The following is a 72089-nucleotide window of genomic DNA, read 5'->3' as shown; positions in this document are numbered from 1 at the left end:
AAAAAAGGGCCATGTATTTAAAATGATAAATTGCTTAAGGTATAAAAGAGACAGACCAGGGGGAGGGGGTAGGACATGGAGGAGGCTAACAATGGTACCAACTTGACTGTCTTCACTGAGTACAAAACTAATTAATAAAAAAAGAGAAAAAAGGAAACTATTAAAAAGTAGATATTTTCTGTTTGCTCTTCTTAGAATTTTAAATAATAACTTTTAAACATATAGTGAGAAATGAAGTAATTGCAATAGCAAAATAAAGAGAGAGAGAGACGAACCTTTAACAGGAGAGCATATTTTGTGTCTAGTCTGGGAGACACTGTACTGGAGATAATTAAGGAAAAATAACTATAACTATATTAAAGGTTTGTGAGAGTTTCACACAATATCTGACCTGACATTACACAAGAGATTTCAATAAAGATTTGAGTTGTTTAAATTGGTTTTGATTGATGGATAATATTTTTCTTCTAAGGTAACAATGAGCAAGAACTGGTATATGCAGAGTAATAGTGTTTTGTGAGGGAAGGGCCATGTTAACATTGGATTTGGCCATTTCAAAGAGATTAGCAGCCAAATGACTTGGTAAATTTCTCTCAGCCCATGTGCCTGGAACAATTCTCTCTTTACATCTCATGCTAGAAGTTCTGACTGTAAGAACACAGATCCATCTAGCATTTTTCCACAATGTATACAGGAGGGTAATTAATCCGCCTAAAGACACAAGTGTCAAGTATACTCCTGGTCAATTTCAGATTTAATGGGTACCTTGTGTCTGTGCCATCTCTCTGCCTCTGTAATCTTCCAGCCTAAATGTATTTGCTAAAAATATCTAGACTCAAATTAACTATGTTCTCAATAAAAATTAATATAAATTTTTACATGATTTCTCTGAGATACATACAGAGTAAAAGTATATTTTATAGTTGCCAAGAAATTGCTGTGAGAATATTACAGCTGGGTTCAAATCCTAATTCTAACACTTTATATCCTCAATTGCAAGATTGTTTTTATGCGTATGTGTGCATAATGTAGTGTGCCTGTGTGTGCATATGTCGTATTTGCATATATGTGCTCATGACATACACTGTGTACTCTCCTGCAGAAGGGTACACTTACCTATGTTGCCAAATTGGAACACTGGTCCCCTCCATGACTCTTCTGACCACTCTTACTTGTGTCACTGATCCTGGAGCTTGTCATTTTGTTTTGCAAGAGTCTCAACAATTCTCCTGTCTCCACTCCTCCAAAGGACTGGGGTTATAAATGTGCATGTTCACGCCCAAATGTTCATGTGGGTTCTGGAGATGGAAGCAGTCTCTCGGACCTCCTTAGGCCCTCATGTTAGCACTGGAAATGTTCCTAACTGCTAAGCCATTTCTCCAGGCCCAACTGAAAGATTTTCAGCAAGTTTCTTATTTACCTCAAAATTCAATTCTTAGAATGTAAAGCATGAATTTCTGGGATGAAAAATGAATTGATTTTGGTGAAGTCCTCCACACACAGAGCATATATACACACTCACACATACACACAAGTCACACAAACACACACATGTTTGGAAATGCATGCATAAACAAAAATGCAGAAGGTGCAATAATAGTAACTTCTCACTGGCAGAAACTGGTGTTTAAAATGTGGTCACTTTCAGAAGGACATTCATTACCCACAAATAATTGTGAAACACAACTTATTTCTTTTCTATTATGTGAAAAATGTCTTTAAAACACCCAGTTTTTGGTCAGAATTAAAAGGTCAAAATTAGTAGATGATGAGTCTTCAACATTGTTCCTTGCCCCACTTCCACATAACATTTATTGATCTATGCTCATGTGTGGACAGATACCTACTATTAGTGAGTCCTAATGAAAATAATTTACTTCACTTTCTGTGTATATCTCAGATTCTACACACATTCTGACTCTATCAGTCCTGGAAAGACAAATTTGAACAAATTTACCAGTTAGATGTTCACTCTACAGCTAAGGAGTACTCACTTCTCACTGAGAGCATTAACCATTATTTCATTCATTTTATTTAGAAATGAAAAGTAACAGCTGAGTGGCAGTGTACAACCTATAGATTTTCCACTCCTCGCACAAGTAACAGAGGGGTGCTCATTATGAGATTTGGCATCATGCATGTAGTGCCTGCAACTAACAGCACGTGAAAATGGGGCCCGTTGCTTCTCTTGACACGGCCAACTCATGTGCTCGGTTTAGTTGGAACAGTTATTTATTTGGCATGATTGAGGCAGCAGGTAAGGCATTTGACTTTTATGGTGATCTGTAAGTACTAAATTTCCACCTGGGTAATTCTAGAAGTAACTAAAGAGTCACCAACCCCAATAGTTGATCATATGAATTTCTTTTGTCAAGTTATAGAAGAAGCAAAACTTCTTTGCATTGGATGTGCTGCTCCTGGCAATACAGATGATCCTCAACTTACAAATGTTTTGGCATAACCATTGTTCAACTTTATAATGTTATGAAAGCATATGTATTCATGAGCCACCATATTACAAATTCTGAATAGTGTTATTTTCTGGGGTACCAGTAGGCAGTACAATACTCTGGTGTTTATGGACAGTAGCAGTGAGCCACAGCTGGCTGTTCAGTCATGAAGAGAAACAATGAATACAACCATGCCCTGTGTTGCTAAGCTACAGTAGGTGGCAGGTTCAATGCATTTACAACTTGATATTTTTAATTTAAAATAGATCTATTGGGACATAATTCAGTATAAACTCAGGATTGTCTGTATGGGAAAATATTTCTCACAGCTTAGGAGATGACTCAGTAGTTAAAGACACTTATAAAGGCTGCTGGCCCAGGTTCAACTCCCCAGCACCCATGTAAAGCCAAATATAAAGTGCTACATGCACCTAAGATCCTAAAACAATGGGAGTCCAAGCCAGAAGAATGAGAAGCTCAGAGTACAACTAATATGATATTCATTTATAGCTTAGAAGCTCATTTGTAGCAATAAGAAACCCTGCCTCAAAAAAAAAAAAAAAACAGTGAATTTAAGACACCTTAAATTATCCACTGCCCTCCACATATGTGCACAAACACACACACAAATAAGCAAATAATTTGTTTAATTTCTCACAGTATCTGAAACTCCAGGTCCTTTTGGCAAAACTAACCTGAATTCTAAGATATGACAATCTCAACTGAGTAACAACTGCCCACATCAAGCACAGCTTAATCCTCTCAGAGCTTTTCCTCACTTCCCCACCAGGTTCTGCTGTCATGTGAGCTTGTGACGACTCTAACAAAACAGCATGGCGGGTCCATGAGCCAAGCAACAGTAGGTCCCTAACAGAACTCTCCTTTAATACGAGGCACATCTGTCTTGGTGTGCTACTTATTATTTTTGTATCTCTCACAGCAGTGTCTTTCACAGAATAGGTGTCATGCATTTTAGTGAATAAATGAATAATTTATTTTGAAGAAAACTCATATTCAGCTAAAACTTCTCATTTTCAAATACAATCTTCTAATAAAACGTGAGGTCACATTAGTTTGGGGGCAATTATAAACATTTAGCCATTCCCTGCTCCCCTCTTCTTACACCTTAATCCCTGGGAATCCCCTTTTATAGTCCATAACACACTAAGCACACCCTTCAAGTATCAAAATTTGATGGTAATTATGCAGTGTGAGCAGATCTCTGCAGCCTGGTGTAGGGCTGATGGCAACAGCCCGGTAATGAGCCTGCTCCCAGAATCTACAGTGTCTTCAGCCATCAGAGCATCAGCCTCAGCTGCTTCAGCAGTCAAGACAGACCCGAAACCTGATGTGAAGACCACTGTAGCCATCATACACTAGCCTATGCTCAGATGCCAGGTGAATATGTGACACAACACAGTCACAGAAAATGCCTGCAGGGAAGCAGCTAGAGGAAAACAAGAGATGGAGATTAATATAAACTCAAGTCAACTACACGTAGCTGAAAATTTCTATCCCAACTGGAACTTTTAAAGAAAGCCCCTTAGGGTTTCCATTTGAGCAGACTGATGAACACCATGTCAACAGAATTTATGAAAAAAATTGCCTCTGTGGAGCTAAGCTGGGTTGTCTGAGGCTGGCTTGTTGCTACCTATAAACTCCTGGATTCATACAGTTAGTTTTGACATTGACCCTATGTTTTCTCAAACAGAAGGCATAGAAGGATTTCTACTCATTAGCATGACAAGGTATATATCTGTCCCATCTCTGTCACCTTCCTCTGTCATTGGATCCGCACATTGAGTAGAATCATACAGATAAAGGGATTTAAATGCAGTGATTTAGGCAAGGAAGAAGCTTCAAAGAGATATGATCTAAGTTGGTTTCTCTTATCTAAATAAAATTAACATTCATGATTGTAGCTGCTGCCTTCTCATTGCTAGGATAAACTCCTGACCAGAAGCAGCTTATGAAAGGGAAGGATCACATCTAGTTACAGTTTCCAGGGAAAGCTTCAACACGGCAGGGGAAGCATGGCAAGAACAGGCAGGTGAGCATCACATCTCCTAATTGGCAGGCAGGAGTGAGCGCATGAGCTGGCTTGCACTGGCAAATGGGTTAGATTAAAATATCCAAAGATGCAATCCCTGTAACATTCTTCCTCCAACAAGGCTCCATCTCCCAAAAGCTCTGCCCACTAGGGATTAAGTATGAGGCTTGATGGTAAACACAGGATAGGTGAACTAAAATACAGATAAAAACCCCCTTTTCTTTAGGGTATTGCATACATACATCAAATTCCTCAGCCATTAGGAGACACCCCACATAAAAAGATAATGCTTGCACTTGAGCAATTAAGAATTTTGTCAGTAACTTGGAACATACTTGATTGAAATGCAAGTAGCATTTTCAGGGCAACACAGCGCAAGTGATGAAAGGTGGACAGGCATGCTTATTTTATTTTTAAGTACTACAATGTGTTTTCTTATTCAAAAGTAGAAAATTAATACTTGATTACTGTCCTCTGTGAAAGGCAGGTATACATGTAGGAACTCATTTACAAGTGTTCAAACTTCCAGAGGCTAGGTATTCCTGCTTCTAAAGAAGAAAGAAACGAAGTACATGGAAGGAATCATTTTGTCAAGGATAATGGCAGCAGGATTCCAAACCCTGGTCTAATTCAATTCCATAGCTATGTTTCAGCTCAAAGGGATGTTTTGGTTTGTTTGTTTTGTTTTTGTTTGTTTGAGTTTTTTGTTTTTGTTTTTGTTTTTTGTTTTCACTCTAGCCAAGGCTGACCTGGAATTCACTACGTAGTCTTAGGGTAGCCTTGAACTCATGACAATCTTCCTACCTCTGCCTCCTGAGTGCTAGGATTCAAGGTGTGTGCCACTACACTTGACTTCAAAGTGTTTTTTGTTTGTTCGTTTTGTTTTCACTTTGAATGCACTGACTGCATGTCTCAAAGGCAGAGATGAGAAGCTGTCCTTTCAGAGTAGAACACCTGTTAGAATGGCCAACTTGTCTCAGTTCAACCAGAATCATCCCTAGTTTTGACACCATTTGACAAAGTCTGGGAAATCACTCAGTCCTGGCTTACAAAAAGGAAAGTTTAATGTCTGAGACAAGCCCTCAGGTGCAGACAAACTGCGGCAGTCTCTCGTGTGTAGTTTCCTCTGATATTATGGCTTATTATGGGCAGAGTCAATCCTAACATATGCCTCTTGAGCTTCATTCCTCCTGCAACCACCATAGTCCCATAGGATCTTCTAGGGCCCAGCTGAAGCACAGAGCCACCGACAGTCCTTAGAACACAATAGAAACTCATTAAATGTTTGCTCACTTGAGCCCTTGTGTGTCTAGCCTCCCTCTCCTGGTCCATATGGTTTACATGCCACGGATGCTCATCAAGGCTTAATGAACCAAACAGAGTAGATGAAAGAAGTCCACAATAACCAGCAAGTGTGACGTTTGTGACCTTTCAAAGTCAAGGAAGACTCAAAGGGAGAGGGACAGTTCATCTCTGTCTTACTGATGGAGGGACCAGGGGATGATGGCACTTTATGAACAGCTGGTCTCTTCTAGAAGGACAAAGGCAGTACTATTTCTCAGCAGCAGTTTCTTCAAATCACTGCTCATCTGTCACCGCCACTTAGCCCACAAAGGACCAAGGGCCAGAGAGGTTTCCTGCTATATTTTGGTTGCCTAATATCCACCAAAGGTCCATGTGGTAAAGGCCTGGTCCCCAGATAAGTGCTATCGGGAGGTAGTGAAGTCTGTACATGTTAAGGCCTTGTGTGTGTGTGTGTGTGTGTGTGTGTGTGTAGGGGGTCCTTCAGGTCATTGAGAGTCTGCCCTTGAAGGGGATAGTGGAACCCCAGGTCATTCCTCTTTTACTTTCTGGCCGTGAGATGAGGGCTTTGCTTTGTTTGCTGCATCCACTAAGATGTGCTACCTCGCTACAGTACTAAAAGCAACAGGTCCCACCTACCATGGACTTTGAACTGCTAAAACTATGAACCAAAGCAAACCTCTTTTTTTATTTATAAGTTGGGTTTTCTTGATATTTATTATAGCAACTCACATATGACTATTACAGTTCCCAGTAACTCTAGTAGACAGCATTTAGTGTGCCTTGGGCAATAAGCTCATAATTTTGAGTATATTATCATGGCCAATCCTTATAACAATATGAGGCATTTACTATTATTATTCTCATTGTGTGGATAAATTAAACCTTTTAAAGGTCAAGAAAATGAATTCAGTGCACAAGCTTATGGGCACAGTGGCATGGTATATCCCACTTATATGACTGATGAACATACCCTTGCCTAATAAGATGGTACCTTGCTGATTTCCAGTGTCTTTGGTGACTTGATGATAACTTTAATTGCTATTTTCTGATCATTGAGAGACATAAGCATATCTGTATAATTCAGGGTAGCTTCAGTTTGCCTGCTCTTTCATTAGATCATGGGGATTTGTGCTTGGGGCTTATAAATCTGAACCTCTGCCAAACTCTGTAAGCAGTTTTCCTATAACTGCATCTGCAAGCACTCTCAACTTAAAAGTGCTTCCCTTGAAAGGCCAAAAATATACCCTTCTGAAAAGAAATCCCATACAACATCTTTGTCAAATGTTCTCTCTTTCCTGCCCTCAGACTCTTTTTCCTTTCCTTTGTGTAAATTTCGTGTTCTGGCACAGATGTACCTAAAGAAGGAATTCAACTAAAATGTAAATGTAGATAACACTATACTTATTGCATGCAATATTCTGAAATACTTACAATTACACAAAATTTATTGGAATAAGCCACAATATTCAGGGAAATACTTGTTTTGGAACCTCAACGTTAGCCTTGGAAATACTTAGAATCAAAGAAGGTTATCACTAGAGATCACTTTATGCTAGTTTGGTGTGTTTCTAATTTGATCTGCAGAGTTTTAGGGGCCTATCCAGGGAGCAATCAGTCAACAAGGCACAATTCACCAAAGATCAGAATCAAGTAATAGCTCCAACCCTAGCCATCTTCAATGAATATAGGGGCAAAATGGCAGGCATTATGAGCTGGCCCACAGAGCACCCAGCCCTACTCCTTTCTAGCTGGATTTATGTTTTGCTCAGGGCCTACATGTAGTCAACCCTCACAAGGAAAAGTGAGCTACATGAAACAGCTGCCACAGGCTAAGGGCTGCAACCTCTCAGCAAGGACAATGGAAGCATCTGTTAGGAAAGGTGCACAGGGTTTCTGACCAGACCATAGTGCAATAGGCACTTAAATGATGGACAAGAGTAACAGCATTGCATATGCGATAACAGGTGTTTTCTCTGACTGTTTGGTTTCTGACTGGGTCGTATCTACCCTGAATTTTGCTTTGATATCTTTTCTTTATTTTTTAAATTTTTTGGTTTATTTTTATTTATTTATTTGAGAGTAACAGACAGAGAAAGAGGCAGAGAGAGAGAGAGAGAGAGAGAATGGGCACGCCAGGGCCTCCAGCTATTGCCAACGAACTCCAGAAGTGTGCGCCCCCTTGTGTATCTGGCTAACGTGGGTCCTGGGGAATTGAGCCTCAAACCGGGGTCCTTAGGCTTCACAGGCAAGCGCTTATCCTCTAAGCCATCTCTCCAGCCCATGCTTTGATATCTTGATAGGGTGTTTCCTTATGATTTAATTCAACCAGAGAGTTCTAGGGATAAGAAAGTGTGAATAGTACAGATTATTTAAGTTGCCTCACATTGCACATCAAGAACTTGAGGGTCAGAAAAGTGAAGGTATCAGTAATCAAGCTGCATCTAGAGTCCAGTTCTTGTTACAGACCAAACATGTGACCCTTTAGGAAGCTGCCAACACAAAGCAAATCCCATGTAACACCCCAGTCATTAAGAGTCCACAAGGGAGCTGGATGAAAGTTCAGTCAGTAAAGGAACTGATAACATGAGTTCAGGGCTCCAGCACCTATATAACTGTGCAGTGAGTATAGAGACCTGCATGTAATACCAGAATTTTGGAAGAGGAAACAAGAAGAACTCTAGGGTTTATTGGCTAGTTAGCCTAGCTGAATCAACAAACTCTGGGTTCAAGTGAGAGATCTTGCCTCAATAAATGAGGTGGAGAATGATGCAGGAAGGTACCCAACGTCAACCTCTGGCTTCCACATGTACACACACATGTGCACACACAAAAAAAACTATGTGAGCTATTCTGATAAAATATAAGCACTATTCTTCAAATTCCTTTCATAAAGTATGTGGGTATCTGAAAACAGAACATGGCTTGTCTGTTTTGGTTTTTCAATTCTTAGGTAATTTTCCCAACAGATGTAGTATCTGTGTCAAAATAGCCAGAATGGCTCAGGATTTTCACACTCCAGTATTACAACATAGAGAGCATCAGAGGTTACAAATCAGCATGCCTGAGAGCATGAGCTTTGGCAGGTATCAGACTGGAGATCTAAGTCAAGTTATCTTAACTGAAAAACGAGTGATAATAATCTCATGGAATTGTTAGAATTTCATAGAATTTTTGTAAAAATTATACCATGTTTAGCATATAGTGCATGCATGTATAAGTGCTAGCTGTTATTATCAAAATGAAGCTTTATCTGTGCTGAGAAAATCATGTTCTGCTCTTCAACTTCATATTCCATTCAGACTTTGGGGGAAGCTGTCCGAGGGCATATAGAGGCTCTTCCATGGTTCCATTGTTATGTTTTCTGCCTGGAAACTCAAGTGAAAATAAGCTGGTGCTGTTTTCCTGAGCACTCTCCATTAGCCATCACCCATAACCTGCAGCCTGCTGGAATCAGTGTAGGAAGCCCAACACTGAAAAAACTTGAAAAGTTTCATCACATTATGAAAAATTTTCTACACTTTACATGGCTCATTTTCTAGGTGATCCTATGCCCTGTCAAGTTAACTGCCAATATAAACCATCACATAATACTTGAGATAATAAACTAATAAAAATAAAAGGAGGTGGGCGTGGTGGCACCAGCCTTTAATCCCAGCACTTGGGAGGCAGAAATAAGAGGACCATCATGAATTCAAGGTCACCTGAGACTCAAAAAACAAAATAATAATGGCAATGATAATGAATAAAAGGATAATTTTGGAACACAATTCTGCAAAGTTTAGTCTATGAACAGGCTCTGTTGCTTTGGGCCTATAGCAAGGTAACACATCACAGTGGGGACATGTGGCAGAATAAAGCTGCTAACCTCATGGCTAAGACATGAAAGAGCAAAAAAGGAAGAGTTGGATCCCACTACCTCCTTCAAAGACATGCCCTCAATGACCAAACAGCTCTCACTAGGCTTCACCTCTTAAGCGTTCTACCACATTCCAGCAGCTGGAGATTGAGCCTTTAACACATGGGCCATTAGAGGACATTTAAGATCTAAATTGTAACAGAAGCATATTCCCATAGTTATTTCTGAATAACATATAAATCTGTTTGTAGATTCAGAACCATATGAGTAACATAAGTATATGAATTAGGAATAATGTAATGTCATGATACCTATTACCTATAGTGACTGAAACCATCACTAAGTTAGTTATCCCAGCACTCAGGTGGCAGAGATAGGAGGATTGCTGAGAGTTCAAGGCCACCCGAGACTAATAGTGATTTCCAGATCAGGCTGGGTTACAGCAAGGCCCTAACTTGAAAAACAAAAAAAAACAAACAAAACAAAACAAAAAGTTCTACTTACCCAAAGGCATTGATTTCAAGTAACTATTTGTTTGTTGTTTATTTATGTGTGTGTTATAAATACCCATGCAGAGCCCATGTGCTCCCCTGCAGTGTGACACAACTCACTCGCAGAGGGATAGGTTCATATGTAGTGGTCAGAGTAGAACATTGAGTGTCCCACTTGATTGCTTTCTGGCCCATTCTTATTTGACCCAGAGTTTTGTAATGATCCTAGAACTTGCTGTATTGGTGTGTTTTCTTTCTTTTCTGTTCTTTCTTTTCTTTTGTTTTCACCAGCTCTGATGATTCTTGGATCTTTACACCCTGTTGGAACTAGGGCTACAGATACTCATGGCCATACCCAACTATTTCATATGGTCTTCGGGGATCAAACCCTACTGTTGTCTCAGGCCTCCTTAGGCCCTCATGCTTGCATAGGGAATGCTTTTAACCACCAAGCCATCTTTCCAAACCAACCTTCAGGAGTTTTTAATATGCACGCCAACAACCCCAATGAGGATGAAAAGTAGTACTTTAACAAAGCTTGAAAACATGGGAACAGTGAAACATACACTTACCATACAATATAGTCATTTCATGCTTCGAGATTTACCAAGGAAAAATGAAAACATTAATGCAAAGACACTCAGACATTTGAAGCACTATGTGTAACCAGCAGAAATGGTAAACAATAAAGAGGCCATAAGAGAGAAAAATGTAAACCTACTATGGTACCTATAATCTGATGCAGTTCTACTCATCAATAAGTATAAACTATCAATGCAACAGTATGGATGAATCTCAGAACAATTATTAGGCTGTGAAAAGATAACCTAGAAAATGCAAAGTGAGCCTGAGAGTGAGCAGCAAGCAGGAGGTAGCTGGGAAAATGGATTGTAAGTAACAAGGCACAAAGAAGCATTGTAATATGTTGGACATCTGTTACCTTTATTGTGATGATGGTTGTGAGCATATACAGGGGCCAGAAGTACACACTTCACTCTGTGTAATTTGTTCTGTGGCATTATATCCAATTTCTTGGGGTCCTGTAGAAAGTACCACAAACTGAATAGCTTAAACTACAGAAGTTTGTTTGGTCACTGTCCTAGAAGTTAGAAGTCTAAGATGGAGGTGTCAGCCAGCTTGGTTACTTCTCTGCCGCAGAGGAAGAATCTGCCCATGCCTCCATCCAAGTTCCTGGTCATCTGCGAGCTTTGCTGCTCCTTGGCTTGTAGAAGCATGATCCTGACTCAGCCTTCCTCTTCCCAAGACAGCCCCTAGTGCATGTACCTGGGTTCAGTTTTCCCTTTTTAAAGAACATTAGTCATACTGGGTCAGAATCCCACCCTAACCCCAGGTGCTAAGTGTAGATATATACATACATACATATGTAGGCTAATATATTCACAGTGACCTTGTTTCTAAATTACATTCTAAGGTCCAGATGGTTAGGAAAGCAACAAGGGATTTGTAAGGATATAATAATGGCTCACAACAGCATGTGTTACTGAATAAAACTATTTAGACCCTAAACCTGAAAACTGTTAATTAGTTATACTCAGTTCAATCTTCAATTTTATGTCTCTGTAATGTACATTTCCCTTAAAATGAAGCTACCATTTGGAATATGGATACAGTATGGATGTCAAATCCCTCTCTCAATGTTCAAACTACTAAGTTCTCTAATGCTTTTTCTCTATTACTTTTAACTCATAAATTTTCTTTCTTAAAATGAAGTTAGTGGGCTGGAGAGATGGCTTAGCAGTTAAGAACTTGCCTGTGAAGTCTAAGGACCCCAGTTCGAGGCTCGATTCTCCAGGACCCACGTTAGCCAGATGCACAAGGGGGCACATGCATCTGGAGTTTGTTTGCAGTGGCTGGAAGCCCTGGCACGCCCATTCTCTCTCTCTCTGTTTCTGTATCTGCCTCTTTCTCTCTCTGTCACTCTCAAATAAATAAAAATGAACAAAAAAAATTTAAAAAAAATGAATTTAGTTTACTATGATCAAACACCCTGAATGCTCTTTTGTCTGATCTTAGATTTTGGATAGGACAATGTGTTTAGACCCCAAGTGCTTTTACAGGGCATTAAGACATTGTTTACACATTAAAATCATTCTTAGTATTTCTGTCTCTTTCTCAAATATATATGATATATATTTATACATACACACATAAATACATACACACACACACACACATATATATATAATTACATCTAATGTCTTATGTAGTATTGCTCTCTCATTATCAAATATATATGAAGTATATTTATACACAAATATATAATTATATATACTACATATGATATATATATATCATATGTGGTACTATTTGGTACTCACATCATTACAGATACAAACACTATATGTCATTTATGGCATTCAGTGGTAAGATCACTTACATAATTCAGAATATGGTATACTAACTTTTCAGATTATTATAAGAGTTAGAATAAATAAAAATTTCTTTTTATATACACATCAGTCTCATTGATAGGTCATATGACAATCCTATTTTTAGACATTTTAGGAAAATTCCTATTGATTTCCATAATGGCCATACAAATTTATTTTCCCACCATGAATATGCAAGGGTTCTCTTTTCCCCACATCCTTATTTGTTTAGTCCTTCTAATAATGGCCATCTTAGCATGTATGAGCTGATATCTCATTATGGTTTTAACTGCCTTTCTCTGATAGTGATTATGAGCAATTTTCTCATATCATATTTCTATGTCTTTTATTAAAATATGTGTTCAGTTCCTTCAGTCATTTTTAATCAAGTTTTTTCTTACTATTAAATCTGAGCTCCTTATAGATTTTAGACATTATTCCCTTACTATCTATATTGTATGTGCCAGACATAAATTCCCTCCCATCTGTAGGTTTTCTATTCCCTTGGTTGTTTCCAGATCCTTGTAATTCAATGTAGTCCCATTTGCCTGGTTTTGTTGCCTGTTCTCATGAAATCATTGTTAGCAAATTAGCTGACTCTTAAGAACGTATGCATAAATACCTGGACGATTTGAGGACATTGGTTACAGTTAAACTAGCATATAAAAACGAACTATAGTCTTTAAGTCAGGAGACCTAGATTTCATGCCTAACTCTGCTATTAACCAGCAGCGACAGTTTGAATAAAGGCCAAGCCCAGTCAACTTTTTGCAGCTGTTGTGATCACAGGAGTGTTAGCCTTCTTGAGACTTCAGTTTTCTCATCAGTAAAAACAAAGAGTTGAGGCCAATCATAGCTTAGGTTCTTTTTTAGCTCTAAAACCTTTGGCACTTGCTGAGTTGAATGGCATTGACTTGCTTCTGAAAACTGTTTTACCCATATGCTCATTTGCAGCCTTTTTCTCCAAACTCATAAAACTCAAACACTAAGTCTCTTTTCCAACAGATAGCTTGTAGGAAAATGAAGAGGTTTGGGCTAAGGTTCAGTCATGACTTGAATTCAGGGGAGTATGGATTTCAACAGATAATCAGTCTGGCAGGTGAGTACTTAGTTATCTATTAAAATGAAATGTGGGAAGTATTTTACTGCCAAGATACTGTTCACATGCTCCTAGGTGAAAAGCACGAGAGAGTTCTCTATTATAAGAAGAAAATGAAGCCTAAACAAAATGAGGACAAACTTGGGAGGTGGAGGTACTAGTGAAAAAATGTAGAGGATATTCTGTGAGCTTCAGTGTTTCTGTAAAATGTGTGCAACCAGTTTGTTCTATCTGCCAACCTTTCTTTTACAGCCTCATAGATCCTTAGGACTAAAAGTAACTGTGAGTATTAAGTTTATGATAATAGAAAGACTGAATTCCAGCAGAGTCATCTCTAAGCACTTTCTTATGAGCAGCCATTGAGAACTTACTTAAAGTTTTATATTTGCTGAAAAAAAAAGGGTGTGATTGATAGAACAAAGGGTATAAACTGGTGTCAGTACCAGCTGCCCAGTCCCATTCTCCCTCTTTGAAGTCTCTTAGAATAGTGGGAAGAGAGTGTGTGGATGATAATCAGGTTAACCATATACCAAGACCAGTTTTAAGAACTGATAGTTGAAAAGCACTGTCCCATGAGTTGTTCTATGCCTTGCCATTTATATGGAAAAGAGACTGGGCATTTGCTATATTGACATACTTTTATATGCTGTATAATATTGACCTAGTCATTTTCTCTCTCCCATCTTACTATACTTCTTATAGGGACTAAATAATAATAATAATAGTAATAGTTTGAGAGATGGCAATATTTATAATACATGTTACTATACCTAATAGATTGCTATATATGTTGTACAATTGTTTACTCTGTTGTCTGGGCACACACCTAGAAAACATCCCATGGCCTTCCTTGTTATGAAGTGTAGCTATGTAGCTGAGTTCTGGCAAAGGGAATGCAGAGGGTTGTGCACTGAGTCATGTCTTAGTTCAGACCATAAAATGTTCTCATGTTTTTCCTTTATTCTTTTCCCTTCCTCTGTTTGAAGGGACAGGAGTTTGCATGGAGAGAACTAAAAGATGGAAGTTATTTGTGCTTTGAAATGATCATGTGGAGAGCATCTACCCAGTAGCACAGTTATGTAAGTGTGAAACAAACTTCCACTGAGGGTTTGGGTTTATTTGTTTCAGCAGTTAATATTTAGTGAATACTTGCTGTATGATAGACTCATGCATGCCTCTTTAGTCCTCACAAAGCCTGTGATACAGAATGCTTGAGTAACATGTTTACTTCACATAGTTAATTGGCCCTATATTATTTTTATTTATTTCAGAAAGAAAGAGAGGCAGCTGGGGTGGGGGGTCATCGACTGGGCATTCCATGGCCTCCAGCCACTGAAAACTCCAGACACATGCACCGTCCTGTGCATCTGGCTTATGTGGGTAATGGGGAGTTGAACCTGAGTCTTTTGGCATTGCAAGCAAGTGCCTTAAAAGCTAAGCTATCTCTCCAACCCTGGATTTATCTCTTAATCATGACAGCACACTACCTTTCTCAATAAGAAATGTTTTGGGGCTGGAGAGACATCTCAGTGGTTAAAGATGCTTGTTTGCAAGGCCTGATAGCCTGATGGAATTACCCAGTAACCATATAAAGCCAGATGCACAAAGTAGCACATGTATCTAAAGTTCATTTGCAGTAGCAGGAGACCCTGGCGCAGCCATCATTCATTCACATGTCTCCTTCCATCCCTCTGTCTATCAAATAAATATTGTTTTAAAAACATATGTTTACATATATATATATATATATATGTATATATATATATATATATATTTCTTACACAAAGTTATTTCTTAGTTTGTTAAATATTATTATACAGAATAAAGAGAAGCCAGAATAAAGAGTAAATAGATGATAACAAAGTGTTTTGATTCTAAAGTTCCCTTAAGTAAAATCTGTAATACAAATGCAAAAGAGCAACATTTTTTTCTTAAGGTAAATAGTGTAAAGGTTAAAGATACTAAAATACATAGACTTTCTAATGATATGAATAAAATTCTCATGATATAATATTATCTGATTACATAAAGGCATCTACTTATTATTTAATGCAAATCATGCATTCACAAAAGATTTTGGGGTACAAATTACATGCTGGCTTCAGGACTAGTGTGACAGAAGAAAGCTAACAAAGAAACCAGGCCCAAATGTTACTCTGAACCACTGTTTCTCTTGTACAAACCTTTACCAGGGAGAGAGCAAGACCCTGAGTCTCCTCCCTATGTATGCAGCTGCACCCTGCTTGTATGTTATCTGGTTAGTGCAGCCATAGGTACAAACACTCTTGAACAGACAGCTTTCTGTTCTACAATTGTACTGTTTGTGCCCCAAAATCATGTAACCTTAGAAATTTGTAATCCACCAATAGTGCAAAGAATTCAAGATGCTGTCAGATTGCCTGCTATGCTGTCTATAAAACTTAGAGCCATCAGAGCTCAGTACTCAGGCTTTTGAAGTTATTCCTTTGAGCCCATGTCAACATGAATAAACTTTCTGATTCTGTACTCCATCTCTGGTGCCATCTCTGTGTGACTCAGTTTTCCAAAACACTAGGAGTTAACCATATGGTCTCTCCTCCAGAGGATATGGCTTGGCTCTTCAGTGTAGACATTCTCAAGAGACTGGCAGAATTCCTTTCTAAGGGATGAGTTGCTCTCTCTACACAATGAAGAAGTTATATCATTCCTAAGATCTCTACAGAAATTTAAGTTCTGCAACTAGAAACAGGATCCTTTGTTCAGCCAGGAATAAGACATTCGCTGGTATACCTGCAAGGTTGCAATCAACTAAATTTGTAATACCTCATAACCCTATTAATGTTAGTTTCGTTTAGAGTGCTTAGCCATCTTTACTTACCCAAGACTGAGGGGTTTCCTGAAGAGTAGGACTGTTAGGATTAGTAGCTAACATCCCAGGGAAGCTAAGAATGCTGGTCGCCTTCCTTCGCTTTCCAATTATTAGAATTAAATGCTATCCTAATACTAATTTTAATTATAGACACCAAGATTCCTGCCTTTTGTATATTATAATGACTTTATATGCAGTAGAAAACTGGCAGAACAGGAATTAGGTACATAGTAAAAATTCACTCAGTTGTCAAGAGTTTTTCAAGAAACAGCACTTTGAGCATGCAAGCTAACCATGATCACAACAGTTGCATAATTACAAGTTTTACACTCATCAACCTCTAGAGACTTGGTCTTAAAACAATGTATTCGTTCAGAGATTAGAAGGAACACTGACTACCAGCACTCTATTAATATTTCAATTAGAGATACACATTTTAAGACATACAATTATGGTTTGAATAGCAGATTAAAATTTTGTTCTTAAAATACAGTGTTCCTTTAAAGATGATTGAAATCTGATCACCCTGTGAAGTTTCACCTGCATATTTCTTCTCATATATGACATAAAGCAGCATAATTAAGCTAATGCCAATTATAGTGTTACTTCAAACCTAAGCAAAAGGACCTCAAGAGGACTGCAGGGGAATCCAGAGGGGTTTACTGTCTCAACAAAGCCAACTCCAGGGGCAAGAACAAGCCCTGACATCAGCAGGCAGAGCCGGCTCTTCTGGGAGTACTCATGCTCTTCATTCCAAGTCCAGTCCTCTGCAAAGACGCCAGGGTTTTTGGGATGCCCCAAAGAAATGAATGCCACTATAAAGACCTTTTGGTCCAGTTAATATATTCAGGCTTCCAGGATGGATAGATCCACTAGGAATAACTTAAACAGATTTGGGGATTTAAAATGAGAAACAAGAAAATGTTATTTAGTTATGGTGTCTCATTTAATGCTTGGACTTTGCTCATCCTAGTGAGCACAAGGCTTGTGAGGGGAAGTTCACAGAATATTCCTGAAGCTCCTTTGCAAAGTTACAAAATGATAGCTCATAAAATTTCAACCAGTTAACCATTTAGACAATCCATCAAATCTCTAATAACAGGGCCAAATTCCAGACTCTTGTCATCACCACCACTGGGCTTACATTTGTCCTCCACTGTCCCTTAGCCATTTCTCCCAAAACACTACAGTGACCATCCTCCTGCCCAGTCCCTCCATCCCCCATCACACACACACCCCTTCATGATGCTCCTGTCTGAGTCAGAGGTAGAAACGAGCAGAACTTTTTTTTTTTTCTCACTCTTGCTTTGGGGAAGAGAGAAATTAGCTTAAATAAAAGATTTTAAAAAATTAACTGAACATTGGGGAAAAAGTCCACTTCTTTTACTTATCTGCTAGTGTCCTTAAGATTTCCTGTCCCAAGAGTTAGTTATAAAATCATCATCCCACCTGTCTGACCTGATGTCTTGCTTTAGCCTTCAAAACCTGGATGATAATGCTTACTTTGCCTAGCATTGGCCCAAGTGTTTCATTTGCATCTTCCCACTTAACCAGCACAGTCCTTTGGGACAGGCATTGTTACTCATCCCACTTTAGAGCCAAAGAAACTAAGGTCTGAGGAAGTGAAGTAACTTTCCAATAGGGACACACATCCTAAATTGCAGAGCTGGGACTTAAAACAGTGTTGGCCTGGTGTCAGAGCTCCTAACTTGGTTCCTGACTCATACCAACCTCAAGTCTCTTCCAAAACCTAGAAGCCATTAAAGCACCTTGCCTCTTAGGAGTAGCACCTCAATTTCATGCATTGCTTCAGCTGTCCTCACCAAGATCCACCTCTAAAACTACCCCACAGGTTACAGCACCATTTCAATCTCACTCCCAGGAAAACAGGCAAGGGAATAGGGAAAACAAAGATTTTGTGCGTGGTCTTGAATGAAGAGATTTGAGTTCTCTGTTTCCACGAGTGGGCTTCCTTTCAAACTATGCTACATCAGTTGTGGTGGTTTGATTGTAAAATGTCCCCCACAGATTCCTGTGTTTGCCTACTTAATCCCCGGTTGGTGTCACTGTTGGTTGTGGAATCTTTAGGAGGTACAGCCTTGGTGGATAAAGTGTGTCACTGGAGGCTGAGCTTATCATAACATGCAGAGAGCAGCCCTCACTTGTTATTGCACTCTCTCCCTCTGTCTCTCTTTCCCTCTCTCCATCACTTCTTTTCCCTCCTTCTCTCCTTCCTGATGATGTGAAGATGTGACCCAGCTTTCTGTTCCTTCCATGCTTTCCCTGCCTTGATGGACTGTCCCTGGAAATGGTAAGCTGAAAAGGTATACCTTTCTGTCCCTTAAACTGATTCTGATATTTTGCCCCAGAAATGAGAAAATAACTTACAAATCAGTATACATGAAAAATGAAGAGAAAAAAAAATGGGTTATGAACCAGGTGGAGTTCTAGACTCAACTTACTTTGAAAATTGTTGTCTTTTAGACAATCCCAGTGGGACTTTTCAAAATTTAAATTTTTAAATTTTTATTTATGACAGAGAGAATGAGAAAGAGATAATGTGCAAAAGACTCTATCCACTGTACATCCAGACACATGCATCACCATGTGCGTCTGATTATGTGGGTACTGGGTAATCCAACTTGAGTCTTTAGGTTTTGCAGGCAAGCACCGTGACAGCTAAGCCAACTGTCCAGCCCAATTTAATTATATTTGTATACTGTGTACTTTTTACTTATAGTGTAACTTGAATCCTAATGTTTTTGTTGCTGCTGTTGTTGCTGTTTCTTTGTTTTTTCCCCAGAGCCTTCTAAGGTACTCTGTGACCTCCTGGTGTGTCCAAGACGGCATGAAGTAGATGGACACATGTGGTCAAGCATTTGTCAGGCCACTATGAAAGAAACGAAACGAAGAAATGCTACTGAGATCAAGAACATAAGGTTTTTGTTTTTTACTCTTCCCTAGCTCTAAAGAATTCAAAAGTAGAGTCTGTCATAATGCATCCTTCCTAATTCGCCAGAAGTTCTAAGCTTGGATATCCAGAGGAAATACAGCTCAGCTCTCTTGCTCAAAGCTGTTTCATGTTGACGGGCTGAAGACGCGCTGGCTTATAGCTGATCCCTGTCTTGTGCCTTGCTTTGGGCTGCTGCTTTGAACTTGAAACTTGGGTTGATGTCCAGATTCCAAAGATCCCTTTCCAACCCTTCCTCCCACTTTTGCTTAAATACCCTCCAGCTGAAAACACTATTTCAATCTTATATGCCAATACGACTTTCACACCTAAAGAAATGTAAAGCAGAGATTTTCGAAGTTTCGGAAACCCTTTCAGCAGAATGCATCCTTGAATCGGAAGTGGCTTTGCCATTCGGTAACAGACACTTCCCACGGCGAGGGTGTGTCCCAGTTCCACGGCCCCGGTGTACACCCACGCGGCTGCGTGCACGCACCCCAAGGAGTCACTATCTTCAGACGAAGGGTCAGACCTCGTCTCAAACTCGCCTTTTTCTCTCGGATTGAATTTGGTGTCGTTCTAGGCGCCTGGTCTACCTTGCTCAGAAATGCAGCCCAGTCGTGCCTTACTGGCCTTCGGGGGCTTTGGTGGTAGTGGTTGTGGAGGGGGGGGTTGCTTTTCGGTGAGAAACGGCTGTGTGTCTAGCCTCCAGAACCCATCCTCAGGCCACCTTCCCCAGACAAAAAGCGGCGGCCCTCTGCTCCCGGCAGCAGCGGCCAGTGCGGCCACCCGAGGCCCGCGGCGCAGCGCCTTTGTTGGGCGGGCTACAGATGGTGCCCAGCGCTGGGCCGGGCCGGGCGGGCGTGGGGGGCGGGGGCCGGGCGGGGGAGGCCGCGAAGGGGGTCGAGCTGGAGGGGAGGAGACGGCGGAGCGGCCAATCGGCGCGCAGCCCATCAGCTGACCGCCTTTGCTTACACCAGGTGCACGCCGGCTGCGGGGAGCACAAAGCGGGGCGCACCGAGGGCGCCGGCAGCGAGCGGCAGAGCCAGGCGCGCCCGGGGCTGCAGCGGCCGCCGGGCCGGGAGAGGGGCGGGCGGCGGCATCCGTGCGGTCGGCATCCCTAGGCGCCTGGGGCGACTTCCTGGGGACCTGACCGCTCGCTGCCCCGCCCTCTGCACCCCACTTCTCCTACCCTGTTTGACTCTACCCCGAACCCCACGAGCCGGATTGAGACCCGCTCCGTGCAGCAGCCGTCGCCGCCTCTCCTCCGGTCTTGGTGCTCTGCCTGGTGTCCCCCAAGGAGCCAGTGCGCGCTGCGGGCTGGGAGGGAGGCGCCGCTTCGCCGGTCTCCGAGCTGCCGCCGCCGCCGCCGCTGCTGCGGGTGCCGGGTCCGTGCGCACCCCAACACCCCCGCCAGCCCGGCCTTGGGGTAAGTGCTCTGGCCAAGTGGACTGCAGAGGGAGGTGTGGAAGGCAGCGAGGGGGAAGTCGAGGCAAACTTAGCGGCGTGGCGGGTCCCGGAATGTCTCGAGGACCACTGGACCAGGTCGGGAGCCCCAGGGAGGTGAGGGGGTACGGCTCCTGGAGCTAGGGAAAATGCCCAAATCGGTATATGAGAATCTAGTTATCCTAAAATAAAATAGAGTGTGGGAGGGGGGAAAGGGGCATAACTGGGAAGAAAGGCCAGGCCGAAATAAAGCAAAAGGCATTGACTGGAGCCAATCCCAGTGCATTTTCGGGACTGACCTGGGGGAGGGTGGGGTGGGGTTGCGGGGGGAAGGAGGAGCGCTGGGACTGGGTGTGAACTAGGGACCGCAGTTGGGGCCGGAGTAGAACGTGGGGAGGGATCCCAGGGAGTTGAAAATGGTGTCATGAGAAGAGAAATGAAGGTGGCCGGCTGTGGAGAGAGGACCGAGGAAAGAGGTCTTGGCAGTGGCCTTGTCGGTAAGGGGAAGGGGCAAGGGCCATTAGTCACAGCGTTGAGAAGTCAGAGCCGGGGTGGAAAAATCTACTCAGCGACTCGGTGGTGTAAGTGGGTTAAAAAAAAAGTGACTTGAACGTTTTGAGCTCAGAAGAGGTAACCCCCTAAGGAGACGTGCCAAGGATGCGGAAATCTCGGGGAAGCCTTAGTTTCTTCCTGGCACAGAGCTGGCGCGGAGTTCCCGGCTCGGGCGGCGGGGGTACGAGCACGGAAAGTTGTTCGCGAGCTGCCTTTGTGCTGCGGGAGAGGGGCGCGGGCTGCCACGGAACCTGCGGAGGAAGTCCCGGGCTGGCGGACAGTCTGTCTGTCTGTGCCTGTCGTCTGTCTGGGTTGACTAGGAAAGTCAAGCTACTGAGGGTCGCACAGCGCCCAGGGTTCACTGAAAAGTTGGTCCCAGGATCCTCGCGGGGACCGCCGGCGTGGAGACGCACATTGGAAGATTCCGAGGTGATCCTTGCTCCCGGAGAGGGGGCCTGCCTGTGGTATTCACCCCCAAAGCCACGAGCTGCTCAGGCAGGATGTGGATGGTGTTGAGCGTTTGAACAACACAAATCCAAAGTGTAGACTTCTAAATCACAAATTCTGCCATTAGCATTTTCATTCCGAGACCCATAATAAATGAAAGTGGAACGTTTCCGCTGTCCCTTCGGCTTTTTCATGTGGGATTTTCTGAGACTGTATATATGTGTGTGTGTGTGTGTGTGTGTGTGTGTGTGTGTGTGCGCTTTGATTTAAAACAACCACACTAGGACAGTCATTAATGATACTTGCTTGGATCATTGCTTCTTTCATCATTTTTTTTTTTTCTTAGCGCTAGAACTAGAGGAATGGAAAGTTAGGAAGATTTATACTTTGATCTATGTAAGGAGTAAAAGTGGTGTTACTGGCTGCAGGGCCATGTGTGTCTTGAAGTCTCTTATTTACATGCAAATGTAAGCAGATCCTGGCAGATGTCTGGCCTCATCCATTCGCATGAAGGAATTTGAAAAGACAAGGAGTCTTCAGTCAACAATAGACCTTAAGAAAATTGCATAATGGCGCAGTGTGAGTTTTTCTGTTTGAGCATTCCATGGCTTGCTGACACCTTTATGCAAGAGCCAAAGTCTCAGAGTAGTATTGTATTGATGGCTCTCAAAGTCCACTTGCTCTTTACCTGGCCCCTAACATTCAACCTAGATGTTCTGAAAAGTTAGAAGTCTTTCAGAGACGCCGACTGCAATTTGAATCCACTTCTGGCTTGAAGTAATTTCTTCATTGACTCGTCAACTTTTGGAGTTTCTTTTATTTCTTTGAATAATTGTACCTCTTGCCCACACTTACTCCCTATCCTTAGGGATAAGAAATGCAGGTCATGTTGTCACTGTCCAACCTGAAACTCTCCCTAGAATGTTCACCATCCAGTCAAAATCATTGGAGATTTAAAGACACCAAATTTGAGAACTGCAGGTGCTGAAAGCACCCAGAGCCTAGAGGGGAAGTGCATTAGGGAGGTCCAGGTACACCACAATGAACAGGGCAGTCAATTTGCTGAACCCCCAGCGCAAGGACCTTTCTGCCTTCTCTAATGTGAGCTGGTCAATCACACTGCACTGTTCACCTCCTGGCATTGTATGACCACTGAACAAAAGCCAGGCAGCATGGGCCACACTCGAGGCCTGTGATTATACCTTCTGAGCAAGTAGCCTCTTGTGTCAATCCCAAATACTGCTGAGAAAAAGGACCTATTCACTGGACAGGTTTTGCCCATGTATTCTACATATTCTACTGAAAAAGAGACATTAAAACACAACGGAAAGACGATATTGTTTTGGAGGGCTCAGTGTTTGGGAATGGGTGGACAACAGATGTTAGTCTGCTGTTTTCCATGTTTCGTGTTTCTTGAAGTTATTATTTTGCTGGTTCAGTGCCTTTCACACATAGCACAATATATTTAAAGGAATGAAGGGGGAAACAAAATCCACATTCAGTAAGAAAATGTTATAGTCGAGTGTGTGTTTTCTTAGTGCTCCTAGAAGTCAGAACATAACAAATCATTGCAATAAACTCTTATATGATTCAAGCCTTATGGAGGTGAGGAACCACTTAAAAAATACAGATGACATTTCTACACTAAGACTGTATAGCAATTGTTGTTAAATTGTTACCTAGGTGGTTTTGAAGTAAACTTAAAATGCCAAAGCATGTGAAGCTAGCTGCTTTTCTTCCATCTTGATATCTCTGTTCTACAAGGAAAAATCAGGAACTCATTCTTTGCTAAATAAAAGTAGTAAGATGATTAACTATTAGAAAAAAAAAATCCCTGTCAAATAAGAGAATCTCAAGCCACATCCAACTGCAGATCTAAAAAATAATTACAGGTAGCTCTTGTCAGAGTCTGAAATTCTGAAATAAATATATATGGCAAGCAAGTGAAAACTTGACCACTGATCTCTCTTTAGTTAGACTCTGGTATCACTGAACAGTTATAACCATTGGGAAATATTCTAGAGGAGCAATACTCAGGGGAATGTGGCAGGGATTAAAATATCTACTGCTACAGTTCTGTTACTCCCTAAGTCAACTGACTATAAGTAAGTATAAATAATCTAAATTTTAAGATGTTAGGTTGCTTTAAATAGTCTGTAATTCATAAAGATATATAACTGGTGGAATATTAATGGTATTTTACTAGACTCTATAATGCTTCTTTAAAATTTATTTTTAAAAAAATTATTCTCTGATTCATTTGAACAGTAATATAAGGCTGCTTAAATACTGTGTTTAATCTTTAAAAATTGTTATGCTGAATGAACATCTATTTTAATCTTTAAAAATTGTTATGCTGGATAAACATCTATTTTGGTTTAAGCCAATGTGAAGATAAAGCAAATTCCATTTTAGGATCATATTTTGGTTTCTGAGAACAATGGAAGTATCTTTAACTCATGAATAGAGCTTTGATTAATATTTTATTCAGAATGAAATTATAATTATATAGATGAAATCAGAAAAACATATTTTGTTGCTTTGGCTCAAAGAACAGAATAAAGATAAAAGTTAAATTCACTTTGTAAAATGAAATGTTTTAGTGGCTATGAGAACTATTTATTTTATCTTAAATGAAGTTTGCTTTTAAATTTTCTTATTTTGTCATAACACAATTCACCTGATTCTGGATATATTGCCATATAAAGTCGCTATGTCTCGAACAATAGATACATTACAAATCTCCTATTGACCTTGCATTATTTTACCAGTTACTTGCTTGATAACCAGTTATAGTTAAGTGATCTAAGATCACTTTCTTAACCTGCCAACTTTGAGATTCCTCAGTTGTAGTATGTCACAATGGTTCAGTAGGGCTGGAAGAACCAACTATCATAATCAGGTTGCTAAAGAGAATATAGATGTTTTGCCTCCCATTTTACAAGGCTATAAACATTTAACTTGCACTAAAAAGTTGGTCTTGAGTTGCAGAGAAAACAGGCTTAGGCTTGCAATGCATGCCAAAGGTCCTGTCCACCCTGACTTCAAAGGACCCACTGAAGATACTGATGCATTAGTTTAAGACATTTAGTTTTGAAAGCTTTGTAGTAAAACCTGCTTTTACAGTGGCTTATTGCCTTCCATTTACACTCTTTATAGCTCAGAGTTATTTGCAATGTTATTTGAAAGCTCTGATTACTATAAATGAGTTGTAATTTTCTGACCCAGGCTGTCTGAGCTCACATCTATTATACCTCAGACAGACATGGACTCCACAGCTGTCTCCTCATTTGTGTATGAAACAGACACACTGGTGGCATTTTTTGGTTACCATAGTTACAATAACAATGTACATATGACATGACATTTTTCTATGGGAAAGGTTTCTGTGGCATATACTTTGTAGACCTGGGAATAAAGTACAATTTAAAGTTTGGGGAATACATAAATTAGTCCACTATGGTTCTTTAGAGCCACCTTTTCAATCATGGGAGCACAGCGGTCCCACAGCCTTGTCTAGTACAATCAGGGGCAGAGTGGCATTTCGAACAATGCTGAACCTCTGCAAGAAAATGTCCGCTAAGTATTCATTTCAAAATATTTGCTCTCCCTATTTATGATTACCCTTTATGAGATTGTATATTAGCATAGTCATTTTCAGTTCATGAAGGGAAACCTGTTAGTTCCTATTTTAGTATCTATGTCTGTATGACCTAGGGGACAAAAAGATTTTTTAAAAATTCAATTGGCACTATTAAATAGCAAGTACAATATGAGAATCTTCATTTAGGGAAAGTAAAAAAAGCTTTACAAAGAAAGAAAGGTGCCTTAATTGGTTTCATGCCTATAATGTTCCTCTCTAAGGAAAAAAAAATAATATTAGCATGGCCATAAAGAGTATCATTAACCTGCATTGTTATTTTTCAATAGTGATACATCTTCATTTGCATCCAAAATGATCAGTGTAATCATGTATGGTAGAGAGTCAGAAAGGCTCTCACTCAGTTCCTAGCTATAGCAGATTCCTCAGTATGTGACCTTCTGGATGGGCAACCTTCCTGATGCCTCACATCCCATCCACAAAACCTGGTCGATGTTTCGAGTATTGCCCATTGCAAAGAATTTGACTTCTTCCCCCAGTGCTATGATGATATAGAGAGTTTAATGTCTGGGGAATGACCTTCATCTTTTCTGCAAGGTTATTTTTCTTGACCTTAATCCTACAGCTAACTTTTTTTCACTTTTTAACCCCCCCCCCCCATAGGGACAGTTCCCTACTATTTCATCTATGCCCATTTAGGGGAAAAAGTTGGACCCAGGAAACAAGAAGGTAGTTATGAGCCTGGAACATTTATTCACCTAGTAAACACTGAACACAGCTGCATGCCAGGCATTACAGGAGGAAAGCCCTACACATCAGAGGAGTTAGCTTGCTTTTCCCTGCAGTTTATACACTGAATCTATTATGTGGCCATCAGTCTGTGCATTCTTCTATAAATATTTATTGAGTGCCCAGAATGGAAATAGGGCTCAGCACAGAAGACTTCAACAAGGGGCAGTCACCCTAAACACAGGATATTTCAAGACACTGTTTTTATGTTCATGTCCATTTTTAAGAGAATCAGAAGTAAGGAAGGTGCTACCAGTATCCAGTGGGTAAAAACCTGTAGTGATAAGTAAGTATGCTAAAATTCTTAGCACCTTCTCCCTCAACAAAGAAGTATTCTATCCCCATGCCACTAGTGTAGAAGAGAGCTCTATTTTCACAGATATTGCCTCTTCCTGCAATGAGCATAAATTTAGTTGGGGTTATGGAAAGGACTGGGACAGGCAGAGTGAAGTGCCCTACAGTGAAAAAAGTATGACCACACAGTTATAGTAGAAGGAACTCACTTTGTGGCCATCAGTTAAGGCTTTTAAAAATACACTAGTTAGAGCTGGAGATATGGCTTAGCAGCTAAGGTGTTTGCCTGCAAAGCCAAAGGGCCTCAGTTTGATTCCCCAGGACACATGTAAGCCAGATGCTCAAGGAGGCACATGCGTATGGAGTATGGAGTTTGTTTGCAGTGGCTGGAGGGCCTGACATGCCCATTCTCTCTCTCTCTCTCTCTCTCTCTCTCTCTCTCTCTCTCTGTGTGTGTGTGTGTGTGTGTGTGTGTGTGTGTGTCTGTGTGTACCTCTTTCCCTCTTTCCCTCTCTCACTCTCTCAAATAAATAAATAAATAAATAAAATTTTAAAAATAACTAGTGAACTACTTAATACAAAGGCTAAGATACTAATGGCAACACAAGTATTCAGAAGATGTGGCTGAGTTTACAAAGAAAGCTAATAATGCCTCATGTCTTAGAACTTTAAGCCTTGCAGAATCATTAAATATATGTCATTTGACCTGCATCCATCCCAAAATACCCAGTATCATTATTATTTCTTATTTTTCTCAATAATCAAGGGACCAGAGCCTTGGAAGCATTTCTTGCAATCGTGGACAAGTCACTTAATGTGTCTATGGATTTTCTGTAAAAGAAGAGGGGCTGCACAATTTGGATTTGTGTAAGGTCACACAGCTATGACAGACTGGAACTGGAATATGACCTCAGGCCCTTTGCTTCTTAAACACCCACTGCCCCTTCCACTGGGAACATAGCTGCCTCCTGGACTGTGGAGTCAGAATAGGTAACAAAAAGACAGTGACTCAGCATGAAGTAGTTCTCGGTTACCACAGGAAGCACCTAGGATGCACCTGTTCAGAAGGACGATTTATGGAAATTTAACCTGGGTGTCCCACTACCTAAGGACCAGTCAGAAACCCTCTTAATGTCTTCAGTTGACCACAGCAGTATAAAAGTTGTTTGTGACTAGCAGGAAAGTTTGTAAGAGAGTGATAGAAGGTTAGGCAATGATATACCTGGAATATATATATGCTTAGAAAAGATGCAATAATACCACAGTTTCAGTTTGTGATTTTTGCTTTATTTCTTTGGCAGGGTATTACAGCTATTTTTTTTAAACCGGAAATTGATGATCCCAAGTGTGTGCACACGTGCACATACAGCCCACACACTGGGAGACATAGTTCACCTTGAGACATTTATGCTTGCATATTTTTTAATAAGACTTGCACATCAAAGTAATGTTTGGAGAGAGCTTTCTCTCAAGGTCTTAAAGATATGTTGGCCTTTCACATGTCTGGGACATTGTGATGTTTCCTTGAGAGAAGGCAGAGAAGCTGTATGAACACTCATTCAGCTGTGTTCATTTTCTGTAAGAGTCACATATGGCTTTAGCTACATTTTGCGAGTTTCCAAGGCTCCAGTGGAATCTCCAGGAAGGCAGAGGAGTTATGGAATCTGCATACTCATTAGTTCATCCAACCATCACAGGACCACAGAGTACAATGGAATAGTAATTACTGGCTTTCTGTGGCTTGTTATTGCTGCTGATTAGGGTTCTGAGCCATGAGGATGACATGTAAGGCTTAATCCCCTAAAGGGCCAGTTAGCTTTGCTTTGCTCTGTGGGGACACAGGCAACCTCCTCTTGCACTGAAAAACTCATTTCTGTCCCATGTGGCCAAGTGAAACTTGAAAGACATCTGAAGGGAAAACAAAGTTTATATGCATCTTCACCATATTGTCTCATGGATTCTTTTCCTTGCCATGCATGAAGGACCATGTGTCAGACAAAACTCGCATGAAGAAGCTTCCAAATAGCTTTATTGTTCTTAGCAGTGGAGTGAGAGATTTGGTCTATGCAAATGATACTCTTAGTCAATGGGAGGAAAATATTACACAGGGCTCCTAAATTATATCTCCAGAGCCCATCATTTTTTCCTAACATAGAGCAATTGGGGAACAATATGAACTCTAGCATTAATTCTCAGCCTTTCTAGTGTGCTCAGAATGATCATAAACACTTTATATGCATTAACTCATTTAGTCATTTTAAAAACTATCATATAGCTTCCCACTTCAGAAAACTAGGGCTGAAAGCAGAAAAATAACTTGTCTAAAGTCAAACAATTAGTGTATGTATGCTTAATAAAGCTGGCATGAAAAGCTGCTTATGAGAGGAAAGTTGTTTATTGTGGTTTACAGCATAGAGTAGAAGCTCCATGTTGGCAGGGCAAAGGATGGCATGAGCAGAGGCCTGGAATCACCTCTGCCACAGTGGGTAGAAGAATGCAGCATGAGAGTGAGCTAAACACTGGCAAGGGGAAACTGGATATAACAGCCATAAGCCTGCCCCCAACAACACATTTCCTCCACCAAAAGGCTCCAATTCCCACCGTCTGTGGACCTAGCATTCAGAACACATAAGCTTATGGGGACAATTGATTCAAACCACCACGTTTGCTGAAAGAGTAAATGAACTGATTAATTTATATACTTTTGTTTTAGAGGACAGTTCTTTATTCAAGTGTTCAGTTTATAGCAATTCTTTTTTAGCCAGGGCATTTTAGCAATTGCCTTGAGACTTATGAATGATACCTAAAGAACTAAAAAGAGGCAGGCTAGGGATGTGAACCTGGGTAGGTCCCACTGTAAATTGCATTGTGGAGTACTTGGCTACCTCTCTTGATTGGCTTGGAGGAGCCTTCATAGCCTACCTGTGTTGCACTCAGTTCTGTAATCCCATGTATTGTATCATTTTCATATGAAGAGAGCTTTTTCCTTTTACTGATTTTTAGCTTTTAAAGCTAGTTCAGTATTTTATTTAGTCATCATTGCACTGTCCTTTTAAATTATACTAAGCTTTTTAACAGCCTATTTTTAAACCATATTTAAGCTAATTTTAAAGGATAAATATATATGCTTGAAGATTACATTTTTCTGTCTGCTACCAACACACCACATATTAGAAGATTTCTAAAATTAAAAAGCATCTCTCTATCACACAGAAAAAAGGAAAGAAATAAAATGATTGATTTTGAAAAAAATATTGTGTTTTATATTTGCAGAAGTAAGTTTTTGAATGAAGAGAAGTATAAAATGAATTTTATGAGCACTTCAAGCGGCTGGCTGGCAATGATAAAACCTGCTACTTGAGTTTTGTTTCTAAAGATCACTTTGCTCTAAGGTATCCTGACAAGTAAGTGATTTATCAGAACAATGTGTCAGTCACTGCCTAATTTACAGGAAGTACATACTGTCCTAGGTAGGGACAAAATGTGAAACGAGGAAGGTCTTACAGTTGGGAAGAATTATTTTTAAAAAAGAACTTCAGCTGTGTGCTCTGGAGTGATTTTTCTAAGCCTCAATATTCCCACCTATAAAATGGAGAGAACTGTGTTATGGAACTGTAATTACCTTGATGTTGCTGGAACAAAACATCGAACCAGAAGCAGCTGTTTTGAAAGCTTCATTTTGGCTTATAGGGGGGAAGTTTCATCATGGTAGAAAGGCAAAGCAGAGGCACCACTTCTTACCATGACAGCTGACAGAAAGTACCAAAAGAAAGCTGATTTCTGGCAAGGGAAACACTGGGCTATAACAACCCAAAGACGACCCCTAGGAACACACCTCCTGCAGCAGGCTACATCTCCCAAATTGCCACCAGCTGAGGACCAAACATTCAGAACAAATGAGCCTATGAGGGGCATTCCACATTCAAACTACCACTGAAATCATTCAATAACAACATGCATATATAGCTCAAGGTAAATGCTTAGTAAATGGTAGTGATGTGGAAAATGCCTTCAGCAGACATATCTGTCTGCTCCCATGTTTGCATTCTCAGGATACTGATTCTGAGAATAAAAAAATTCAAGCTGGTTGCTTTATGAAGTCAGTAGTTCACATGACTGTCACTTTTTGTGGTAGATCTTAAGAGAACTTTTTATTTTCCCAGCAAGGAAAGCACTGTGAGTTGGGTGACATGTTTGGAAATGACTGGCAGACAAAGGAATACATTAGAGCTTTTTTTTTTTTTTTCTAAATTCTGTTCTATACCTACTTTCCCTGACAATATTATAATGACCCTGCTCTTGTCTCCTTCCTACTGCTATAACAAAATATCTGAGGCTGTATACTTAATAAAGAAGATGAATTGTCTCAAAATCCGTATAGTGAGAAATTCCAAATTGTATAGACAGATTGCCTTACTGTGTTAAATGTTGAAAGAACCTGTGTGTGGCCCGAGACAGTTCTTTGTCCATTGTGACCCAATGAAGCCAAAAGGTTGGACACCCCTGGCTTACAGGGAACTGGTTGTAGGTAAATGATTGTAGGTAAACGAGGAAGAAAAGTGAACCAGAACAGCTAAGCTCACTATCTAATAACCCATTCTTGTGAGATCACAATTTTGTATACATGGCCCTGGTTTACCGTGTTTCAGCTAAAAGACTGTCCTATGCTCATGAAAGGGTGAATGAAGACCACCATCTCTAAACTTCATATTTATTGTCGTGTTTATTTTTCATGATAAGCTCTTTCCATTAGAAAGATAGATGTATTTATTAGTAATGAGAAATCCATACTCTTAGATAGTACTCCTAGCTTGTCACCTGACTATCCTTGCTAGCTAATGAGTGCAGTCTTCTAAATGTGTTGAGAGAAGCATATAGCACCCCTGAGAGTTAAGTATCATTGAAGCGTGTAGAAAAAAATCCTGAGACAAGGAACATGCCGGTATCGTTCACTTAGTATATATGTGGGCACAGAAGCTCTGTCACTGTGGTTTCCACTAGACTAAGTTAGCCGTGCTGCCCTTGACTTTCCCAAGTCTCCTTCTTGTCCTCACTGAAAGAAAAAATGTGCTGTCTTAATTTAAGATTATTTATTTATAACACTGTAATTCCATCACCACCACACAGCTTCATAAGGGAAAAACCTACAACTTCATCTTTGGCCTCTGGCATCCATGAAAGTCCTTGGCATATGGAAAATGCAATCAGCAAATATTCAGTGAATAAAAAAGAAAGATTTCCATACCATCCGTGTTGGTTTCATTTTTTCCAATACTGCAACTTTAAGTAATTTTTCAGTTATTTCCATTGTAGTTGGGTAGAAGATGAGTCGTTCATTAGCAAGCCTTATACTCAGATACTAGTGTGTTGCTATCTCATGAGACTGATGTGCAAGCTTATGCACAGAGGCTCCTTTGCATTGCTATTTTAGAGAAAGTTGAACTCAATTTGGGAAAGCTTTTATGATATCATTGCCAAGGAATGTTATTAATCAAAAAGTTTTCATTATATGTATGTAGAAGATCAAGGTCTCTTTGAAGGGTAATATAAGGGAAAAATAAAATAACTTGGCATTATTTCCATTCCAGATGAGCTTCCAGATTCACTGGGAAGATAGAGTGAATAGAAGACAAAATAATTAAATGATTCTCTGTAGAAATTCTACAACATCACACACACACAGAGGCTGAGAGAAAATGAATTTGGATTTGAACCTGTACCATATGACATTCTAGCTGAGAGATCTTAATTAAGACTCAATTTATTGACTCCAACTGTCACATGTGGACATAGGAGTGTGCATGGAAAAGCATTTGGCATAGTTCTCAGAATGTGACCATCATTCAGTGCAGTCACTAACAGTGCCACATGTGTGCAGAAGTTTTTTTTGTTTTGTTTTGTTTTTCCTGTGTGCTAGACAGTGTGAGCAAAAGCTCTGCTATCTTCTCCCTTCCCATGTAGAGTTTGTATTCAGATGGGAGATGAGAACAGTAATCCAGTTATCACACACAATTAAATGTGAAATTCTGGGAGTGCTAAGTAGAGTTAAGAAGTAAAAAAGCCAGAATATAACATGAAGGCCTCTAAGAGAAAGACCTCTCCAAAGGAGGATCATAGTGAGTTCAAGGCTGCCCTGAGACTACACAGTGAATTCCAGGTCAGCCTGGGCTGGAGTGAGACCCTACCTTAGAAAACCAAAAAATAAAAATATATATAACTATATAAATAAATTATAGGACTAGCAAAAATTATCCAGGAAAATGTATGGAAAGAGAACTATGTAAGACAAAGCCCATAGGTCAGATGGAGTTTGATGGGTTTGCAGGGGAGAGAGAAAATCCAGTGGGGCTTACAATACAAAATCCACTTGGGGCATGACTTTCTATCAAAGGAAAATTAAAGTTATATAAAGAAAAGCTGTGGATATAAGGAAAAGCTTTGGAGCTGGGAGGTAGCCCAGTTAGTAAAGTGTTCAAGTTGCAGGCAAGAGTACTCTCCTAAAAATGCCATTGGTGGTTGGGTATAACCCCAGTTCTGGAAGGTGGAGACAGGAGGATTCCTGGCCAGTCAGCTAAGACAAATTTTCAGGCTCCATGCTAATGGAGACTCTATGAAGAAAAAGGTAGAAAACATCTGAGAGGAGTGACATCTCAAGTTTTCCCCTGGCCTCCATTCACACTTCAGAGAGTAAGGGGGAATCGAGAGAGAGAGACCTCTGGAAGAGAAATAGTAGAAAGCTTGAATTGCTAGATAGGGAAATTGCATGAGCAATACCATGGAGTCCTAGCTGGTAGTATGGCATGGCAGTATCTAACATGTTTGAACTAGCATATGCCTAGCTGTGGGAATAAGAGGTACTACTAGGGAAATTTCTTTCCAGCATTTATGTATGTCCTTGTTCATGACAATAATCTTATGTGAAACATGATTGTAAGAAAAAAAAAGGCATAACATCACAGGATTGAGAGAATGGAGAGATAAAATGACTATGAAAATAGCCCAGTGTTCAGTAAGTTAATTTCTTTTAATTTCAGTTACCATTGCCTTCTGGCCAACTGTAGTACATTTTCTTCTTATTGAAGTTGAGTTTCTGATTAAGGCACTAGTTAACTGACAATCTCATCACCCAAGTTGCCCACAAAGCATAATTTTTTTTATTATATTAATTTGGAGGTCTATCAAACCCCTGTGCTTGGCAGGCACATATCTCATAGGTGAGGAGTCATTCTTGTTCACAATCTCAGCTTTTGTGAAGTCCACTTGACCACATCTGTCTGGTATTAACATGAGAAAGGAGTCTGATGGTGAATATAGAGGCTCCTCTGGGAAACTTACATACCTTAGATTGCTCATAACCAGAACAGAGTGGTTAGTGATTTATCCTTGGTGAGAAATCTGCTTTCCTGCCTAATTTCAATCATTGTGGTTCATATAGCACAGAGCCTTTGCCCCACTAGGTTAACATTTTGCTCCATAATAATTTAATTTAATTTATTTTAGAGAGAAAGAGAGAGGATTGGTATGCCAGGGCCTCAGCCACTATAATTGAACTCCAGACGCTTATGCCACCTAGTAGACATGTACAACCTTATACTTGCTTCACTTTTGTGCTAATGGCTAATGTGGGATCTGGAGAGAGATCAAACATGGGTCCTTAGGCTTTGCAGGTGTGGTAGTTTGAATAGATGGCCCCCAATATATTCACTGTTTTATTAGTTTGTACTTTGTATCTGCAGCCACCTGGCTGGAGGTGGTGTCCCTGGGCAGATCTTAGGGTGTGGTAGAGGGTTGAGATTTCAATCTAAAGATATACAAAGTGTGCCTAGCTGGGGTTCCAGAAGTGTACTGTGCTGTATGGCTTTTGATTTGGGGTTTGTGCTTCTCTATCTCTCTCTCTCTCCCTCCCTTCCTCCCTCCCTCTATCTATCTCTCTCTCCCTCTCCCTCCCTCCCTCCCTCCTTCCCTCTCTCTCTCTCTCTCTCTCTCTCTCTCTCATCTTGGACCTATAAAGGCCAGATAGCTTCTTCTGCCATTATGGAACTTCCCCTGGATCTGTAAGCTTCAATAAATATCCCTTCCTCCATAACTGTACTTGGTCTGAAAGTTCATCTCAGCGAATCTGAAGCTGTCTGCTACAGCTGGCAAGCACCTTACCTATTAAGCCATCTCTCCAGCCTAATTTTATGTGTACAATTGTATTGACTAACAAAAGTCAGACCCTATCACCAAATGCTCAGGAAAGGAGTTGGTGGAGATATAGTTCGTTTCCTTCATATTTTAGTCTTTCTCTTCCTGTACCTTTTTTTACTCACCTGCTTTCTCTCTTTACCCCTTGAGATCTTAAAATGTTCCTTAGACCTTTCCAAATTTCTGTCCAGCCACCAGCCATAATCTCGCCACAAAATTCCAGTGCCATACTTTCAGACATCTGGATATTTTCACTTGAGGCATGAGAGGAAGTAGTAGTGTTCAGGGTCAGAATGAACCATGGTTACATGACACAAAGCTGGGTTTCCTTCTTCAGAGAAACAAAGCCACTGCAGATGGGTCCAGCATGGAGGGGAACAGGGCAAAGGACATCAGGCTCTCCACTCCCACCCTCCGTCACTCAAATGGAAACTCATCCACTTCCAAAGTGAGCTTCTGCTCCACTAGCGCTCCTGTTGGCATGGGAACCACTATCATCACAGTCTACCTCCATGTTCTTTTTTACAACTTTTTTCACATCTACTCAACTCTAGTACCTTAGAGATCCTTCTGAGTTATTATTCCCTAATGTTGCTAATGTGGTCTTTCCTTGTTCCTGTCACACTGCCCTAATTCCAACCCTTGTTCCATTTTATGTAGTTTACTATATATAGTTCATGAAGTATTTTCAAAGTATCATTCTTCACCCTGTCCAGGCTGCCTTACCACAGCTGGGGAGTCATCCTTACAAATGACAGAAGTGATTCGATGGCTCCCCTGTAAAGGCATTGCGGGCACTCCACTGACTGAGGGGTGGTGCTGTAAAGTCTCCATTACCCTGTAGGCCTATTCAGTACTCATGTTGGCTTTGCACCTTGGGAATCAGGTGTGTGGGGGCTGCATGCCTGGTTTCCTGTTGTGTTCTGCTTCCTTGGTGGCTGATTCAGAAGTACTTTTTCCATTGTGAATTCCCTTTAGTCTTGCTCACCCCTTGTGCTGCAATTTGAGTGTCTTTATTCCTCCATATTCATATGCTTGGACTTAAGCATCAAGAGATGGTACTAAAAGGTAAGATCATAAATGGATTAGTGCTCTTACATAAAAGGTTGGAAGCAGTGCTCTGATGCCTTTTGCCCTTCAAGGCCTCACCAGTGTTCCAGCCAATGCCTTGATCTTGGATTTCCAGGATTTCCACCCTGGCACTTTGTGAACGTAACTTTGTTCTTTTTTTTTTTTTTTTTATTTTTGAGAGAGAGAGACAGACAAAAAGAACTGGCTGCCAGGGCCTCAACCACTACAATTAAACCCCAGACGCTTGTGCCACCTAGTGGGCATGTGCAACTTTGTGCTTGTCTCACTTGTGCATCTGGCTTATGTGGGATCTGGAGAGTCAAACATGCTTAGGTTTTGCAGACAAGCGCCGCTAAGCAATCTCTCCAGCTTTTTATTTTTTATCAACTACCCAGTCTCAGGGAGTTTGCTAATAGCAATAGGAATATACTACCTGTTGTAAACGGTCCCTTCTTAAACCCCCTTTTAAATTCTCTCTGCTTTGCATCACCTGTTTTCTTCCAGTTCTCTGACAAGGGTAAGGAAAAGTGAAAACTCCTTAACAGGGCATTGAAATCCCTGAATATTCAGGCATCATCCCACTTTTCAATCTTGATTTCCACCCTTACAATGGCATTACTTCAATCTCACCCAAAGTGAAACAGTTCCTGTTCCATGTACCAACTCCAGGTAGCCGCACTGGCCTTTGTGCATTTGTTGGTAAAGGCATTGGCTGGACTCTCTGAAAGGAAGCCCAGATTTGTGGGATTTCAGGCTAGGTACCAACATAACATCTCTGCACTTGGATTTCCGAAGAGATACTTAGGACCATCTCCAGCACTGCCTTGATGCAGCTCCTACTTCTGCGCCGCCCCACCCCAGTGCTCAGTACAGAAGCCTTTCTCAGTAAACTTCTCACTCATTTCTATGACTCCTGTGGGCATGAGGAATAGTACAAAACCTAATTACTAGCCACATGTGGATGGCAATATTCATCATCCTAGAAATATTTAACATGGGTGCTCGTTAAATTTTTGAGATTTAAAAGCCCTAATTGCTCACGTTCTTTGCCAAAATTCTGAAACTTACTGCTTGATTTTCCAAGAAAGTAACTTATCTTCTGATCTTGCTTTAAAATTAAGTATAATTTTAAATAGTAGTAAACCATCATTAAGAATGTCAGAGTTACATGTTGGGTCATGATTTGCAGAGACATTTATCATACTAATAACTGGGGGCTAACTCCACAATGCACGACTCATTTTCATTAACAAGGAGGGTCTAATGGGAGGGGGTAGATCACAGATGAGCCTAAATAATGGTACCAAACTGCCTGTATTCACTGAAATGAAAACTAATAAATTAAATTTAAAAAAAATATATATATATATCCAGGAGTGGTGGTGCAGCTTGTAATCCCAAGTACTCTGGAAGCTCAGGCAGTAGGATCACAAGTTCAAGGCCAGTCTGTGAAATTTAGTGAGACCTAAAAATAAAAAATGAATAGAGAGCTGGGAATATTGTTCAGTTGTAGGGCACTTGCTGAGAGTGGACAAGGCACTTGGTTCAATTCCCAGTGTGGGGGAGAGATGTGTGTGTGTGTGTGTGTGTGTGTGTGTGTGTGTGTATGTGTGTGTGTGTGCGTGTGTGTGCGTGTGCATGCGCACTCCTACTGATGTAACATTGAAATTCTGTTGTAATCACTTGAAACAGTCCATAGTTTGAATTGTCTTCTTATCTTAAATCTAAAGTTCTACAGGAAAGTTATGTTATAAGGTGGTAGTCCTGGGTGTGTCAAATCATGCTGCATTCATTTCCCTTTTCCTACGCAGAATGTCTCATTTATTCATGACTGAGCCAGCCTGCTAGTACAAAGTATAAACACAAAGAGAAGCCATTTCTCAGGAAGCCATGTCCAGCTGCCTACATATAGAGGTGTTTCCAACTTGATCTGATAAAATACTTCTACACAGTATAAGTGAACATGCATGCCGTCTCATGCACAGCTTTTTCTGGATACAACTAAGTTCTTCAGTGACCTACTAAGAAATGGAAAAATTCTGCTTGTGTTTCTCGTCCAGGAATAGCTCGGTCCTGAACGTGTTGTGAAACAACACAGTTAGGAAGAATGGAGTCAATTCCACATTAAAAGCAAGGGGACAGGGTCTCTAGTTTACAATGAACTGTATCCTATTAAGAAAGAACCCAGACTTTCTAAGAGAAAACTTTAATTTTGCTTCATTAATAACATGACACCAATTCCTCAGGTTCAAAATGTTAACCACAATTTCTGTTAGAAAACTAAGAGCAAAGTATGTCATAAAGACAATCTTCCAATAACACTGGATTACTTTATAGTTTAATGGTTATGAATGACACTGGATATTCAACTGGAATTATTTTTACTTAATAAAACACATGAATTGAAAAGAAAATATGGAAAGTGTTATGATTTATAGTTCTTGCTGGCATTTTAATGTTATCAGCTGTTCATTGCTTGCTCTGGACCTACACTGTGTAATTAAGGGGCCTCTACTGGTGTGCTCTGATGAATTTATGGTGCCTGGGTCATAGGCGCTATGAGCACTTTGGAGTATTGGACCATTAGTTCCAAATGCATACTAAGAAAGAACGCATTGGTATCAAGGGCACTCTATAATAAGAAACAGTTTCAAATTCAGGGACATAGTTGTCATCTGACTGTAATTTACCAAAACAATTTAAACACCTCATTAACAGAAATCACAATGACCAGGATTTTCTACCTACCCTCCAACCACCAGAGTCCACTTTTAAGGGAAAAGAGAAATATGGAGGGGAAAATGGGGACTCTACATTTTAAGACAACCTCACCAACAAAAGATTTCCAATATGAATTCATTATTGGGGACTTGAAGTCAATTATGTCTACAAACAAAACCACTTATCAAAGCCCAGAAAGTGGCTTGCCAGAAAATTAGGCTTGAAAATTTCCTCAGCCTATTCTGGATTTTACTCTACAACTTAGTTTTCTTTTATGCATCTAAGAAAACAATTAAGTGTACTTGCAATTCTTAGTGGAAAACAGTTGAGGCAGATGGCATCAGAAAAGACCCACACATCAGAATCCAACAAAATAATGTCAGCTTTTCACCTTTTAGTTATGAGAATGCTGACAATTCACTTACATTAATCAAGGCTGTATAAAGAAATAGAAACAATAGAGTAGACAGGTGATAGATAAATAGGTGAGATGTATATATATGTCACCTATTATATATATGTGATAGATTAGATAGATGATAGAAGGATAATAGATAGATGATACATGATACAAGATAATATATGGTTCATTATGAAATTGCCTCATGTGGTTCTGGAGAAGTCTATGTCTGACATATGCAAAATTTGGAAAGCTGGTGTCAGTCTCAGTGTGGCAAGAACATACATAAACACCCCCCACATTTTTGTCTTGTGTCCTGCTTTCTCTGCTATCTTTGGCCATTGTGGCATTCTTCCTTAATGGGTTTGAGAAGAGTATAGAATTGTTTGAACAACCATGCACAAGTTTTATTTCACACTCTTGCACTGACCAATAAAAACGTTATTGTTACCTTATTGGACTAGTCATATAAACACAGTTTAGAAAAAGAATTTGAAGTCAAGTTTAATTAAAGAGTTCAGAGTTATTGCCTTATTTTGCTTCTTTAAAATACAGCTTCACTGAGCTGGATTTCTATCAAGAAAAAGAAATGCTGTCATTCACCTGAATAAATGCTGCTGTAATTAATTTTCACTAGCAGAACATCTGATGCTAAATATACCCACACTTTGATTTATTTGTCTTCAATTATTCCTTTGTTTGGTTCTTCCTTTCTCTTTCTCTTTCTTTCCTTCTTTCTTTCTTCCTTCCTTTCCTTTCCCCTTTCTGTCTTTCTCTTTCTGTTTCTCTCTCTCTTTCTCTTTTTCTCCTTCCTTCCTTCCTTCCTTCCTTCCTTCCTTCCTTCCTTCCTTCCTTCCTTCTTTCTTTCTTTCTTTCTTTCTTTCTGTCTTTCTTGACATTGTGTCCCTTATTCCAGGCTAGCCTTGAACTAGCTACATTGCTGAGGATGACGTTGCCCTTCTAATCCTCCTGCCTCCTCCTCTTCAGTACTGGGATACAGACATGCCCCACCCACCAGTTTACTCAGCACTAAGGATGGAACCCAGGATGTTCTGCATGTAAGGCAAGTACTCTATCAACTGAGGAATGCCCCCGCTCTTATCTTCAAATTTCAAAAGAACATTTTAATAGGGAAGTAAAATGTTCTTGACATTTGCTAGGTCCAAAGTTAAAAAAAGCACACTGGCCTTCTTATTGGCAATTCCAAGTAGTTAGACTTTGATAGATCAGAGATAAAAGTTCTCTTCTTATTGGATATGTAATTCTTTAAAATCTATTTTTATTTGTGCATACATGTGCGAGTGAGAGAGAGAGAGAGTTGTAGGTAGTTTCTCGTATGCACATCCAAACCAATCATTGTTTAGGAGAGGAAGGAGTTTATTTCAAGCCTACATACAGATCCAAATGAAAGTCCATCAGTGGAAGAAGTTGCTTCCATATATTCAAGCATGAAGAACCCATCATTTGCTTGTCAGCACACACCAAACGCAACAAGCACAAACAGGCAGCAAGCAGCAGGGGGACCCTGGTAGAACTCAAACTTCTCTGCATACCTTTGATCTGGAATTCAGATACTCCCCCAAACACACCTTTGGCCTGGCCTCCAGGATCCACCCCCAAGGGACACCTCCTCCAGCCAGGCAGCTGGAGATCCAAGTTACAAGTGTAATAAACCACTTGAGTTTATGGGGGACATAACATTCAAACTATAATACAGACTGAGAGAGAGAGAGAGAGAGAGAGAGAGAGAGAGAGAGAGAGAGAGAGAGAAAGTACAGTTTCTTGCCAAAGAGCTCCAGACACATGCACCGCATGGTGCAGCTAGCTTTATGTGGCTAGCAGAGTGAAATGTTGGCCTGCAGGCTTTGCAAGCAAGTGCTTTTAATTGCCAAGCCATCTTCCCAAGTAATCAATACTACCAATGAATTAAAGTAATAAAAGACAGTACACGTGAAGAGAAATGTAGTAATGTTCTAAAATAAATGTCAATACGTTTGGTGCATTTTGTTGAGAAAAGTTATTTTCACTGGTACAAACAAAACTTAGTTGTGTCTGGGAGCAAAATCAACTCTGATACAGCCTAATGGAAGTGCCTGGCTTGGCGACTCATCCAAGAATCTATGGCTAATTGTTAGCTGTCTACACATGGAGAGGGGGTCGTGCCAGGGCCTCCAGCCACTGCAAATTAACTCCAGAGACATGCACCACCTTGTGCATCTGGCTTATGCGGATCCTGGGGAATCAAACCTGGGTCCTTTAGCTTTTCAGACAAGTGCCTTAACCACTAAGCCATCCCTCCAGCCCTGGTATTTTTTTTAAATTAATTATTTGCAAGGAGAGAGATAGAGTGTACCAGGGCCTCTTGCCACTGTAAACAAACTCTAGCCACATGTGCCATTTTGCATCTGGGTTTATTTATGTGGATACTTGGGAAATGAACCCCGTCTATCAGGTTTTGAAGGTAAGTGTCTTTAACCACTGAGCAATCTATCCAACCCCTACACATGGCTTTTTTTAGTACAGTAACTCTGATTTTCTGCATCAGTATGTTGAGTGCTCAGTCCAGACATGCATTAGTACTCAGCACCAAGGCCCAAGCTCCTGCACAGCATTCATCCGCTCAGCACAATGAAGCACATGTTCACAGTGAAAGTACTAAGCACTATGTTGGGAGGTACTTAAACTGAAGTAATGAAACTGGGCCTTTAGGCATTTTATGTAGCCAAACTAAAGATGTAGCATTTATTTAACATTTGATCATGCTACTAATTAGAAAGCAATTATTGCATATAGACATTACAAGAAGAGAATTAAAATAATCTTAAATGACTAAAATTGATTTCATGGTAGTTTTTATATCAGTCTACTTACTGATGCTGAAATGGAGAAATGAAAATAGCCCAGTTGCTAGTTGCTGGGATTTTTGTTTTTTGTCTGTTTAGTCTCCTGTTCATTTCTCAATTTAATAATGTTACATTGTTACTATGACTAAATCTATGCAAATGACCCATTGTTTTCAAAGAAAAACTTTCTTAATCCTACCAGTGATTTAAAAGGGATGAAAAATATTATTTTCGTGTCCTGGTCCTTTACATATCATAGAATCTGAGATTTCAAAGGGATTTCAAAGACCAATGGTTCAAGAATTCTTCAACCTTTATCTGGTATGTGACTTTCAAAATATTGTAAGAAAACTGTTTTGGCACAGAGCTGATGGTTCATGAATAATCATAAGTCTAACCTGCTAGGGCCTCGAAGAAGAAACTGCCAAGATCACTGAGTTTAACGCAGCTTTTGAAACTAAGAAATCTCCATCCATAGCCTTGGACTTCAATCATTTTATGAGCTTGGAGTCTGGATCTTTTCTGAGGACATGAAGGATTGAAACAAACTTAGAAATTAGCCATGTCTAGCAATGTCTTTCCAACTCCCACCTTCGGAATCTGTGAGTAGTGGCAGGACAGAGCCAAGCCAGGATGGATGGTGTCATATTTAAACTGTTTCTGTATTACAGCCCTCTGAGGAGCTTTAAAGCATGTACAGGCCCCATCACAGACCTAAACATTTCCATGAGACATGGGCATTTCAATCTTCAAAAGATCCCTGGGTGGATGAACTGCTGATTTTGGACATCTATGATAATTCTGCCTGCAATGGCAGTTGCTGCACACATCTGGCTATTTAAATTTAATTGAAATCAATAAAAATAAAGCATAAAATTCTATTTCTTGTTCCCACCAGCCATATTTCAAGTATGAAATAGCCACTCAAGAGCTACCATATTGGTCATATGATACAGAACATTTCTACCATTGTAGGAAGTCGAATTGGGTTGTTCTGATGGGTCAAGGCAATTACAGGTTGCCAACTCTCCAGTCTTCTTCCAAGGACTTTCTTCATTCCTTACTTCTGCTGTGTCAGCTCTTACAGTCACCTCTATATGGTTTTTCTCAGAGGATTCAAAGCTTTAAAAACATATTCTATTTTTATTTATTTATTTAAGAGAGAGAGAATGGGCACACCAGGGCCTTCTGCCACTGCAAATGAACTCCAGACACATGTGCCATCTTGTGCATCTGGCTTATGTGGTTACTAACCAATCAAACCTGGGTTCATAGGCTTTGCAGGTAAACGCACTAATTGCTAAGCCATCTCTGCAGCGTGATTCATAGCATTTTTCTTTTCTTTTTAGTTTTTCAAGGTAGGGTCTCACTCTAGTCCAGGCTGACCTGGAATTCACTATGAAGTCTCAGGGTAGCATCGAACTCACAGCAATCCTCCTCTGCCTCCCAGGTACTGGGATTAAAGGTGTGTGCCACCATGCCTGGAATGATTCATAGCATTTTTAAGGGCAGAATCTGGTACTCTTGGTCCTATGTAAACAATAAATATCTTTTTTAATGTAATTGAATCATATTGCATTTCTTGTGTGTACACTGAACAGATTTCAGCAAAGGCCAGAGGAGAGGAGAGATCAGAGAGTAAGCTTCTCTCACTCACAAGCATCAGTATGAATAAAGAACAGAACTGTGCTAAATGGCAAACTATTTTCTTGTTCCTTTGTTTTTATTAAGAGAAGACTTTCACAAGTCTCTGCAAAGTCAGAAAATGCTCCATTACCTCAAAAGGATTAATTAATTCCCTTAGCTTATTGCTTACATCTTTGCTTCCAAAATAACCTAAGGTGACTGTGAGATGACATAGATACCCATCTCTTGCTTCTGTTTTTGGTTTGGCTTGGTTTCATGTTTTGTGGTTTTTTTTTTTTTGTTTTTTTGTTTTTTTTTTTGTGGTTGGTGAAAGATTTAACGTGTTTGGAACTCTGCTTTCCAAAACAATCCGGACCCTGGAAATTCTATGTGTCACATCAACCCCTCTCTCAGCACAGAAAGGTACCTACATTTTGGCATAGTGCATTCAAAGAAGGCTCCTTGAAGATTTCTCATTTAACTGCCAAGTTGAAATTCTAAGTAACTAAAATCTTACAATTTAATTAACATTTTATCATTACAATAATATATGACTTTTTTTCTCACCTTTGCAAATGCTTTCTGAAAAGTAAATTGGGAAAGGGAGGGTTGTACTTCCAAGGCAATTGTGATCCTAATTCAACCTGCTTGAGACCTATACAAGAAGACACTTGCTTATATGTGCATATTATAATGAAATGGATTGAAAAATCTGGGACTTGGCTCATCACAGGTTCACTAGAAATGAAACTGTGTTTCCTCTAAGATCTTTTCTAGTAGTCTAGAACACCAGTGAAGGGAGAGTTTCCCTGTGGGAAACAGAGGGACATTTCCTATTGATTATTGAGATAAAAGCATTTGGGAAGAATCTGTATTGCCTTCAATAGCTATGAGCTGTGCTAAGCAACCAGTATATGGCTCTGATAGTTTATGGTCATCTTGTTCATCTGACGATACATTGGGAGAAGGCAGTTCCTTTGGGAAACAAGACTTCAGCAGATGGTGATGGTTAGTGGGATACTCTTGCTCTATCTCCAGGGCAAGTTACTTGTCTCCAGGCATCAGCTTCCTCAGTGTTCCTTCCTTCTCAAGATAACATATGAAAAGAAATAGTAAAGCACTAAATGAGTGCTGCTTTGAAAAGGTGAAAAGCTGTTCTGTGTTACTTTCAGGAGACACACTTATATCCCTGTTGGGAGAGTAGGTACTGGGTTAGGTTTTCAGCACCTGATTAAATTTTCTCAAATGGGATCTCCAAAGTAAAGCTATATTGCTTGAAATCTGCTGTGAACGAGGTGCTACTCGAGACATAGTCTTTCATTTAATTCTCCCAACATGCATATGAGATATAACTATGCATGACATAATTATCTGTGTCCTGAACAGAGGAGAAAGCCATGACTCAGTGAAGTGATTTGTCCTAGTGTCATTGGTTGTGCTTGGATAGATCTAGCTGTGTCTGCTCTTTGACACTATGCCATCTGTCTTGAAAATAATAAACATAACACCTAAGCACAATTTTTCTCAAGAAGCTAGGGTCAGGAATCGTGTTCCCTGTCATATAGAAAATTGCATCCATGGGAATCTTTAAAACTAGAAACGTGAAAAGGAATCATCAGTGACCCAGGAGACAAAGTGACAGTTTTGGAAAATGAAAGTCTAAGGTTGGGCAGCCCACATTGACTTGGCTTCTAGTGGAGATTGCATGGCAATCACAATGACAGGAGAACATGCAAGAGGTCATGTAGCAATGAAGTAGCCATGGGTCTGGTATAGGCGTCTAATATTCTAATATTCCCTTCTGCTAGCAATGTCTCCAATAACCAGTAAACTTCGAGTATGATCCTACCTCTTAAAGTTTGAAACAACTAATGATACTACCTTAGGATCAAGCTACCTAGTACCTGATGATATAAATGAAAACCATCTCAACCATAACAAACGTTAAACTTTATGGATATGTCACTTAGTATAACTCACAGACAGCCTTTCAGTTAAGTGTGCTATTAACCTTAGCTATATCATGCTTTTGTTTATTATCAATGAGGGCTCTCCTGTCTTAAATCCATATGTCTAGCTCCTCATCTTTTATATACCCTCTTGACACTTCTTTCCTTGAAATTTTTGTATCTTTGTGTAGCTTGCAATGCACAACCTATTATCAGATTGAAATAAGTCTAATTTATTTTGCAAAATAAACTTGAAATTTGGCTATGCTATGTAGATTACATTTGATCAGTTCACTGGCATGTTTTAAAGACATCAATGAACATTGTTTAGTGACTTAAGTAATTTTCTTGAATGAGTTGGCCATCAACATAATTAACTGGTTAAGCAACCAACCCCTGGTTCTCCTAAGCAAATGCCAAGAGGGAGATTATTTTTTAAATGAATGTTTTCTACAGAAGCTTTAAGACCCAAGTTAAGATCCCCAGCTCCCATGTAAAATGCTGGGTTATGGTAACACACACCTGTATCCCCAGTGCTGGGAGATGGAGACAGAATCACTGGGGCTCACTGGCTAGCTAGTCTAGCTGAATCTTGAGCTCTAGGTTCAGTGAGAAACTCTATCTCAGTAAGATGGGAACCGACTTACAAAGACACCTCTCATACCATCTGGCCTCCATATGAGCACACACACATACTTGTGCATCCATACACATACGAACACACACACAGGCCACATAATATTTACACATACCCCTTAAAGAAAGCCACTGCACTGTTTCTAAGCTGAATGATGCTATTAACAAAAGGATGGTTATTCAAACACTGGCCACAGTCTTGCAAAGCACTTATAACCTTACCTAAGCAGCCCTAGACACTAGGCTAAGTGAAGCTGTGTGGGACTCTAAAAAGGTCAGTGGGGCTAGTGATTGAGAATGGCCTGTTTGAGATGTGTCTGGTCACCTCTAAAGCCTTTCTCCACCTTTGCCTGTCAGCATAATTTTGCAAGGAGGGCAGCCTGCTTGCCTTTGAGTGTTGGAGCCCAGTCAAAATCTTGAGGTTGCTGCTGTTCCCTATGGTCCTTCCCAACCCTGCCAAGCCACCTACTTGGATTGGATTCAACCCAGTCAGCATTGGACTTTTGGCTATTTGTCTATCTTTCTTTTCTTCTCTTCTTCTCCTTCTCCCCCTTCTCCTTCTCCATCTCCTCTTTCTTCTTTTATTATTAATCTTCATTCCACCACGTCTAGCTTTTCCCTGTTTACCATGCCTGGCCAACCATCCTGAAAAGGCTAATGTGCTGACCATGCCTTACTCCTCTTAGCTGCTGAATGAATTGTGACCCCAGCTTTTATGCTCAGCTTGGAGACCAGCTGCGCCTTTGGGCTTTTCCCAGAGATGTTGGCCCAGACTGCACCTGCAGGATGATGGCTTTGCCCTGGCCTGAAAGAGGAAGGAGAATGAGGGAGATTAAAAGGTCACTTGTGTCGGTCCTCTTTGCACAGTACAGCACTTGTACCACCCAAACACACCAGAGAATTTTGGAGTCTTTATCAAATAATAATCACAACCTAGAACAAAATGAGGGTGAGGACAATCAAATATCTAAATTTACTTTTGGGAGCCAGTAAAATCACTACAGAAATTTAAAGTAGGGTTAAAAAATGACAAGTTGGGAGCCAAGGCACCTGGTACTTATTTTGTTCCTTCCAATTAGAAGGGCCAGTTATGATCACCAAAGTTTCTGTTTGCATTTTATAATATGTAGGCCTTCTAAAAAGAAAAATAATAGTAATTAAATTTCTGCAATGTAATGTTTTTTCAAAAGCTCTAATGATGTTTCTTCCTTCAGAGAAAATATTCACACCTTAAATAAATTTATTAATAATAACAGGTTTTTACACATACATTTGCTAATAATAAAGTTTTATATGTAATAATTTAGTTATAAATTTCTTCCTGTACCTCAGCACATATGTGTAGTGTTCAATCATACTGGTTACAAGCTAATAAAGGCTTCAAAGAGCATATAGGTTTTGTTCAGCCTGCACAGCTAAATCACGTTTGGATGCCTCATTCTCTTTGATACCGCCTCTTATGTTCAACTCAGCTACTATAAACTGCGTCGCCATAGAAAGCCCTGAGTTTGATTCTTGGAATCATAATATTCTATTCTTCCATCATAATTTAATAACAAAAAGGAAAAGACAGAAGAAAGGGAGAGGAGAGTGAGGAAGGAGCCATGGTTCCTCTGAAAATGGCTGGGAACATACTTTTCCATGTCATCAAAGGAATGAGCAGATAAGATGATGTCCTGGTGTTCATTTTGGCCTAGGGAGCTGTGACTACTTTTTCTCCCAACCTACTTACTAGAAGCTGCTTCTTTTTTTTTTTAATTTTTTTAAAAAATTTATTTGAGAGCGACAGACACAGAGAGAAAGACAGAGAGAGAGAGAGAGAATGGGCGTGCCAGGGCCTCCAGCCTCTGCAAACGAACTCCAGACACGTGCGCCCCCTTGTGCATCTGGCTAACGTGGGACCTGGGTAACCGAGCCTCGAACCGGGGTCCTTAGGCTTCACAGGCAAGCGCTTAACCGCTAAGCCATCTCTCCACCCCTAGAAGCTTCTTTTTAAAGGACACAAAGTTACACAACTTCCTTGAGGTCATCCAAAAAGTTTATGGTGAAGGCAAAATTAAGAAGCCTTGCCTGATGGATATCTTATTCTACGCTGCTTGTGGATGAATAATGTAAGTCCCAGGAGCAGCTCCTTTATGCAGAAGATCCCCAGAAAACTCCCTTATGTCCATGCAAAGGGACTACTTCATTGTTCCCTAATGCATTACGGGCACTGTTATAGTTCTTCCTCCCAAACAGACATCCCAGCTGTGACCACTTATCGCATACAACAGGGTGTTCAGCTTTAGGTAATGTGTGAATCAAGAACGTAATTTTGGGAAATGATTGGTCAAAAGAAATCCTAAGAGACAGAAAGTGTCAGAAGCCAGATACAAGTATGACAATTAACTAATGCCTTTTAGCATAATCTATGCAGATTGAGAGTTCAGTACTCCCTTGTAGAGCCCTTTATCTTTCTCAAGAAAAATTAGATGTACTTTCCATAAGAAATTTGCCACAATCTCTTTATCTGGCACCACCTACGATGTCATGTACATTAGATTAAGTTCAGAATGTATAGCAGATGATTCTGCAAAAGGTACCCTCTGCTGCTTGCAGCTATCTGCTGCTTCCTTTAATCCTCAGCGCCCATGCAAAAGCCTCAGCTTTGATACAAGGCATCAAACCTGTAGACAGTGATCGCTAACATCTGGTGGATACTTGCTATGTGCCAGGCCCTCTACCAAAAGCTTTGTATTTAATACCATACTCTAATGTTGTCACCACTCTTGTAAAGTAGGTTTTTAATGATCTCTATTTCACAAAAAAAAAAAAAAACAAGAAGCAGTCTTAGAAAGTTTCAGTAACTTGCCCAAGGTTATAGATCTAATTTTGAAAACAAGTCTTTCTTAAAGCCTATTCTTTATTTTAATATATTTTAATTTATTTATGAGAGAGGAAGAATGAACAGATATGCTAGGCCATTGTAAGTGAACTCCAGATGCTTGCACCACTTTGTGCATCTGGCTTTATGTGAGTACTGAGGAATCAAATCCAGGCCATCAGGCTTTGCAAATAAGTACCTTTAACCACTGAGCTATCACTCCAGCCCATCAAAGCCATATTCTTAACTCTCCTCCTCTTTGATTCCAAAAACTTAAAATTCCTCTACATATTAATGGTCTACAGTTATATGTGAAGCAGAAGTTGTGATGGCCTTCAAACACAAGAAGTAGCCCCTGAATTTCAAGTTTCCTTACCAGCTCCCATGTGAGTGGCTACAGGAAGAGTCTGCATTTAAGCAATATATTCATTTTTTTAACCCTGTGGGGCCAGAAGTAAAAGATTGAGCAAAATTCCAACTTCTCTATTTACACTGTGTTCACACAAGATCTGGAGACAGAGAGAGATTAATGAATGATTTTTCCTAACATTTTCTGAATTTGATGCATCTGTCCATCAAATAAAGTATGCATATAGGAGCAGATGTCTTAACTCATCTATCTTCATTCTGACCAAAACTAATTTTTCATTGCTGCAACTACCCTGCCTATAAAATGATATTAATTCCAGGGGAGAGTTGTGTTTTATTATCTGGTTTATTTTATTTTTATTTTTTTTCAGTGCTGGGAATCAACCTACATCTCCACATGCCTAAGTTCTTTTCCACTGAGCTACATTCCAAACTTGATATTTGTGTTCTAATATTTTCTTGCCCAAGAGACTTTGAGTCTAAGGAAATATTTGGTCTCTAAATCTCTTGCTATAACTCCAATTTACACTAGTTTAAAACTTAGTGGAAATAATAAATAATTGTAAGGACACTCCACAAAGATCTTATAAAGATCTCATAAATGTTTGGTTCTTTTGTAAAATGTTATTAGTTTGAAAAGAGAGAGACTGCAAATGAACTCCAGATGTATGTGCCACCTTGTGCATCTGGCTTACCTGGGTATTTGAATGTAACCTGTGTTCTTAGGCTTTGCAGGAAAGTGCCTTAACCACAAAGCCATCTCTCCAGCCCAAGATTTAATCTTTTTTTTCTTTTTTTTTTTTTTTAAGAAAGGGTTTCATGTCATCCATGCTGATTTCAAACTCAGTAAGTAGCTAAGAACAACCTTGAACTTTTTTTGTTTTGTTTTGTTTTGTCGTTTGTTTTTTGAGGCAGGGTCTTACTCTAGCTCAGGCTGACCTGGAATTCACTATGTAGACTCAGGGTGGCCTCAAACTCACGATGGTCCTCCTACCTCTGCCTCCCCAGTGTTGGGATTAAAGGCATGCATCACCACACCCAGCACAACCTTGAATTTTTGATCCTCCTACTTACCAATTGCTGAAATCACAGATATATACCACCACACCCAGTTTATGTAGTGCTGGGACCAAATACATGACTTCATGCATGCTAGGCAAGCACTCTGCCAATTAAGTTACAGCCCCATCTCAAGATTTGTTCATTCTTAAGATCCAGATAATAGGGTGAAGATGGAATAAAATAAATGCTTAAATGCTTTTATTTATTTATTTATTTATTTATTTTTGAGGCAGGGTCTCATATTGCCCAGTCTGGGCCCAAACTAGCTATGTAGCTAAGGATGGCCATGAAGTGGATCATCCTGCCAGTCAGCCAAGTGCTGGGATTGACAGGCATAAGCCACCATGCCTGGCTTAGAATAACAAATTTACTGAAATTGCAGAGGCATATATGCTTTCAAAGAGCCCATGATGGACTATGCTTTGTTTCCCCAGGCTCTAAGCTATATACTTGCTTACATTTGATACTTTCTTTCTACAATTTTAATGTGTGAAGCATATAAAACTAGCCTTAATTTTAACTGTGGAAAGTGGGACACAAAGAATTCAAATAGCTTTTACAAGGTAACACATCCATAAGAAGTCTGAGTGTAAAGACAGATACCTTGATTCCCACCTAGAGGAACCCTGTCTACAAGCCCACAGCAACACTGCCTTTGTTTGCTGGCTTTTTTTTTTTAACAATAATGTGAATGTTGTGAATGTTTCACCCACCTCCATAAGAACTTAATGCATATAGATCCAAGCATTAAATCCTACTGCAAATTGTCATTTTGTTAAACTAGCAGCTTGTCTAAAACTGTTTCATTGGAAAGATGAGTGTCAAGGTCAAGTTCACCAAGGATGAGGACCAGGCTCCATTTCCTTTGGAATGTTATACTCAAAGCAGAGTGTCCCAATATATAACTTATTGGAGAAAAAAAGCATTAAATGTAATTGTGTAATTATTTGTGGGACTCTTGAAATACACCCCTTGCCAAGTCCAAAACTTAAAAGCCATGGTTTGTTATTTAAGGAACTGTTTCTTTAAACTGACAGATTTTGTTTGTGGAGCATTATTCTCATAATTAGTAGGACATTTTCTTCTCACATTTGACAGATTTAGTCAGTCCTAGAAGAAAAGCGATTTTACTTTAACTACCCCAGTTATTTTTATAGAACTTGAGATAATTAATTCATGTGTATAATAAAAGTTGGCCTGAATGCATGTACTATCGTTTTTGCTGTGGTAAAAAAAAAAAAAAAGTCACATTAAACTTACTGTCTCCATTTCCAAGTATAGAGTTTCAGCTGTGTTGAGGATATTCACACTGGTGTGTACCACATTAACAGAATGTTTTCATCTTTCAAAACTGAAATTGTATGCCTTAATCACTGACTCCTTCTCCACTCAAATCTTGGCAATCATCTTTCTACTTTCTGTCTCTGATTTTAAGACTTTAAATGCTTTAATAACGGAATCAAACAATATTTTCCCTTTTATGATTGGCTTGTTTTCTAATCATCTCAAGATTCAACCGTATTATGCATATGATGGGCTTTCTTTGATATTCCATTGTATTTGTGTTCTTGCTTCTTTGTCCTCACTGGGTTGGTCCTAGGGATACCACCCTTTGCTGACTACAAAAATCTATGCATGCTCAAGGCCAGTATATACAATGATGTGGCATTTGCATATGATTTATAAGTATGCTTGCCTGTAAAGGGTATTTTAAGTTATCTGTAGATTATTTATACTGCCTAATTTAGTGTAAATTCTATGTAAGAACTTGGTACATTGTAACCATAATGGAGTGATGACAAGCATCTAGACATACTTGGTGAAGATACATTTGTTTCCTGAGTACATTTAATCCCAGGTTAGTGGAGTTAAGGATGTGAGATCCATAGACACTGAAGGTCAAGTATATTCACCATATTTTATGTCTTTTGACAGAATCTGGATTACTCCCTCCTCCAGGCTATTATGAATATTGTCAGAGGGAACATGACCATGTTGATTTCTTGCCATATTTTTGATGTATACACAGAAGTGGGATTTCTGGATCATACGTTGATTATGGATTTTGAGAAGCCCTCTGTACTGTATTCCATAATGACCACATTTTTCATATCCTCAACAGTGCACAAGGATTTCAATTTCTCCACCTCTGCCAACAGTTTTCTTGTCTTCTGACATTAGCCATTCTAATGCACGTGAAGTTATTAGTATTTTATGATTAGTAATGTTAAGCATTGTTTTCATATACTTGTTGGTTATTTGTATATTTTCTTTGGAGAATTGTCTCTTAAAGTCCTTTGCCCATTTTCAGTTAGGATATATCCAAGAAGTAATTGCCAAAGCCAGTGTCCTGAAGCATTCGCTCTGTTTTCTTCATAGGATTTTATAAATTTATGTTCAATTCTTATGTCTCTAATGTATTTTGAGTTAATTTTTGTATATGATATAAGCTAAGGGGTTTATCTACTTCATTTTTTGCTCATAAATACTCAGTTTTCCCTAGATTAATTGTAAAGACTGCCTTTTTCCAGTTGTTGGAGTGTTGGCACACTTATCAAGTATAACTTTGGTTTATTTCTGGTTCTGTGTTCTATTGGTCTACTAAATACATCCTTTTGTGTTTTAAATTTCCCTTACCTCTTTCTAAAAGTCATTCAAGTATGGAAGAGAAAAATGTCTTCCTTCTGAATTTGATATGAAATCTGACATCGTGGTTTCTATGGTTTGATGCTTGGTATTAAGTAATGTATGTGCAAAGAAAAATTTAAACTTTTCAGCACAATTATCTCATCTGGAAATTCAAGTTAAATGATACCTTAGTCATGTAATATTCAAAGTACAGTCCCACAAAAGATATTTTTCATTAGTCATCCAGTGTTTGGGAAGTCTCTCATACAACTTTAATATATATTTCACTTCCCAATATTCTTTTAAATTCAAACAAAACATAAAAGTTAGTTCTAAATCCACTTCACAGTTACAAAAAGTAGATTTTTCTTTGGTATCTATTTTGAACTAAGATTGAGCAGTTACCTGTGGCAGAATATTCTTAGTATTTGTTGTGACCCTGGACTTGTTTGGGGATTGATCTAAATAGAAACAAAAGTAAAATAAAGTTGTAGAATTAATGGTATTTGGAAAATGTTATTCTGTGAAGTATGTTTTCATTTCATAGGATTTCCTGATAAAACTCAGAGTCAGGTAGTTTTATAATATTGAAAGTTTTACAGGTACATAATAAATGATGTTTTAACCAGATTTGGGGGTTGAGGAGGAATGCCAGGTGTGTTACTCCTCATAGACTCGAAAGCTTTTATCATCACAAGGCACATACTCGTTTTATCTCAGTCTTTCCAGAGCCTGTATTGAATGATTTGATCTTGTTAAACCAGCAACTTGGGTTGCATATTTCATAAAAATGGTAGCATTTTATTTCTACTAAAATATGTTGCTATAACTTTTATGCAAATTATTTTTATTTTCATGCTTTCTGGTCAATCACAAGGGTAACTATTTTCCAAGGTAAAAGGACATAAAGTGCTCACATAAACTGAAAGTTTCCTATGTGCTGAGTGCTGGGATGATTTGCACTGTTCTAATGAAGCCTTCTAGAAAATGTCAATCACCAAAGTTCCTTCAGTAACACAAGGCTGAAGTGCATTCTAATAGGAAAATATAGAAACATTACTCTGGTTATAATAATTAGCAAATGATTGTGCCATTCTTGTGAAGGCAACACTAATATTAGGTCTGTAATTGCTTTGTATACCTGTCTGTAATCTAGAACACGAGAACCTATAAACTTGAGTCTTATATAAGCTGGTGACCAATACATATATCACCTGACAAGATTTTTTTTCGCCCTGACAATATCTTATTAACACCAATAGGTAATTCAACAATATCAAATATATCCAGGTTTTTCCCTTTTTAATTTGTCCCTGGCACATCACTATTTAGCATAACAAAGTACTAGATTATAAATATAACTAGCTTATGAGTATATCATTTGTGCCAGTAACCATAAAATGAACTTTTCTTAAGTTCCTTTAGTTCTCTCAGCAATCTGTTTGTCTGGTCATATTTGATAAATTGAAGAAACTGAAAGACTGAATAAAATATTTATGATCTACAGCAGTTAAGTAGTCAATGACATTCCCATGATATTTATAAATCATGTATATGATACACACACACATACATACACACTTTATTTTTCAGTGCTAGGGATTGAACCTATGACAAGTGTTTTATACTATAAAATTGTGTTCCCAGCCCGAGATATACTTTTATATCTACAAACATTGAATAGTTTGATTGCATAGCGTAGTTTGATATTCAGTCAAGATCATATGTCACTATTAGAATATAGGAAAACCTAAACCGGGCATGGTGGTACATGCCTTTAATCCCAGCACTTAGAAGGCAGAAGTAGGAGGATTGCTGTGAGTTTGAGGCCACCCTGAGACCTGAGACTACATAGTGAATTTCAGGTCAGCTTGAGCTAGAGTAAGACCCTACCATGAAAAACAAAACAAACAAACAAACAAAATATATGTATAGTAAAACCTGATATCTTCTATAATAGTTATATTAATAACATTTTAAAAATATATTTTTAATATATTTTATTTATTTGAGAGAGAGAGACAATGGGTGTACCAGGGCTCTAGCCACTGCAAATGAACTCCAGATCCATGCACCCCCTTGTGTATCTGGCTTATGTGAGTCCTGGGGAATTGAACCAGGGTCCTGGAGAGTCAAACCGAATGCTTCGGCTTTGCAGGCAAAAATCTTAACCACTAAGCCACCTCTCCAGCCCAGAAAAAAAAAAAAAAATCTTTATTTTTTTATTTATTTATGAAGAAGAGAGAAAGAGGCAGAGAGAGAAAGGGAAAAATGGGCAAACCAGGGCCTACAGCCACTGCAAAAGAACTCCAGACACATGTACTCCCTTGTGCATCTGTCCTATGAGGATCTGGGGGAATTGAATTTGGGCCCTTTGGCTTTGCAGGCAAGTGCCATAACCACTAAGCCATCTCTCCAGCCTCAAATTAACATTTTGCATGAAAGTATTTCATCTAGAAACACTTCGGCTATGTGTATGTCCCATTTAGGAAAGAAAGAATTCCTGAAACTGAGGAGGTAGTCATGAAAGTACCATTTGTAATTAACTAGGCAATAAGTCGTTAACAAACTGCTGTCTATGCTTTGCTTTTACAAGGACGACCTTTTGGAGCCATAAATTGATGTAGCATCTAAAAACTCACCCTTGTTTTAAAATAAAGAGTATCTTGGGCTTTTTGTGGGTACTCCCAAATTTGTGTATGTGTGTGAATGATGACTGTTCAGTACTGTATGAAGTCTTCATTATAAAACTGAAGATTGTGCTGGAGAGATGGCTTAGTGGTGAAGTCTCTTGCCTGAGAAGCCTAAGGAACCAAGTTCAATTCCCCAGTACCCACATAAGCCAGATGCACAAGTGGTGCATTGTTTGCAGTAGCTGAAGTTCCTGGTGTGTCCATTCTATCTGCCGCCCCCCCCCCCCACTCCCTCTCTCTCAAATAGGCAAAATTTTTGTTTGTTTGTTTGTTTTTTAAATGAAGGTTACTAGCTAGTTTCAGGATCATGAGGTATAGTAAAAGTACACTCGGTTATTTTAAATGTATTTTGAACATATTTTAGATGTGTGACTAAACCCTTGTAAATAAAAGAAAGGTTATAGTGCATCGATGATATAGCATAACCATATCTCTCCTGGTCTAATTTTCAGACACCTCTCCAGATTTTGATTTGGATGAAATAGCCCATACAAAAAGCTGTGCACATGCTTGGGACTGCGTGATAAAGTTAAAAGGACTTCATAACTGCTTCCTGCACTTGAAAAGTTCAGAAAACTCTCCCTTCAGACTCTGGAATTCTGTACATTTCAGCTGAGACTCATTTCAATGTTTACATGTCCTGCTTGCTCTTCTGCTTGCCGCTAAATAGTGTTCACGGCTTGTTAAGGCTCACCAGCAGCAATAGCAAAGCCTGTTTAGCAAGCCACCATGGCTCGGATGATGGGCACTGTGACAGCAGCTTGCCGCATGGTGCTGGGCTTGCTAATGACGTCATTTTCTCAGTCTTCCATACTGAACAGTGAGTGTCCCCAGCTTTGTGTATGTGAAATTCGTCCCTGGTTCACCCCACAGTCCACATACAGAGAGGCGACCACCGTGGACTGTAACGACCTCCGTCTAACAAGGATCCCTAGCAACCTTTCCAGTGACACGCAAGTGCTTCTCTTACAGAGCAATAACATCGCCAAGACTGTGGATGAACTTCAGCAGCTTTTCAACTTGACTGAGCTAGATTTCTCCCAAAACAACTTTACAAATATCAAGGAAGTAGGGCTGGCAAACTTGACCCAGCTTACCACTCTACATCTGGAGGAAAATCAGATTTCGGAGATGACGGATTACTGTCTGCAGGACCTCAGCAACCTCCAAGAACTTTACATCAACCACAACCAGATCAGCACTATTTCTGCTAATGCTTTCTCTGGCTTGAAAAATCTCTTAAGACTGCACCTGAATTCAAACAGATTGAAAGTGATCGATAGTCGCTGGTTTGATTCTACACCCAACCTGGAAATTCTCATGATTGGAGAAAACCCTGTGATTGGAATTCTGGATATGAACTTCAAACCCCTCTCAAACTTAAGAAGCTTAGTTTTGGCGGGAATGTATCTCACTGACATTCCTGGTAATGCTCTGGTGGGCTTGGATAGCCTGGAGAGCCTGTCTTTTTACGATAATAAACTGATCAAAGTCCCTCAACTTGCCTTGCAAAAAGTTCCAAATTTGAAATTCTTAGACCTCAACAAAAACCCCATTCACAAAATCCAAGAAGGAGACTTCAAAAACATGCTTCGGTTAAAAGAACTGGGAATCAACAACATGGGGGAACTGGTTTCAGTGGATCGCTATGCCCTGGATAACTTGCCAGAGCTGACAAAGTTAGAGGCCACTAACAACCCCAAACTCTCCTATATCCACCGCTCGGCTTTCCGCAGTGTCCCAGCCCTGGAGAGCTTGATGCTGAACAACAATGCCCTGAACGCTGTGTACCAGAAGACTGTGGAATCCCTTCCCAACCTGCGCGAGATCAGCCTGCACAGCAACCCCCTGCGCTGCGACTGCGTCATACACTGGATCAACTCCAACAAAACGAACATCCGCTTCATGGAGCCGCTGTCCATGTTCTGTGCCATGCCACCCGAGTACAGAGGGCAGCAGGTGAAGGAAGTTTTGATCCAGGATTCAAGTGACCAGTGCCTCCCTATGATATCTCACGACACATTCCCAAACCATTTAAGCATGGACGTTGGCACGACAGTTTTCCTAGACTGTCGGGCCATGGCTGAACCAGAACCAGAAATTTACTGGGTCACTCCCATTGGAAATAAAGTCACCGTGGAAACCCTTTCAGATAAATACAAGCTGAGTAGTGAAGGTACCTTGGAAATATCTAACATACAGATCGAAGACTCGGGAAGGTACACGTGTGTTGCCCAAAATGTCCAAGGGGCAGACACTCGGGTGGCAACAATTAAAGTTAATGGAACCCTTTTAGATGGTACCCAGGTGCTGAAAATATATGTCAAGCAGGCAGAATCTCATTCCATTTTAGTGTCCTGGAAAGTTAACTCCAATGTCATGACGTCAAACTTAAAATGGTCATCGGCCACTATGAAGATCGATAACCCTCACATCACGTACACAGCCAGAGTCCCAGTAGATGTTCATGAATACAACCTAACACATCTACAGCCTTCTACAGATTATGAAGTGTGCCTCACAGTGTCCAATATCCATCAGCAGACTCAAAAGTCATGTGTAAATGTCACAACAAAAAATGCTGCCTTCACGCTGGATATCTCTGACCAAGAAACCAACACAGCCCTTGCCGCGGTGGTAGGGTCCATGTTTGCCCTTATCAGCCTTGCCTCCATTGCTGTGTACATCGCCAAAAGATTTAAGAGAAAAAACTACCACCATTCTCTAAAAAAGTATATGCAAAAAACCTCTTCAATCCCACTCAATGAGCTGTACCCACCACTCATTAACCTCTGGGAAGGTGACAGTGAAAAGGACAAAGATGGCTCTGCAGACACCAAGCCAACCCAGGTAGACACATCCAGAAGCTATTACATGTGGTAACTCTGTGGTTATTTTTGCTTCTGGTAGTAAGGAGCACAAAGACGTTTTTGCTTTATTCTGCAAAAGTAACAAATTGAAGACTTTTGTATTTTTGACTTTGCTAGTTTGTGGCAGAGCTGAGAAGGATGGGTGGATATTTCAATTTTTTTTAGTATAGCGTATCGCAAGGTTTTGACACAGCTGGCAGTGACGCAAAACTTCCAGTTTGTGTTTGGTTTTTATTATCATTATTATGATGATTATTATATTATTATTATTATTATTATTTTATTTTAGTTGTTGTGCTAAACTCGATAATGCTGTCCTAACTACAATGCTCTATAAAATGATTAATGGCAGGCTGGGGTTCCCCTGTGCATGACCCCTTCTTTTGAAGCCATCAGTAGACAGAACCAAGTCCTCCAGAAGGCTAGCATACAGTTTTGAAGCAACATTAGACCTCTAGTAGCAACCTGGTCTTCAGACTTTTAATTCTAAGCTAAGACTAGACTTGTTGCCTTCATTGGATGATGTTAGTTGACTGTACTGTAATGTTGTATCAATGGAACTGAATGTTTGCCTTTCAGCAACAAGTTTTCTGTCCTTCTTCCTCTTTTGTTTGTATTAGTTAAAGAGGCTTAGAACAAGCTAACAGGCAATAGAAAAATATATATATATATATATCAGATTTTTTAATGTAACAAACTACATGTTAATTGTTACTGTATTCTTTTTATCTTTAGTAGACACTTTTAAAAGAAAAGATAATTTTGTTGTGTTTAACTCACCAACATGTGGTGTATAATGAAGACAGAACTATAATAAATTAGTTTTGTTCTGATTTTTTAGAACATTTGCAGTAATGTATCATTTATAGTTCTTGCTCACGGAAGTAATAGTTTTTACATCCATGAAAACAACCAAAATAAATCAGCTATAGCATGTGTCTTTTATAGTTAGGCACTAAAAACTTTTGACTTCTCTTTTGTAAGAAAAAAAGGTATCTATTTTAATTAAGCCATTGTAATGAATAGTATTTGTGCATTTTAAATATTACCAGATCCAGGAAAAAAAGGTATATTACTATATCCCAGGTATAACTAATACATGGTTATATATATTTATGAATACATTGGATATATCATTCCTTTTCTGTATGCGCTAAGACCTGATTTATAGTATCCACATTTCCCAATATAAAACATAGAGCTATGTAATTTTTCAAAGTGTATTATAGTGTTCCTTTTTAACAGCTGTCTGTGTGCCTAGACTCCCTTGTCACTCTGTATGGACATATCTGCTGAGATAAGTAAACGATTACTAGGAGACAGAGCAACTTCTGTATGGTTGGCATTTTTTCCCCCAAGTAAACACACACACACACACACACACACACACACACACACACGCCCACAGAAAGTGAGAGAGAGAATTAAATACTTCAAAATTATACAGGAAATGTGTATATGAAATTTAAAACAGAAGCTGCTAGCTTTGCATAGTTCTATAAAGGGCAGGGGAGGAGATTTAGAAGTATAGGTTGGAGGACAAAAGACCCATTGGAAAACTGCAATTGATAAGTCAGAGGAATAAAGAAAGGCTGTCCCCATGGCAGCTGCTGTAGACATGCTGTGTACCGGGAATGAAGAGCTCATGAAAAGGGATTCGGGAAACAGGTGTCAGATGAGCCAAAGAAAGGACAAGAGAGCAAAAGCATACTCCTGATGAGGCAAGCTGAGAGATTTCTTTCTTTGTCAAATATTTGGTTTTGTGAATAGCTTTTGAAAAGATCATTTTCCTCTCTGTCCCAAGAACGAGAGAATTCCAGATGCTGAAACTGCAGGCTGTCTCAAAACAGCCAGCATCTGAGCTGGACACATTGTTTCTCAGAGCCTTCAATCACAGATGAAAAATACCTGTCACGTCGAGAGGGCTTATGACTCCCAGGACGAACCCCGCTGCCCATTCAGAACTCTGTCCTTCATCCATTCCTCCAGGCCAAGCAAACCTCTGGACTTTTACAGTTCTGAAGAACTTCTGATATCCCTGTCATAAAAATGCAGCATATCCTGGAATTTTCATTTACTTGGGACAAATTTTAGCACAAAGGCACACCAGAGGATCAGGAACTTGTCTTATATTGTTGAGAAACAGAATAGGAAGTGTTGTCTGTGACCACATGGTTGTTCCTGCTTTTAACATCTGCAGAGTGGTAGACCACTTACCAATCTCTATCTGCAAGCCCTGAAAATGGTAACACATGGCAGGCTGCAGTTGCAAGGAGGAGGCATCATTTATCCCATAAAGTAATGATTTTGAACTTGCACAGAATATGGGCTTAAATATGGTAGAGAAAAAGAAGAACTCAACCATTCCCTCATCCTTAATATATAACAGGGACAAAGAAACCCAAGTGTTTGTGTCAACCGTATTGTTTGCCTGAACAGTTTACTTATTTTTACCATCAACAGTTCTAAATCTTATCTTACCTTGTCCATGTTAATACTTTTTCCCTTGATGAAATAAGATGGCTAAGCACTTTCTTCCTTCACTAAGTATTTCCTCAGTTGCACTTAATATAATTTGATAAATTAGGAAGTTAGTAGAATTAGATATCAAAGTGGATCCAGGCAAATAATGGAGGTCCTCTCACCTTTACCAGTGAAGTGGCTATTACAGGTCACATTCTAAGTATACATTTTCCCTTATAATTCTTGTCCCTCAGAGAAAATATATATTTATCAACTGACTTTGCATAGTTATGTCTGGAGCAGTTTCCTAAAAGGTACAATCCCTAATTTGCTTATTTAATTAATGATGAAGCAAACTGATTCACTGGGTATAATAAGTAACATGAAACATAATGTTTGATTATCAATGTTTCTCACTGACCTGTGTGACTGGCAAAAAGGACTCATCTCCATTCTTTTGCAAATAGTATTGATGTCCATATTTTTTTCACATTTGGTTTCAATTCATTCATTTCTTTATTTGCTGAGGACATTACAGTATTTATATCTGATTTTTGTGTCTATTCATTTCCAAATCATTTCCTAGTATTTTTTTTCCTCATCATTGTGGGAATAAAAGCATGTCATCCTTAGACACTTCACTGGAAAAACCATGCTTTCTGCCTTTCTGTATATTGAGAAGGGAATTTAACTACTTCTGATGCATTTGAAATACAACTGAAAATGCTTTTTTAAAATATTTTATTTATTTATTTGAGAGCAACAGAGAGAGAGAGAGAGAGAGAGAGAGAGAGAGAATGGGCACTCCAGAACCTCTAGCCACTGCAAATGAACTCCAGACACATGCGCCCCCTTGTGCCTCTGGCTAACATGGGTCCTGGGGAATTGAGCCTCGAACCTGGGTCCTTAGGCTTCACAGGCAAGTGCTTAACCGCTAAGCCATCTCTCCGGCCCTGAAAATGTTTTTTCATCTCTACTTGCAGAATGCAGGTGGGATTTGATGAGAGCAAAGGTTTCTTTAAAGCAAAGTTTTAGTCAGAATCCAGAGTTGGGAAATGATTGTGGCCTAGGATGGTGGGGTGAGGGGCTGGCTTTAACCTGGCATGGTCATGCTATCACTGTAGTAACCCACCAACCTGGGACACACATTGCAGCTACTCTGTGGACTAGAGGTCAAGAGTTTACAGAATTAGGAAAGGGAGCCAATGAGTTTTATCCTTGTTGTCTTAGCAATGTCCAGCACTGATTCACAGAATTACATCGTTTCTTGTCTCATGGAATCTCAGAAACGTGCAATGCTGATATGAAGTGTACCACATTTACCCACCGGCATATCCCACAGGAACTTTCTTTTCTGAACTATAGATCCTGAGACATTGTGAAATCCTGAAGAGTCTTGGAAAATCAGATGTTACTCTACCATTTACAGATAAGGAAACCAAGATCTACAAGAGTGAAGCCTTTGCTTGACACCATACAGACTTTGTGGTGTTTGTTTTGCAACCAGGGAACTGGTTGGTCATCCTTCTTTCAACATAGAATATCCATGATTTCCAAACTTTTAAGCTCTATTTCAATGTTCATAACACTTTGGAGCATTGATATATGCTACCCAAAAAGTTTTGGATTAAGGATGAGCAACCTAGAGATTTAAAACTGTATTGCTTCTGTTCTAAACATGAGCAAGTTTTTTCAAGCACAAGAGGTATGTACAGGAGTCTTATGAAAATACTGTGCCATTTTATAAGAAAGCTTAAATACCTGTGGATGTTGTGTCTACTGAGTCCTGAAAGCAACTTCCCAAGGATTTCAAGGACAACAATATGTGACAAAGCAAGACAATAGGTAAAGGACAACTCTAAAAAGCTCACAACACCAACCTTATAACAACTTGTGGACACTGAAGCTGTGGAAATAATGGTAATAAAAAATTAAAAGCAGTAAAACAGTGGGTGGAGAGTGGGAACAAAAGTAGATTATGGAGCTGGGAAGATGGCTTGACAAACAGTTAAGGTTCTTGCCTGCAAAGCCTAATGATCCATGTTCAGCTCCCCTGATCGCAGAAAGCCAGATGCACAAGGACGCGTGCACAAGGTCAGACAAGCGTACAAGATGGCTCATGTGTCTAGAGTTCAGTGGAGACCCTGGTGCACCAATTCTTTCTCTCATAAAAAAAAAAGGCCAGGCTGTAGGGCTTGACTCAAAAAAAAAAAAAAAAAGTAGATTTTGCACGCTGAGCTGAGTGCCTGGCCTTTATTATCTAATGGAATCCCAAGTAACTTTGCAAAGTATGTACTCATATTCACATAGGGAAACAGATTCAACTTATCCCTTACTAGGGACTTCAATGAACTCAAAATCATGGGTTGGCCATCTCATTTGCAGGTATCATTTACTTGTTTATTTAATGTAGGGAGCAAGGGAAATTACACATTTTATGATATTGAAAGAAATTTTCCACAAAAGATTTGTGTTGTTGTTGAGGCTGACCTGGAACTCACTCTGAAGCCTAGGCTAGCTTCAAGCTCACAGAGATCCTCCTACCTCAGCCTCCTAAATGTTGGGATAGTAGGGGTGAGCCACTATGCCTGACAGTCTTAAATTCTGTTTTTTTTCCCATGTGTGTATGTGTGTGTGTGTGTGTATACACACATATCATATAGTTTTAAAAATTCACCTGCATGAATGTAGTTAGAATCATGGCATATATGGCTTTAAATATACTTTCCTGTCATGAAAAGTAAGCATATTTTATATCTTACTTTTAACAATATCTCCAAATTATTAAGTTCTTCTGGAAAGCATGGTACTAAAGACTAGCATCATCTCTCACATCAATACCCAGTAACTGAACAATTCTTTCTTTTAAAGATAACATACTACTCCATATCAAACACTAAAAGAATAAAAACTAAACTCAGGGCTGGAGAGATGGTTTAGCAGTTAAGGCACTTGCCCATGAAGCCTAAGAACCTATGTTCTCTTCCCCAGTACCCATGTAAGCCAGATGGACATGGTGGCACATGCATCTGGAGTTCATTTGCAGTGGCTAGAGGCCCTGACATGCCATTCTATCTCTGTATAACTCTTTCTCTCATTCCAAAAAATATAAAAACCTAAACCTGCACTCTAAATGGCAGTCATGGAGAAAGGCTGGCACCTGCATAAAGGACATAACAAAGAAGTAGATGAGGCACCCAGTCTCCAGAAGATGAGCCTGATAAAACTTCAAACCATACTATTCAAGTCACAGTTAAAGATGAGGCAAAAGTCCCACAAGGAACCATCTCAGGACAGGAGGCATGGAATGACTAAACTTAAAATAAAATAAACAATATGGTCTGTGATTACCTGGCCCCATTTCTTTGGGCCTGTGGTAAGACATGATGGTAGGGAGTCTGGTTGCAGTAAAGCTGCTCACCAATTTTTAGCTGATAAGTAAAAGAATGAAGAGGCCATGGGCCCAGTGTCCCTAAAAGGCACATCCTAAATGACCTAGCCTCCTTCCACAAGAATCCACCTCCCACACTATATGCCATGAGTGTCAGAAATGGACCAAGTCCTTGTACTTGGCAAAAGTTCTACATAGCAACTCTGATCACAAGATAAGAAAGACTTGGAGATTCTGGAACCACTGTCAGGAAGAAAAAGGTAAAGAGTAAATAGTAAGCCGAGATAAGAAATTATAGTTTCTGTACAGAGTAGAAAGGTTGGGTCATAGAAAGTCTCTGGCCCAGCATGAACGTGTGTGTGTGTCTGTGTCTGTGTGTTTGCATGTGTGCACCATTCAACATGATCACTGGTGGAGTACCTTCCTGGTGAGATAATAGAAGCTTACAAAAGCAGCTTGCTAAACCTTTTGAAGCCCCAGGGCCTTAGTGTGGAATCTCAGCTGTGGTAAGACATAAGCACTAAACAGATGTGAGATTGCCTTAATTGCTTAAGTCTACACCAGCTAGTGGCCTGCAATTAGTACAGTCTTCCTTTGGAGTCTGGCGTTAAGAAAATGGGAAATGCATGTTTGGAAAATTAAAACTGATAATGTGGGGGGAGGGGTTAAAGCACAAATTAACTCTTCAACTTGTCTTTTAACCATCAAGTATATTTTTCATTGACCTCCTTAAACAAAATTCCAGTTATTTTTTTTCTGTTTGTAGCAATTAAGACCTTTGGCTTGGAAAATTAATAAAACAGCAAGCTATGTTTTGATATCTAACCTCAAACTCACATATTACCCTCTTGTTTCTGAAAATAACACATGGAAATAAAACATTGCAGCACAGTTTAATACAAAATGCTTCTGAATCTAGCCTCTATCCTGTGGGATTTCCTTTGGGCTCTTAATTAGATTACCTTCTGACAGAAAATGGGGAAAATCTGGACTTGGGAATGGAGAAAAAGGAACAAGGAAAAGCCAAAGACAAGAGAAGTCTGAAGGATGTGTAAATCATGAGTTATGCAACAATGTTTGTTTTAATCTATTTATTTATTACTATTTACCTTTTTGTTTGTTTGTTTTTTGTTTTTTGGATTTTCGAGGATGGGTCTCATTTTAGCCCTGGCTGACCTAGACTTCACTTATGTAGTCTCATGGAGATCCTCCTACCTGTGCCTCCCGAGTGCTGGGATTGAAGGCATGCACCACCATGCCTGACTTGTCTTGTCTTTAAAACTTGTATGTAAACAGAAAACATTTTCCCATGGAAGTAGTATGGAGAGTATCTATGGCAATTGGTTTATCCTAATGTGTACCCCTATAGCCACCTCTGCCTTCAGTGGCATGAGCCTATTATATTTTTTTTTACATAAAACTAATGCATTAATACAGCAATGGAATGCAAGGTTTCCACAAGAAAAATAAATAAATATACAAATTTCTTTCCAATCTTAAAAGAGAATTCATTCTCAGTTATTCATTTTACTGGTACCAGATATCATGCTAAAGTTCCTTAAGAAATTCATGTTCATAAATGAGATATTCTCTTATGAAATATCACATGCAAACTTATTTCTTGTTTACAAGTTGAGTTTTAAAGGCCACATTCATGAGGAGCTACCTATTTGGCTAGGGAAATTCAAGTGCTTTTGGTTAATCATAAGTATGTTGCAAATGGTCAAACTCTATTATAAAGAAATATCAAGATTGCATGATAGTTACATTAAGGAACTTGAGCCATTTGGAGCTGATACTGTACTCAGGGTAAGCAATCTTCTGTATGTGAAGAGACCTGAAACTCTGAAACTGCTACCAAAAAAAAGTAGGGGAAACATGTCAAGAAATCAGTATAGCTAGGAACTTCCTGAATATGATTCCAGCTTCTCAGGAAATAAGGCCAACAATTGGCAAATTAGATCTCATGAAATTAGGAAGTTTATCCACAGCAAAGAAAAAATATCAAGTGAAGAGATAGCTAACAGAATGGGAGATAATTTTGCTGCCTATACACTTGGAGACACAAATAGCTCAGAAAAGTAACAAAAAAAAAAAAGCCGATAAAAGTGTTAATGAAATGAATAGACAATTCTCAAAAGATGATGTGTAGGAAAAGCAGGAAATAAAGCAATAGAGAAGGCCTGGATCAACAGTAGAGACAGGCTTTATTTGGGGAAAGCCTGAGAAGGGCTCAGACCAGGCATGTCAGAAGTCTCTTCCCTTCAGAATAGGGAACATTTATGGGGTGGTGGAGTCATTGGCAGTCTTCGGTTTCAGGGTGGATCACTTCAGAGAAGTGGCAATTGGACAGGTGGCTTGGGTCATTCCAACAAAGTGGTAATTTGGAGGGCTGATTTGGACCACTGTTGGTAAACAGACAGTTACAATGAAATGGCAGTCAGAGTCCAAACATGGAGACATCCTGGATCTAACAGTAATTCCAATGACCCCACTGCCCCATAAGTATCCCCTAGTCTATAAGGAAAGAGGTTTCTGACATGCCTGGTCAGAAGCCTTCTCAGGCTTTCCTCAATAAAGCCTGTCCCGCTGATGAGCCAAGTCTTCCCTCTCATTTTCTTTCCCACTTTTCCTAACATGAAGTATGAATGGTCAATAAATATAAAAAAACAGTGTATCCTCAATAGCCATCAGAGGTAAACAAATTAAAACTACATTAAAATTCCATCTAACCCCAGTCAGAATGACAGTCAATTAAAAAATAATAATAATAAGGCTGGTGAGGATGCAGACCAAAGGGAATCCTTATGACTTCTGCTGGTAATGTAAACTAGTATAGCCACTCTGGAATCAGGAAGGAGGTTCCTCAAAAACGGAACACTGGTCCACAGTATCACCCTGCTATATAACTTTCAGAAAACTCCACATCAGTATGTCATAGAGATAGTTGTACATCAATGTTATTGCAGCACTAGTCCCATTAGCAAAGCTATATTGTCCATCAACCAACCTAGGTGTCCATCAACAAAGGAATGAATAAATAAAATGTTGTATATATACATGGTGAAATGTTTTAGCCATAAAGAACAAAGTTCTGTCATCTGTAGGAAGATAGATACAACTAAAGATAATGATACAAAGTGAATTAAGTCAGTCTTAGGCAAATATCATACATTTTCTCTAATGTGTAGTTTCTTAGATTTATACAGATACATAACATCATATATGTGTATGTGCACGTGAAATGAAAATAAAGCTGTCTAAGGGAAACAAAAGGGCCTAAATGGAATGATGAGGGGAAAGGGGAAGATAGTACAGCATGAGGTGGTATGTGGTTATGTGAAAATGTTCCTATTTTATTTTAATAAGTAGACTTATAAACAAAAACATGTGCTTTAAAAAGATTCTATCATGGACTATCAAATTCATTCACTCATTCACAAAGTAAAGCTTTACTGAGCCCCTACTATTTGCCATGGGATATGAGGAATCCAAGCAGATTTGGTTCTTGTTCTCTTTAGGTTTATGTTCTTTCAGTGACAACTAAATTATTATTATTATTAAAGTTTATAGTGCTAGGCAAAAATACTAGAACTGAGATCAGGATGCCTGTGTAGAAAAGGGAAGTGTTCCATTCCTTTCTGTTTTCCCAAGAGCCCCAGTGATTCTCCAGACTCTACACCCCATGAAGCAGGGAATACAGATGTGCTTAGCACACCCAGCTATTTATGTGAATCTCTCAGGCCTCTTCAGGCCCTCATACTTGCACAATCCTTGCTGTCCATGTACAGGTATGGACAGCACATCCTAGATCATGCTAGTCTGAAAGGACTCAGTCCCTTGGCACTGGCTTTGCAGCAATAGCTGACTATATGCTAATGAAGATGCTCTGTTACTTAAATATCTTCCCAGCAGAAGACTCACAGCAGTTTGCAAATGGCATTTCCATTCATCAAGCCAACACTCCTGAGAGGCAAGAGAGGTTCAAGCCTCATTACCTTGACTTAAGGAAGAAGAAGGACAATGCCTATAGAACTACCTCTAGCCACATGTTCAGAAGCAGAGAAGCCTCAGGTCTCATGCTGGAAGCTGAGCTCAATTCCCCTCATTCCTAGCTTTTTCATTCCATCCAGTTGCTTGATACTAACACACACACACAGAGCTCTGGAATTCAGCTCATTCCCAACTCAGAAAAATAAGCAGGTTATATAAAGACAACTTTTACAAGTATTCATAGGAAATTTACAAGTGTTCATAGAATTTAGTTTCCTAAATTAAAAGCTTTCCTGTGTGAGGGTTAGAGTTGGCTAGTCATTAAGAGTACAAGTGCAAGTATGAAGGCCTGAGGAGGCCTGAGAGATTCACATAAATAGCTGGGTGTGCCAAGCACATCTGCATTCCCTGCCCCATGGGGTGTAGAGTCTGGAGAATCACTGGGGCTCCTGGGAAAATAGAAAGTTCTGGTATAAGTAAGAGACTCCAGCTCTAGTAAGAACAGGCAGAAGAGCAATGGTGCAGATTATCTGGCATTCTCTTGAGGCTACCACAGGTGAGTGCACTTACTGCAGGTGAGTACACTGCATGTGCACACACCACACACACCGCACACACACACACACACACACACACATTTTCCTGTGTGGGAAATTTAAACACTATTTATTTATTTATTTGCATCGAGAGAGAGAGAGAAAAAAAAAATGAGAGAGGAATGGGCACGCCAATGCCTCTTGCCATTGGAAATGAACTTCACGTGCTTGTGTTAATTTGTGCATCTGGCTTTACATGGGTCCTGGGGGATGGAACCAAGCAAGTGCCTTTAACGAATGACTCATCTCTCCAGCCCTTATGTGAAAAATTTAATAAGAAGAATCACAAATTAAAATTTGTATTGACTATTGGCTGGATTTTCCCTCCTTTTAAACAGCAAAAAAACAGAGAATGGCAGTTTCATGGGTATAAATTCATTCACCACTTAAAGGGAAATGGTGTGTTATAAGGCAAAATTATCATTAATCACATCCAGAAGAGAATACATTTTATTGCCCAAAGAACATTAGATGACCATAAGTGAGTGTTCTATAAGAACTGAAGATCACCTAGTCCAAATCTTTAACATTCTGCACATGGTTTCATGTTGGGCCTTCATGTGAGGCCTAGTAGAACTTCCTGAGCCTAGCTACAGTTTGGTGATCTGCATCCGGCCAGCTATGCCTAATGCCTTCTGGCCTGCTACTTCCTCATAGGAGTTGTAAGCATCTATGCTTGGGACCAATCATATCAAAGGTCACGGTTTACTATTGGCCCTTACTCCCCACCCCCCACTAAAATCCCACCTTCATTCTCAACATTATATAGGCAACTGCTTGTATTAATAAAGCCAGTTCCTTCTTCAACAAGACTCCCGGCTCAATGTGGTTTTCTTCCAGTGACTAGGAGAGGTTCTGAGTTGTCTGAAGTTCATCCCTTCTTTCTCAACCCCGTGGGAGGAACCAGGGGGCCTGGTCCCTCCTCAGCACTACCTACCTGCCTGGGAGGAGCCGGGCAGTTTCAAGCTTAAAAAAGTGAACCAACATACCAGAAGTTTCACAGATATTGATCACCACTCAAATTACAACTTCTTTATTTTGAATCTGGAGCTCACTCCTTATAGGCATTAGAAACCTTTTGGTAATGCTGACTCATCCTCTGGCTTCCCAGTGAATATCTGAAGACTGGAAAAGTGCCTTCAGAAGACTAAGATCATTTTACCTATTTCATAAAGATAAGGTAGCTTCAGAGAGGAAAGAAGGGCAAACGCTTTACACTTTGTGTAGTTTTGAAATTGTATCATACTTAAAGACATATAGGAATATTACAACAAAACAACATAAACAGCGGTTGTCTTTCTTTCCTTTTTGTTTTCTTCTTTCTTTCTCTGACACCTTTAAGAATAATTTATGAAACCGAGAATGGTGGCATATGCCTTTAATCCCAGCACGTGGGAGGCAGAGGTAGGAGGATCTCCATGAGTTCAAGGCCACTCTGAGACTACATAATGAATTCCAGGTCAGCCAGGGCTAGAGTGAGACCCTACTTTGGAGAAACAAAAAAATTTAAATTAAAAAAGAATAATTTATGGACACAATGTCTCTCTATCCTTAAATACCCTAGTGTATATTTGCCAATACTAATAATATTCTACTTGTAGCCCTTACTTAGATTTTTCTAATTATTCCACCAATATTATTAATAGCAAACTAAATAAATAAATCCAAGATTGTGTGTTTCATTTAGTTTTCATGTCTTTTTCTCTTTTGGTTTCTTTTAATGTGGAATAGTTCTTGTTTCCTTGCTTATATTTTATAACACTGACTTTCTGAAGAGGACAGGTCTTTCACTTTGGTTTTCAGCAGAGCTTTTATCAGGGTTACATCAAGTTGCGCCCTTTTGGCAGGAGCATCGTGTGCCCCTGAGCTCCTCTCAGCACCGCACCAGAAGACAGTCCTGTCATTTGCAATGCCGAGCCAGTTTCTCTATTGTCAAGTTATTCTTGTGTCTTTTTTAATTACCTTGTGTGAAATTGCTTTGAGACTAAAAAGTCTTCTATTATTTCACACACTGATTTTAGAATCCATTGAATAGTCTTGCCTAAATCAGTTATTATTATGATGTTTCCCAAATAATGATTTGTTTATATCAAATTATAAATACCAAAGTATACTAAGTATATTAGTTTTTATAATTATCCTGTTCTAATTTCTCTTTCATTTTACTTCTTTTCTTCTCTCTAACTAGAAACACAGCAGCTTTGGGAATAAAAAATTTAGTTTTAAAGAAGGAAGTAAAAGAAATGGCTTTATTTTGTGTATAGAAATAAAGTTGCAATGCAAGGCAGCAGTAACTGTGCTGGTGAAAACTAGGGTGGCAGACTTCTGGATGACACATTTACAGTGAGTCTCATTTCCCACAAAGGGATCTGTAATGTTGGCATCTGAAAACAAGAATAGAGACACTAGCGTTTGAAGTGCTGTATTTTAAACCTTCATCTAATAACCATGTTTCCAGGAGTATGATATCTAAGAGTCAAGATGTCTAGGGTCAAATACAAGCCTTGCCACTTACTGGAATAAGAACTTGGACAAGACTTAACCTCTGTATGTCTCTTCTCTCAACTGCAAAATAGAGATAATAATAGTTATTATCCACATGGGCTACTACTGAAGAATTTTAAAGATACATACAAAAAATTTTAAATATATGCAAAATAATAAACAGAACTTTCTTGCAACATACTTCTCCAAGCAACATTTCTTGGGAATGTTCTACTTTTGTGGCATTACACTAGCCATTGAAAATATGATTTTAATAAGGTTCATCTCTTTCCATTAAGAAGTCATTGTGCAACAAGGAAAATACTTACATCGCCACTATATTATGTCTTTATGGTCAGTAAGAACATAGCGCTGTACAGACCACTTTGCAGATGAAAAGCACAGAATAAATCATGCTTAATGAGTACAGTGAGAATCATTGTAAATCGAGTTTATGATTTGTCTCTTAAGAAAAGGAAAAATTTTTCCACTTTGAAAATGAAATAAAATTCAGTACATGGACTATAAAAGATAAAGTACAGAGGCATAACAAAATGTTATGTTCTTGGATAGATAAATATTTTCATGTGATTATAGCATGGATTTCAAGGTGGGGACAGTTAAAAATAAGGATGGAAAAGTAATCTATCTTGAACTAATGACCAGTTGATTGAAG

At 39.5% G+C, this 72089-nt stretch overlaps 1 protein-coding gene across 2 annotated transcripts; it reads left to right on the top strand.

The window, feature by feature from the left end:
- Nucleotides 1–20518: 20518 nt before the first annotated feature.
- Nucleotides 20519–61029, top strand: Lrrn1 (leucine rich repeat neuronal 1). Of its 2 annotated transcripts, none has more exons than XM_004651495.3 (2): nucleotides 20519–20868; nucleotides 56069–61029. In XM_004651495.3, exon 2 carries the CDS (start codon nucleotides 56346–56348, stop codon nucleotides 58497–58499), a length of 2154 nt encoding a protein of 717 aa, XP_004651552.1. In that variant the 5' UTR covers nucleotides 20519–20868; nucleotides 56069–56345; the 3' UTR covers nucleotides 58500–61029. The 2 variants fall into 2 exon arrangements, with proteins under 2 accessions (XP_004651552.1, XP_044989846.1); XM_045133911.1 differs by lacking the exon at nucleotides 20519–20868 and adding an exon at nucleotides 21270–21382.
- Nucleotides 61030–72089: the final 11060 nt, after the last annotated feature.

This window comes from Jaculus jaculus, chromosome 14, assembly GCF_020740685.1.
Source record: "Jaculus jaculus isolate mJacJac1 chromosome 14, mJacJac1.mat.Y.cur, whole genome shotgun sequence".
In the NCBI taxonomy this organism is placed as follows: Eukaryota; Metazoa; Chordata; class Mammalia; order Rodentia; family Dipodidae; genus Jaculus; species Jaculus jaculus.
Note: the sequence above shows the minus strand (reverse complement) of the source record. Positions and strands in the feature narration are given on the sequence as shown.

Coding starts and splice junctions, on each gene's coding strand:
- Lrrn1 (XM_004651495.3), top strand. CDS start 56,346: ATGGCTCGGATGATGGGCACTGTGACAGCAGCTTGCCGCATGGTGCTG.